The 58938-nt window shown below is 46.4% G+C and overlaps 1 protein-coding gene across 1 annotated transcript; it reads left to right on the top strand.

The window, feature by feature from the left end:
- The first annotated feature begins 206 nt into the window (after positions 1 to 206).
- LOC118774936 (TNF receptor-associated factor 4-like) lies at positions 207 to 34611 on the top strand. The gene is made up of 7 exons (XM_036524559.1): positions 207 to 782; positions 27815 to 27866; positions 30470 to 30574; positions 30796 to 30957; positions 31958 to 32119; positions 33083 to 33238; positions 33976 to 34611. Exons 1-7 carry the CDS (start codon positions 640 to 642, stop codon positions 34609 to 34611), a joined length of 1416 nt encoding a protein of 471 aa, XP_036380452.1. The 5' UTR covers positions 207 to 639.
- The last annotated feature ends 24327 nt before the right edge of the window (positions 34612 to 58938 follow it).

Consider the following 58938-nt stretch of genomic DNA (forward strand, 5'->3'; position numbering starts at 1 on the left):
AGCGTTGATGGGAGCGACTACGCAAAAACTGCCATTATCAAACGGCACATATCCCTATAAATGTGACCCAGCAACAAAAAAAGCAGACGGAGGACGGATTTAAATGTACATTCGGCTCCTCCCTTAATGTGGGCGGGTTTTTGGTGTCACCACCTCAGCCAGATGGAGCAAAAACATTGCCCTCAGCCAGTAAGTCAGCGCGATCGGCTCTGGGAGGAGGGACGGTGCTTTGTGTACATGGCCTTAGCCGTACAATTAATTCCCGTTCCGATTACTGTGTAGACTGTCCCCGTCTGAGCAGACGTCGCCAGCGTGTCTTTGGAAGAAACCAGTTGGCAGCTTTCGGCAGACGGTCAGAGCGCTTCGTCCGGTTATAATACCCTTCGTTCTCGTTCGTTACAGCTACTAACACGGTTTCGACAACAGAAAGCCGACTATTTGAAGCCACCCTGCAGCTAAAACCATCTACATTTGAGTAATGGACTTGAAATTTGAAGGCTCCGAGTGACGGATTAATGTATAGACATAGCTAGCCAGCTACCACGTTACAAAGCTGTGAAGTTGCACCAGGAGAAAGAGGAAAAAACAGTTATTTGTATCTGCATAAAACATTTGTAACAAGCCAGATTTCCAGCAGGAATGCCGGGCTTCGACTATAAGTTTTTGGAGAAACCAAAGAGACGGTTCCAGTGTCCTTTATGTAGTAAGACAATGCGAGAACCCGTGCAGGTTTCTACCTGTGGACATCGATTCTGTGACACCTGTCTACAGGAATTCCTAAGGTAAGCCTCTACCTCAGTTGTTGTTTCTTGATCAGATAGATTAGTTTTGTAAATTCAAAATATCTCCACAGCAGATGCTAGGTAGAACAAACAGGGTGGTGACTTAACGTCACAAAACACTGATTTTTTCAATTCAACAAATCCTCTGAAATGCTTGGTCATAAAACACTCTGAACAAAATGGTCAACTTTATTGGGAGTCGATACCTAACGTTAGTGTCTACGGTTTCTCCATGATATAATGATATATACAATCCACCACCAGCCACCAAAGTAAAGCGCATTCTTCTTAATGAGACAGCTAATGTTAGCAAACCAACACACATAGAAGACTGTTTAAATCTAGCAAGCAGGCAGATGTTAAGGTTAGTGATTATGTTCTAAGGTCTACAATGTTACTCTGTACCGAAACGAAAAGGTAGTTGTCACTTTAAGAGAGGTTCACCGGTGAAAGGTTCTCTTTCATGGCAGCGGCGGTCTGCATCTTTCAAATTCGGGCTGAGCAGGGAAAAGCTGGCGAACCCCCAGAAGTACTCAATCAGCCTCCCGCAACATTTATAGCTACGATTTATTACAATTTACATTCAGTGCAGTGGTTTAAAAAGCGATGCTAGTTAGCTAAGGAGTGCTAGCTAGTTAGCTAGACTATAACAGTCAACGAATTTATCGCGGTAGTCTGATGGCTAATAAGGAAACCATTTATTTAACATTAACTAAGTTAGCTTGTTTTGCAGTGGTAGCCAAAGTCGAGTATTACTACCTAAATCTAGCTAAAACGTGCTAGGTAGTTAGGTACAAGTCATAGCTTTCTAGCGACAGTGTAAACGCCATCGTAGACGAATGCCCTCGGCTCCTAGTTACCTGTGTCGACAAATGCTTGCTAGCTGTTAGCCTGTCTAAAGGGGGATAAAGTTGTTTAGTTAGTTATTGGTGATTTTCTGTAATGTCAAGCTTAACTGGCCAAGTAACTCTGCTTTGCTCGTGTCTGAGGGAAATTTTGAAAAGAAATTCTGATGACCTCGACAGAATAAAGTTTATTTAGGCAATCACCTAGCCGGCCACCTTTGTCATGAGCACCTATGATTTCCGTGTTTACATCACTAAGCGTCCATAATCAGTGTAGCATTCAATATTGCAATGGGAAAAATCTATTTTATTGGAAAAAATTAACGTTAGCTAGAATTACTTTTGCCGTGGCAGGCAACATCACAATCTGTGTTGGGCACTAGCTTCAGTACGAGAACATAAGGTAAAGGAAGTCTCTCTGTGTGTGTGTGTGTGTGTGTGTGTGTGTGTGTGTGTAATAGAATGCAAATTAAAGTTGCGTGTAGTTCCTCTCACACAGTCCTTTTTGACGTTGCTCGCTAGCTGGTAATATTCGGAATGTTTTTAACATGTTCACCACATGTTCATTACAAGCACTTTTACATTACAAACACTTTTATGAATCAGTTGGCTCACGTTCACAGCACTTTATAATACATACGTAGGTGATAACAGCAAATACTAACGGTAATTACCTATATTTTGCACATCTACGACATTATCAGTTTACTTCGTAAGATGAGAAAAGTTTCAGGGAATTTTCTTCAATTGGAGGGCAGGGCATTAAATATAGGTTCAATCGAGTTCACAGTGTTATTAATAAGTGAATCATTAAGCTATATCTGAGTAACGAATGGATAGCCATTTTATTATCTTGGGTATTGTGCACTGGCACCAACTGCATACAGCAACTGCATTGCTGTAGCAAAAATGTGTGTGTGCATTTGGCTCTAAATATGTAATATCATGTTTTGTTCACACACAGACTTTACATATTACCAGTTCAGTCAGTCATTTGTTACGGCTCTGACAGAAAGTCTGGTTTTGCAGGGAACTGGGGAAGGGGGTGTTTTGGTGGTTGTTGTCTCTGGCCCGCCCGGGGATTTCTGGAATCTGAGTGACACATGTTAAACATTACGCTGGGCTGGGGTCACGGATGACAAACATGTGGGAGAAATGCTCCGCAAAAACGCAAGAGTGAAGGGACAAGGTCGTCCTCGTTCGGGTACAGTAGGCCCTGTCGTCTTTCCTGTGTGTAATTTTGCCCTTAGGCGGTGGCAGTCTGGGGGGATTGGGGGGGAGGGGGCGGGGAGGTTTGGGGACAGCCTGACTGCATGTGACCCAGCTAGGATTAGACAGAGATGGACCTTTTGCTCTGTAGTAATGTGTGACCTAGTGGGCGTTATTGCAGATATACTCCGCTGTGTTCCCCGCTCCCAACTCCCAACCGTGGCATCTGGAGACTACAGGCTGCACACCTCTGCATGTGTAGCATTCATGCAGCTATTATTGTGAAATCCTCTGGTATGTAGAAACATGGTACACAGTAAAATGAATTTAGGCTGCATCATTAGTGATACTTCCTTGCACGCTTTTTCATGAAAGGGTGCTTACAACCTTATTTGGTTAGATGCATACATACTGTCTGTATATATATATATATATATATATATATATATATATATATATATATATATATATATATATATATATAATGTACACATTCATACAGTATATATGTGTGATATGTGTGTTTGTTTGTGTATGTGTGTCAGTTTAGCAGATGTGAAATGGCTCAGTGACCGTATGTGAATGATAGTGATAGTGAATGTCCACTATCTTATCTGGTTCTTCCGAGATTGAGAATCATCAGAATAGCTGCCCCAGCTGCACAGTGGAGGTTCGTTTACTATATTAGCTAGATAAGAGCTCTTGTGACAGGTGTGCAGTAGGTCAGACCCGTGAAACCGACAGGAAGAGGTTAAACACACAGGAGAAAGGAAGTTCTGCACTGCCTCATACTGCACCCCCTCACACCACAGCTGCTCTGGAAGAGGAGAAATCGGTTGAAGTAATGCAAATGTCATATAAACCACCATCAGTTACGTCCTGTTCTTCATTCATGTTTGGCATTTTACTTCTAAATTAGGCCATCAATATTAATGCAATTTTGGCAGCAGCTTTGTCTCCAACCAGTCAGACGTCTGTCTGTGTGTTTTAGTTCTCAGCAATAGAGGGGAACTATTAGGCTTCCATTGTCAGAACCCTTAGTTTAAAGTCCAGTGAGTCAGATGCGATGGTGTTGATTTTATGCGGTAGGTATAGTGAGAGCACGTGAACATTCTTTTTGAGATGGTGGTCAATGCACAACAGAAAATATGGCGGATAACCCCAGGAGCGGTTAAGGAGCAGCTCAGACTCATGGCTGATTCCAAGGGAATCAATAGATCACAGTAAAAACTGGATTGTAGTTGTCAGACAGCCAGTCCATTGATCCCTGGCGAGATCTATGGGGAGAGAGTCAATAGATTAACATGGAGAACAGTCTCCTACTGCAAAGGGTGAGTGAGGTACAATCCCCTGTGCTTTATTTGATTGTCTTAGGTAGTCTTCCACACTCTCTGAGTAAATGTCATTGACTAACAAGGTCTGTTCAATGGACACTGTTGAAAAAAGGAAACAAACCATCAGACAACATAGTGAATACTTTTGGCTTCATGTGCGTGTTTTAGACAGGCAGCGATGAGTCTTGGCTTGCTAACCCATACTTGAGGACCCACCCATATTTGCTGCTGTTGCACAACAATAAAAGACCCTGAATTAGCCTGGTAGCATGAATCACAGAGCTCATAGGAAATTTTAACTTGAGAATTAATGACTCATGTAAGTACCAGTGAATACCAGTTATGAACCACCACTTTGCGTTTGCTAATAATATTTAAAAGAATATAAACGTATGGTGTTTCTTTGAAGGCACTACTGCCTAAATCCATTAAACTAACTCTTTTGGGCGGAGTTTTTTTCCCCCCCAAGTAACATGTCTGCAGTGAGCAAAGGCTTCTATTCTTGTTTTATAGTCTGTCAGTGGTTGAGGTTTCGATGACAGTGGACTTTGTTTTGGCTATCTGTCTGCACTCTGCAGCAACAGTCACACGCCCCAGCAGTGAAAACCAGTCAGGCAGACCTGGAGCAGTGTATCTGCCTGGAGCATCGAGTTCGCTGCCTCACTAAAACAAAACGTGTACAGGAAAAAACAAACAAGCACGGCACGGTTATCTTATCTAACGTATGTGGTGCTCTGCCTTTCCAGCGGAGACCCAAATAGAGACACGCCAAAACAAATCTTTGTCTTACCAGGCTTAATATAAAAAAAAACACAGCTCATTTGTAGTATGTTTTTAATAGTGATTCAAAGTCACTTGGGTGTAGTATCTCCTGGTTTGTAGTGAAAGTTTTTCTCCACAGATTGTCGCTTGTATGTTTATTTTATTCATGTTCAAATCCTCTGTGGCCACAAGGTATCTTTTTGGGACCCGTAAATGTGTTCTGTAATTTTGCTAGAGGAAGTAGAATGGGAGATGGAGTTGTCTGATCTGCACTTTTATAGGTTTCAATGCTCTACCCGTGTAATGTCAGACTTGGGCCAGCCTTTGTCCCGGGCCGTCCTGGGGATTACAGGTTTGTGTGGGCTGGCCACGCACGCTGTATCACTTCTGTTAGCTTTTCTAGAGAAAGGGAAAAAGAAGAAAAGATCATTAAGGCATGTCTTCGACTCTGCCTGCAGGTCTAGCACTCTGAGTGATGCGGTTTACTGTGTGAGAAGAGAGGGCTTTGAGCTCATGCCTATATTTTGACACGGGTCTGAGTGCTTTTACGATCCTTCTGAACTGTCAGTGCTGCAGGCTATATTAGCTGGGTCTCCGACCAGTTTCGCTTCTTTGGTCCCAGGCTCTGAGAAGAGCTGCTTGTTCTTTTCGTGTGTGTGTGCATGTTCAGTAGGGTGCATGATATGCTTTAATGGGTCTCGTGCTCCTCCATCCCAGGAGCAAAGCCACAGTTCCCTTTGTTTCTACAGGAACACCAGCATCAACACCACCTGCCATATCTCTTTTCTACATCCTATCCCCCCCCCCCTCACCCCCACCGCCCCCACGACTCTCTGTCTGGAAGTGATCGCTCCCAGCTATTGTATAATGAGCTTATTGCGACGGAAGGAGAGATCTGAATGGAGAAAGGCCCTTATTGATGGTGGCTCAGATAGGGGAGAGAAGAAGCTCTGTTTGACTTCCACCTGCAAGGGGGAACAGGGCAAGTTCCTCTTCTCTACATTAAAGACCAGTGAATGGTCCTTGGCCCTTTGTGAGTGTGTGTGTGTGTGTGTGTGTGTTAGATTTATTGGGGTGCGTAGAATGGAGCCTCTCTCCTCTGTGAGATAGTGGCTGCCTCTTTAGGAGATGAATGAGATGGAGCGCGCTGGTGACCCAGCGCTGTGCAGCGCGTGCCAAGTGCAGTCGGGCAGCTGGGATCCTCGGAGGCTCCGGGTTCCGCAGGAGTCATGCCACGGAGGCAATGAATGGCCGTGTGTGTGAGGAGGCTTTAATTCACGCCCTCAGACTGCTCTGAAAGCCTCTGTAGACTCACAGATAAGTTCTCTTACTGGTTTTTGTGGACCCATTGAGAAGATTTTGGTACAGGTGTCCGCTACGGACCGCGGCTGGCGGTATCAATGGAAGGTCAGTTTCATGCTGAGGCATTGGACGGGGAGTTTCACAGTGAATAATTTAGCAGCTGTGGGTAGGTGAAGCTGATGAGTGGACAGATTGGCTCTTTGCCCCTGAACGTTGCGCTGTGGGCCGCCTTGCCCTTGCGAAGACTGTATTTAGCAAAATACATTGAAGCATGGCTTCAGGCATGGAAACGATGGCTTCCAGGAACCTTCCATTACAGCAGAGCAGCGAGGAACACGCAGACAAGGAGGTGACTGGTTGCGCAAGCGAAGAATCACCGCATTTCAAATTCCCACCCCCAAACTTACGATACGATGAAGCAATTCTGATGAAAATGCAATCCTGCCAAATCCTTTACTGTTGCTGACAGAAAGTGAAAATGGGCTCTCACCTGCTGGGCTGTCCTTTCTTTCAAGCTTGATACAAATCAGCAGTTGATAATGTTTCTTTTCACTGGGTTTTGTTTGTGATTGACCTTCTGTTTGAGTTTTAAGGAGAAAGGGTTTAATTACGCTTGTGCAATTCCTGCTTGAGCGCTGGGCTTTTCCTTCCTCGCTCCAGAAGGGGCAGACGGGATCCTGAAAGCAGGCTTAGCCAGAAATGCTCACGTGTTTAGATTTTAAGGCGGCTGTCCTTCACGCCAAACAGAGCCGAGAGATCAAGGACCCCGTTTCTCAGAAATATGGCTCTGCAAACACTCGGTTCATTCCGCTGCCCTTGAGAGCAAAATTGGGAGTTTATGTTTAGAGACATTGTATCAACACAGTGGAGAGTTGGGCATACACAGAAAAACTCTTTATCAAAACAAGGACATTAAAGTGTGGGCCGAACCCTCCGTAAACAGATACTCATTGATAGAACGGAGCATGGCGTGTGTTTTTCTTATAGCTCATTTCAAAGGCCCTGTTTATGCTTCACTTCACAAGAAACAAAGAGAAAACGTCTTCCCAGCGCAGCGATCATGTCTGTGATCACTTGTGTTCTTTTGATGAATCTCCGTGCGAGTGGAATATTTTAAAAATAAGAAAGATGTGCTTAGTAAGACCACAGTGTGGGAGATTCAAATGTTAACTTGTTCTGCTTTGACTGTGTGGCAGCAAATAATTGTGGAACAAATTATGTGTTGATGGTCAAAGAGGCAGTGGTCTATTTTCAGCTGCCTTGGTCTGGTCACTTCCAGACCCCACATACACCACTAGAAAGAGGAGGTGCAAAGTGAAAATTGCAGTCACAATTCAAGTAAATGATACTGCCTGTCAGTATGAGGTAATGTCCCATTTGATGTATTTTCTGTGGATGTTTTTAATATGAACGTTTCAGAGTGGAGACAAGAAATTGAATTACAAGAGGGAAAAAAAAACACGCTGAAGGTTTTTAGGAGGAAGAAATATGTGTTTGTGGCCCTGCCCTTTAGAGGAGCCCTTGGGATGATGTCATAACGAAGAGGCTCATAGGGACTATTGTGAGATGAGAGTTGCTGCGGAGCTCCAGCTGTGAGGATGACATCGTGAGACAGAGAGAGAATGTTCCATCGTTTCCACACAGCTGCACTCTGGAATGCAGCGAAGACTCCATGGAGTCATTGCATAGTTTGTGTGGCAGGCCCATTTTGTCATTGTAAAGTTCCTTTGTACTTCTGTCTTGAACGTTCAATGTCAGCAGCTTGGAAGATTCTTTTCAAAAGAAGCATGCATCTGTATCCCCTATTCATCCAATTACTGCTGATAGCTGCAAAAAATATGTGAATGCTTTATATTCAAGATTCATACAAGTTCAAATCCTTCCTGAGCAATGGGGGAAACTTAGAATTCCAAGAATGGGTGTGATCATGTGAATGGTCTCTTTTTCCCTTTTCATCAGCAGTATGCCTGTCCTGTTCTAAGCCTTCTTTGATACTTTGCATGGCTGATCTTTTTGATATTTTACTTTTACTACAAGCTTAGGGATGGGCTTAACAAATAAAAATCTCATGAAGCTGTTTTTTAGGGGATTGGTGCAAGTCTCGGCCGGCCCTTTGCCTGAGAAGGGCTTGCACAAACTGAACTTGGTCCCTATGGCACAAACAGAGAAAGCTATTCCAGCTATGCACTGAAGCACCTTGCACCTCACGCCAACGCTCACTGTATGCCTGGGCCACACTTTCAGCCCGTCTCCAGTGCTGGATACCAGCCAGGAAAAGGAGATATCTGAGAGGGGCCAGTGGATGCTCGGGCATGTCTAATAATTCAAGATGACAGCGCGATTACTGACGAACGAGCTCGCGGGGCACGTTGCTGATATGGTCTCTGAACAGCTCAAAGCTATGTCTGATCTGTTATCCAATGGAACACCTCCAAGTCTGCCACTTGACGACCAATCAAAGCAGACCCGGCTTTGTGGCTATGTACCAATGTATCAATCATTGTGAATTCATATTTGCTTCCACTAAAGAATAAACCTTCAGCGAATCATGCACGTCAAAAGGCTGAATTCTTATGGTCCAGCATGCTTAGCTTTTTGGAACCATTTGTTTTTACCGGTTGTTGTACCAATGTCTGATTTAAAAAAAAAAAAAAAAAAAAACATGACATCACAGTCAGTGTATTTACAGCTTCGTTTTCCTAAGCTATGTAAAATTCCTCAAATTTCCATAAAGCTTTGTTTTTTTTTTGAAAAAATGCTGGGCTCACGTCTTTCCAAAGTCAAAGTTCAGCCTTAGAGGTGTTACGCTCACATGGCAAATGGCTGAATCAGAGCCTGTAACTGGAAATACAGCCCCATTAATAAACAAGCTAAAAACTACAAGGAGCAGGGCAGGTAGATATACGTAAACAGTCAAAGACCATAAGCAAATGACCTGTATAACAGTCTGAGTTTTCACTTACTCTCCTGAAGTAGATGCAGCAAATACGATATTTTGTCATCACATTAAGTGTAGTTATGATAAAATACACACTGCATAATCTCTGTTATTTGATATTATGTAATGCAAAATCTATTATATTAATGTTATGTAATAATAACTATTTGGCCTCACTGCAATGTAAATGCTTTGTGATTTCATTAAAAACTGCAACATTAACAAGTATAAAATAAAATAACTGAAGTGGAAGCCCTACTGCATGTGCGAAATAAATCTGAAACCAAGGCAACAGGGGTGAAGTATGTTGTATTGTTCAGCTGTCTCCAGAAGTTAGAGGAAAAGGATTAATGGTGTGCGTGCGTGCCAGCGTGTGTGTGCGTGTCTGCGCCATCTGACAAATTTTAACACATTTAATTATCTGAGCATGTTCTGAGCATCCACTACTGCTCCGATAGCTGACCACAGGGAATTATGGGTTTCGTGGGGCTGGGGTGTTGCGTGGAGAGAGTGACAGCAGCCATGGAACCCCCCCCCGTTGCATAGCTTACACCCAGGCATGCGAGGAATCCACACTTGGGGTCTGAATGGGGAGCAGCTGGTGGGACAGAGCACAGAGAAAGGGGGCGTCTCCGTTTCAGGAGGCACCTGTCCCTGTGAAAGGCCCCTCTTTTTAGAGCCGGACAGGTGTCGGCGGAGCGCTTAAACCCCCTAATAAAGGCGGACACACACAACACACCCAATATTGTCGGCCTTATCAGAAATGCATCGGTGTCACGGTCATTGCCGTAAATCCCCTGAAAGGGCGGCAGAGGCGGCTTCCTTCCTGCCTGCTGTCATCTGCTCTCCTCTGTCAGATCTGTCCCGTCCTCTGTGGGACTAGCAGGAACGGGTCACTGACCCCCCCCCCCCCCCCCGGCTTCCATCACGCCCTCCCCATTTTAGCTGCGGGACAGCGCTCGGATCCCCGTTCCTGCCCCCAGTTTGAGCAGATGTCCGGAAAAGGGCAGACTTGCTCCGTCACATGGAGCCTCGCGCGTTTCGTCACTGCTGTGGAAGAAAGGAAGATTGTCTTACTCTCTAAAGCAGCTGACCTTGTGTGAAAATACACTCACAGGCCTACCTTCCAACAAACAGCGCATTCACTTTAACTCCCCTTTTGCGCTCAAAGTTGTGGTTTCGTCCTCATCTTGATCTTTTGGCCGGAGGGTAGAATTTCCTACAGCAAATTGTATCAACTGCTGTACATCAGGCTGCGAAGAAATTCTAGGGGATTGTACTTCATTGGCTGTTAGGTATTTTTAAGCAATTATCATATTCTTCAGATCTCATGATCATTTTGTTGGCTGTAAAATTCCATTTTACATGGTAAAAAAATTCCATACTTTTTTGTAGGGGTACACCCTACGGGTACACCGTAATTGACACCAGAACAAGCTTACATCTCGCTGGACAATGATGCGCAGTGATACTTTGGACATGACGGCTGTCAGAAACTGGTGGGTTTTGAAGATATGATAATTAGCAGTCGATGTATGATGAAGACAAAGTTATGATTGTGTGAGGTAAATGGCACTGAGAAACCAACAGATCTGCAGAGTACGCTGCTAATGCAGAGCATTCCTTAGGTAAAACCTGCCGTCAGCTGACAGCTGCGGTGACGTTGCAGTATGAGGATATTGTCTAGATTCAGAGAGGAAGCAGCAGTGTGAGCCCAGGCTGTGATTACCGGAGGGAAAATGCGATTCCTCAGGTAGACAGTGCATTGTCACGTGTTAGACAGGGACCAGCGGGGCAGGGGGGGGGGTTGTGTCGCCACTGTGACGATGTGCCTCTGTTTGCCTGCTGGTGGAGCCGCTCTCTGTTGCCGAGCGCCAGCCCCTGCTCCTCTCTCTCAGGCCACATTCCTTCCTTCCCCGATGCCACTTGAGCAGCAACAATGAGCAGCAACCGCAAACAAAGGCGGCGGCGCCCACGACGCGAAACTTTTTCGAGGGGGTGTGTCGCTCCCCGCGCGAGCCCATGTTTTGTTGTCTTTGTCATTGTAAGCCCACTTTGCTGCAAAGATACAAAAAGCTACTGAACCCCCCCCACACACACACACACACACACACACACACGCACACACACACACACACACACAGGCACGCCCCCCCCGCAATAGCCAGGCATTTCTCCTAGCAACAGGGGCGGTGTTACAAAATGCTCTTGACTGGTGCGACATGCTCGAGGAAGCTTTCTTAAGACAAAGGAGCCGCGTTCACACCATCCGCATTCTGTGTGTTTAACAAACAGCAAAACAAAAGGCACAGGGCATCCGTGGGGTGTGTGGGGATCGAACCCAGCGTCGCTTTGTTGCGAGACCCTCCTTATGAAAACTGAGACCCACCGTGGAGCGGGAGAAGCGTGCGAGTCCGTGCCTGGCTGCCAGCGACCAGCACACGCCTGCCCAGGGACTCGGCAGGCAGGTTTCAGGACTGCGAGACGAGCTCCTGTCCTTATCTGTATGTCTGCAGCGTGCAGCCCGCAGCCCCCCGTCTGTCTCCTCACTCCGCCAGGAGCACAAACAGCCCACCTTCCCTGCACCGTTACCATGGCCACACAGCGACAGGTCTACCCCAACTGTTGCCAAGTGAAGATGGGCAGGGTTGCGCGGAGCGTCTGTAATCCGAGCCGCCTAGTGCAAGTCGCACGAAACAACAAACCCCGGCTCTAAATGGCGTGCACTGAAGCCTGTCCCTTGTGGGGACTGGTGTGCAGATCGAATTTGTGATTCAGTTATTCAGTGAACAGATCATTTAAAGTTTGTCAGTGATTTTTGTTTCACGCGCATGTGCTCGGTCCTGAAGTGTGCAGTGGGCGTGCTGCGGTGCGCTTTGTGCTGTTGCTCTTTCGGAAAAGGGGGGCGGTTATTCGGAGGTGCACCCTGGAGGATGCCAGCCCCCGTTCTGCGTGACGCCTCTCGCTCAGTGCGTCATGCCCTTCCCCTGCCTCCCTGTCTACCTGGCCGGGCCCACGCACAGTCACAGGCCGGGCCGGCGGCTTCCTGCGATACGGAGCGCAGGTTTATGAGTTCCAATAACAGAGCCGGGCCTCCCACGTACAGATTTATTGCTCTGTACTCTGGCTTTGACATATCGAATGGGGGGGGTGGGAGTCACTGTCGCTCGTGATGAAGTGGGTGTGAATTGTGAATGTTGAGGAATACACAAGGGGGGAGGAGGGGTAATCTCCCCCTCGTCACAGCCGGTCAAGGCGAAAATAACGGCTGAGGAGGAATCTGAGTTTCGCCAAACAGCGGGCACAACTGTAGCTTTATTTTCAGTCATCCCTGAGGAGAAAGAGACGGAGCCAGTTATTGTTTTGTTTTTTATAAGCACAGGGAGATGGTTATCTAGAGAATGTTCGGTATAGTTAAAAGAGAGATGAGGAAAGTCTGGAAGGTTCTCTCCTGTGTGGGTGCTGGCTGAGTCACGGTAGATAAGCCGGTTGACGTGTGCGAGTGCGTGGCTGTGTCATGTTGCCGTCAAAGGAAGTGATGATGAGGAGGATGATGGTTATGAGTAACGCAGAGGCAGCTGGCACAGGGAGACACCGCGCTTGTAGGAGGAAGGCTAAGGCAAGCAATCAAACGATTACCCTCGCAGCCCCTGGGTGTCCTGGGGTCTCTGTGCCCTGCCCAATCAAGCTGTGATCACAGCTGTCAGTATTTTCTATACATTGTGTAATAGATGTCCTCATCTAGAGCAATTAACACAGCATTAGGATACTTTCCGCATACATGACTCAGACAGGCGAATGTTTATTGTCGGCGTTTGTCAGTTTGAAGTTCGCGATTGTTCACAAAATGCAGAAGCCAGTGCCAGCACAAAGAAAGGAGCCCACATAAAGACACCCGAGTCTTTGTTCTTCTTCTTTCAATGGGGGACTTAACTGCAGGCGCTTTCCACTGCTGTTTCCAACAAATGGGCTTATTTACGACAAAAAGCTCCTGCCCCCTTAGGAAGGTAACTCGGCTGTAACCATTTCAGTCAAGAATGTCAGATTGGTAATTATGGGATGTGGGAGAGAGCCAACGGGGAAAACAGGGGCAGAAGAGGATGGGGTCTGACCTGATCTCACTGATGTCTTGTCAATAAGTAGCCCTTATTTGCCCTCTTATTTATTATCCTTTAACATTTTCTCTCCCTGTGTTTGTTTGAAGTCCTTGGGCAGTGGGTTCTCGCTGCGGTTCTGTTGCAGCCCAGCTGTTTAAACAGGTCAGAGAATGCGGAAGATTAACACGTTTAAGCAAATACAAGTCGGGGGGGTGGCCTGCTAAGCAAATAAATAATAAACGAATTCTCAAACGGCGCTGACATATGTGTGGGGTATTTTTAGCCAGTGTTAATTGTTCTGAACCCCAGTGATTTTTAAGGCTGTAAAATAGAAGGTGAGGCATGTGATGTGGGGGCGCACCTTGCTAGTGAGGGGGCGCAGTGGTCCTTCTGTCTCAGGTGGGATCGCACCTGCAGACACCATGAATGGGGAGCAAGCTGAACGCATTACACTAGATTTTTGGCATTTAGCAGACGCTCTTATCCAGAGCTACTTTTTTATTTCACCGGGTTTGTCCCATTGAGATTAAAATCTCTTTTACAAGAGAAATTTATTGGTTAATTTAAATCGGTTACAGTTTTTTTTTTTTTTTTGTTATCCATTTATATAGCTGGATGTTCACTGAGGCAATTGTGATTTAAGTACTTTGCCCAAGGGTACAGCAGCAGCGCCCCAGCGGGGAATCAAACCGGCAACCTTTCGGGTACAAGTCCTGCTCCTTAGCCACTGTGCTACACTGCTGCCCCAGTGCAGCCAGTGCTCTGAGTGAGCGAGGGTTTCCTGAGCTCAGAGGTGGTAAAATTAGACCGTTCAGCCCTTCTCTGCTGCTGCAGCGCTCTCTTCGGTGCCCAGAGAGAGACGGAGCCTGTTGTGCTGGCAGCGATTCCCTGGGGAGGAGGGAACTTCGTGTCTCCATTGTTGCACAGAGGGCCTCAACAGAGCTCCACGTCGCCGTTGACGATTACTCGCACCGACCGCGCAGGCTGTGGGGTGAATATTTAAACACAAGCACGGTGCGAAGGGCTGAACCAGGTGTGTTAGGAAGAAAGGTATGCTGATTGTGACGATAAGGAAGGAGTTGCTTGATTGCACGGGCTGATGTAACCGCTAAGAGCCGTGGAGGTGTGCAGCCGTTTGACTGCCCACATGTGGTGAATTCAGGGTGTGTATATCTACAGAAAGGGTGTTTTAATGACAGCCTTGCTAAAAGGGAAACTAGGCACACTGACACGAGTCAAAATCAAGGACTGTGCCAGTGAATATAGAGCAGTCCAATGGTATTTCTGCTCTTTTAGTTCTGAAATACAACCTTTGAGCAGCAGACAGACCACTGAAGATGCCTGTACCTCCTGGGTGCCTTTTTAGTGGCAGTTAGTTTGGTCCACAGCAACCCAGGCATTTTCCCTCTATCATTTTTTGCCCGATTCTCTACGTGGTTGTGGTTAGCGGTCGGCTACTGTTAGCTGATGCTGGATCAGCATCTGAGGACTCCATCAGGAGATCCAGCATCACCGGCTTACTGTCTCACAGGGCCGAGGGAAGAGGCAAGGAGGGCAGATGCATCCTAATGAAAAGTTATTGGGTGGCGGGATTATCTCCCAATCGCACCTGCCTCCCCAGGACAGGACGAGAGAAGTAATCTACTGCTGGCCGTGTTCTTTGCTCACCCGCCCCCCAGATTAGCTGCATGGGAATGTTCACCAGCGAGGGCACAATCCTCTTAGACACGAGTCATTATCCTCACAAGTGTTGGGGACGCAGCACCTTGCTGTGATCGTTTTGGCTCTGCTGCTGCCCCACGGTGCTTCAGATGGAGCACGGAGTCCAGCGTGTGGCGAGCGCTTAAGGGCTCCTTCACACTTGGCGTTTCTAGTCCATCACCTTTCAAGGCAGGAAATCGGGTGGAAGAGCTGAACTGGGAGAGAGAGAGAGAGAGAGAACTTTCAGTCTCTGCCTGGCAAGATATTATGTCCTATGCTGCCTGCTTCCTTACGTAACCAAGCCCAGGTTCATGTATATGTTGGGGATATCATTTTAATTTCTGGCTTAGGCAGTCACATGACTAAAGCCACACAGATTATTTTGTCAAAAAGTGGAATAAGTAATCCATAGTATTTTGTGAAAGCAATCTGGCAATTACTCTTTTTTTGGGGGAAAAAAAAACTGAAACCAATTATTGCAGGATCACAAATGCAACTTGTCATGAAGGTAAAAGTACAGACTGTGTCAGTGACTGAATTCACTTGCTGCTTCTCCTCGGGAGAGGCGTCGCAATCGAATGTTTCCCATTTGCTCAGGTTTCATGTTAGCTGCAGTATTGGTATTCTTGGCGCAAACAGAGGTGCTGTTGATTATTGTGAGTAGATGTGAACGTGCTCCTAGCTTCCGTTCCTGATTGGTTCTGCTAAAGTCCTCGTACACAAGCTTCAATGAACACATGAACAGAGGACCTGGTGTGGACACCCAGAAACTGATGTGAGAAAATTTCAGTGCTGGATGAATGTCTTTTTTTTCTCCTCCTACGAGGTTCGCCTTCCGTGCCTTGGGCTTCCTCTATCACCGTGCTGTGGCGAGTGGGGATTTATGGGATATCCAAGGGGCCTGCAGGAGTTATCGGGAGAGTAAAACGAGTGTGTAAAAAAAAAAAAAAAAAAAAGCCAGCGCTGTGATTTCAGCCGTGAGACGAATCTGCATCGGACCCTGGTGTCTGCACCGCGCTGGGAAGTGACCTGAGCCACACAGCGTGAGCTGATCAGATTAGTGACAGGCAGAGGACCTCGGGGTCCTCCTCTCTGCTCGGCGGTGAAGTGACGGTCTTTCAGTGCAGAAATATCACTGCCGAGTCCCCCGCAGCAGAACCGCCGGCCCACCTGCCTTCTCTTCTCTATTTTAACTCCAGTTTTGGGTGTTTCTGTCTTGTCAAATGCAAGGGATTGGGCGGGGTGGGGGGGGGTGGGGGGGATCAAAGCCAGGGCCCCGTGGCTGCGAAAGGAATGAATTAGCCAGCACCCCCCCCCTTCTTCCGCACTTTAGAGGAGTTTCCACTGTGCGCCTCAGGCTGAGATTACTACAGGACACGCATGTATTAATTACTCCTTCCAGAGGCAGTGTGGAAATGGAAGCCCAGAATGTGCATCCTTGTGACTGGAGCCACAGCTCTGGAGCGCGGGACACGGGGTGTGGACCACCCCAGGGGCTTCCCTCAGAGGAGGAAGACGGCTTAGCAGGCCTGGGTGGGAGTCCACACACTGATTGCTGGGTCTCAGTGTGAGGTGAAGTCTGTTTGCCCTACTAACCTTAAGCCTGGGCTAATTTTTAGGGACAATGATTCTTACGCTGCCTCAATGAGTTAAATGCAGACGGTGGTTTTGAGAATCACTGTCACTGGTCATTCAAGGGTCTGCCCATTCCAAAGGAATTACCGAGGCCGGCTCTCTCTCCACCCCAAAGCTCAGAAGAAGGCAGCTATTATCCTCTTCAGACTCCTCTCTTGAACACTTCAATTTCAGAGAGGGAGTCATGTGTTCATTCCAGCGGGCTCAGTCTCTGATGGCTTAAGGACCGACCTCAGAGCCGCTGTCAGATGGTAGGTGTGTGTAAGCGTGAACGGCAGGGCAAAGCGTGACCTTTGACCCTGACCAGCATATGTCGTAAAAAAACCTGAATCACGTCCTCGAGGGAGGAATCATCTCCAGGGACTGACACCCTCAAACACAGCAGGGTGTCAGTGCACCAGAACCCGCTGGGGGAACGTGAAGTTTGGGGGGGGTGACGGGGCCGGTCGGAAACACAGAATGCATCTGCGATTAGCGGCCTCGTAGCAGACCTCCCAGCGGCTCTGAGCCCCTGAGCAGAGAGGGCTGCCGCGGCTGGAATTCCTCAGGATTAGTGCTGCGGCACCAACTCCCATCTCAGCTCTGAACTGCTGCCCATCACAGGCACTCATTCTCCACTGTGCTAAAGTTAGACCCGTCGCCTGTAATTAAGTCAACCTATAAAAGACGGATCGTGGGGGGGAGAGGCGAGTCGTGGCGCTGAGAGGGGGGCCGACAGATGTCCACCCAAGGCGAGGGGTTCCGCTCTGGCGGTTCCAAGGAGCCGCCGCCGCTCCGTCTGGTAGAGAATGTTCCGGGAGTGCTTTATTGACCGCGCTCTGTTGATGTATCGGTCAGATCCTCGCTAAACCCTCGCCACCTGGTTCCTTTCACACCTTGGTGATTTCCCCAAGGCACAGGGGGACTGGCCCTTCTTTAAAGCGCTCGCGTGTGTGTCTGTGTGAGCGCGCGCGCGCGTGTGTCTGTGTGAGTGTGTGTGTGTGCGCGCATGCGGACGGGTGAGACTGTGCCTGGAACGTGTGGCGTTTCTCACGTCTAATAACCTGGAAGGAGCTTTTAGCACCTCTGCGCGGAGCAGCTGCCCGGTTTCACACATGCGTGTCACGCGTCACACACCAGGGTCTGAATTAGCCTCCCAGACAGCGGCCCCCTTGTTATATCAAACACCGCCTGTCCTCTTTGTTTCTGTGCTTTTCTTTTCTTTTCTTACCCATGACATGCTCTGCGCTTGTCTTCAGTCTCCTGTGGGTCAGCTACATTCCCGCTGGTGCCGGTGTGTGGTGGAAGGGAAAGGCCCCTGAGTTCGCCTCGGCCCCGGTGACTGAGTGCGGCAGTCATCTGTGTGCAGCGCAGGCCCCATCACAACGGGAATAACAACAGCCCTACAATCTCTGCGCTTCAGCTTCAGACCAGCATGAGCTCATGAAATGGAATTGATTTTTTTCCTTCCTTTTTTTTTTTTTTAAACTCCCAGAGCATTGCAGGGAAAATCCACAGATGAAATCAGGTAGAAAAATGATCAGAGAGCGCATTAGGAGAGATTTATCTGTTTATTTATTTATTCACGCTTGCGCCCGAGCGAGCGGTTATTTCTTATCTGTCCGTAAAAAAGAAGCGGCGCCGGGCTCCTGTGAAGTCCGTTTGAGGCCTGATGAGAGGAGAATCGTCCTGTCAGCAGCCGAGTGGGGGTTCATGTTCGGTTATGGGATGTTAGCAGTTCTGCCGGTCCGAGAACATCGCTGCTGACAGAATTTTCCACCAGATACCCATTAGAAAAATGCAGTGTCGGCAATAAAAGGCGGCTCTGTCAGGTCTGTCTCTCAGTAGGAGGAGGAACGGCTCCCCTGTGCAGTACGTCTGTGTACCCTGGACAAAGGCTGTGCATCTTAGCCCTGATTCACTGATGGAGTCGGGGGGGGGGGGTATTTAGGGATAGATTATGGAGACACAAAGGCTTAAAGCTCTCTCTGCAGATGACCATGCTCCCCTCCTCCCCTCCCCTCTCAGAGCCTGTGGCTTTGCCTGATTGCGCAGTGTGAGGGGAATGTGGTCTGAATGCTTCAGAGGTAAAGCGTGCGTGGGGTGCGTGATGAGTAACCGAAAAAAGGCCCAGACAGGGGGAATCGGCCGAATGCCTGTATGGCTGTTTAGGAACCATGTTCGTCATCAGCTGGTGGCAGCGCTCTGTGTGAGCGTTAACCACATAGGGCTGGGCTTTTGCGTTCTGCTTAATACCCCCTGATGGGCAACTTTGGTGCGACGCTTAGAGCTCTGGACTCATGACCTAGAGGTCAAAGGTTTGAATCCCACAGGGTGACAGTTTGTATCCCTTTGGAAGACATTTTACCTTCATTCCTCCTGTAAAAGGCAAACTGCATAACCGGATTACAGCACGTGTAAGATTGTGGACAGGGCTAATTGATCCTTGTTAAACTGGTGTACTGTAAGTGAAGTGCAGACCACCATTCTGTAGCTATGGAGGAAGCAACACAGAGGACTGGCCTCTTAGGGTGGCGAAATGTGTAAGCAGCATCTCAACAGCAAATGTAATATAAAAACTATTTACAGTTTATTCAGAATATCCCTTCAAAATCTACTATTGATCCTCTGATGATTCTCCTGCGCTCCCGCAACTGAATCAAAGTGGCATTTGCAGGCAGGCTGATATTTCCCTAACCTTTGTGTGTCAGAGTCAGCTCACAGATGGTGTGCTCTCTGAAATGCCAGCGTGGTGCTGAGAGAACAGGCAAGGAAAGGGATTATTGTTACGTAAGCTTGTTCGGTAATAGTACACCTCCACATAGTAATAATGTCCCGTTTAAATAACCGCCCCGCCTTCCCTTTGTCCAATCTGCAGCACACCCGTTTGCGTCCTCTGCTGATTTTGGCCTGCGGCGGAGGATACAAGGGGTTTTCGGCCATTTTACGACCCCTGATAGCATGACCCTAACAGCCGAGCAGAGACCCTAATGGGAACATGTGCCTAAAACGCTACTGCAAAGCGGTGCATGAATGAGTTGACCATTACAGAAAGCGGCTTACCGATTCATCCATTCCCAACGCTCGCTGTTGATCTCTCTATGAATGATTCCCCAGAGATCCCCCACTTAAGTAAACCATTTTAATTGTGGCAAGGAGAGTTCAGCCTAGAGGAGAGCGCTAAAGCGAATGGTTTGTGCTAATGGCTTGCTTTAAGTTCTCATTCAGCTGTTATTCTGGGTGGAGAGCAGGTTTTGCAAAGTCTGATAGCTTCCAGAGCCTCCGATGTTTCTGAGTCTCCTTTTCCCAGAGTCTCTGTCCCCTTGTCCCCAGCAGAGGTCTTACACCTCTCTCCCTTTGGATGATCAGGGTGATTTCATTCTTGAGTGGAATGGAGTGGAGTTTTGATTCTAGCCACCTTTGGCTTGTCAAATACAGCTGGTTCAACATTAGTTTTAAAATAGCATCAGCATCCCTGGTGCAAGTCCCTGAGAGGAGAGGTCTAGGGGGCTGTTAGTTTCATTTACACTGATTAATGACAGATACAGAGTGTTGCTGAGTGAAGAAAAAAAAACAATACACTAATACAGCCACAAGTCTACAGTGGAACTGCTTTAAGACTGGACAGAAATGCGTGTGGATCACTTCGCATGGTTTGACCAGAGCGCTGAAGCGAAGTGGAAAGAGTTAATCCACTCAGTGCTGTGTCGGCGAGGTCATGCGAGGAGAGGGCAGGGTTTGCTGTCAGCCCCAGAGACAGACGAGAAGGGAAAAGTGATTGTGGTTACACTGAGCCCAAGCCAGCAGTAAATGAGATCTCTTTCTTAGGGTTAGTGTTTTCTCACTCGGTGAGAGTGTAACGTTAAAACAAAGCGATGTTGCTTATTGGTGGCCTACATATGAGCTTTTGAGGTTTTGGTTTTGAGTGAGGTACCCCCCACGCACACATACACATACACACGCATGCTGGCACACACACCTGCTTTGATCAGCCACTGCAAAAACATATTTTGGGGAAACACTGAGTGTTCTTTAATCCTCCATAGTCTGGGACTTAAAGGGTATTCAGCTGAATCTGATGTACAACAGGTTGTTTATGCTGAAGTTACCACGAAGGGTATCATCATCAGTCATCTCACAACACCCCACCCATCTGGTGATGACTTCATCTCTGATCTCTTCATCTCTATACTGCTGATGTCAAAGAAGTACCAACACCAGAAAGCACATTCTGACACCTTGTGTGACAAATGGAAGTTAGAATCCTCATCATGGTTGGCAGATGGTTGGACGACAGAGATGAGTAGCAGTTACTGCAGCTCTACCCACACTGGAGCGGAGAGGTTGTGACGGGCTTTGGGTCTGTTACAGAAGCACAACAGTATCTGCAAGACACTGTGGTGGGCCGCACTCGTAATGACTGCTCCAGTGTTTTGGGAAAGGGGAGGGGGGACCAAAGGATGTGAGCGCAAAACAGCGCGCACACACACACACACATCAGATGGATTAGGTGGATTAAGGGAGCGTCTGCCAAGATGAAATAAGATTTCCTGTGTTCTCCCAGTACTCTGGGAGCTGGGGACCTCTGGAGCACGGAAATCCAGGAATCCCATTGAGGAAGCGGGGAGGATTTGCTGAAAGGGTTGTCTTTGTTTCGTGAGTTAAAGGGTTTTTTTGTGACCACAAGAGGAAAATCAGAGGGTGCAGTAAGGAAAAGGCAGATGAAACAGAGTGATAAATGCTCAGCAGAGCCTGGCTGAAGCTGACAGGGGAACCAGAGAAGCAGCATTATTAAGCATTAAATATGCAGATATGCGCTCTGATGAATGTGAAAACAAAGTGAAACCTACCCTACCCCCATACACCCATACCCCCTAATAAAATAGGTCAGATTTTCCACTGACCTGCCTTGGCTGTTGGTGTGCAGTTTTAATCTGGTTTAACATCTTTAGAGTTGACCTTCTGGTACTGCCTACTCCCTCCCAGACTATAGTTGTTTGTAAATAAAAGATAAAAGTATATCACCATTTATGCATTTTTTTTACTGGCTTACGAAGGACGAAGGAATTTTAGATGATTCTGCTTTTGTCGCCCTTGTTTTGAGACACAACAAACCAATCACAGTGAACAATGCTTTAATGTTTAAAGCTTTCTAAAATAAACTCTCTGATCTGTGAAAAAACCTGTGCAGCCAAGATAAGTGTAACAATTGAGGACATCCTGGCTGTGGTATTATCCAGACAAACCAGCCTGGCCTGCTTGGACTCCAGGCCTAGTAGTGTACCTGCAGCTGGCCGGCATACAGTTGGACCAAGCTAATTAGCGGTGGAAAAGCCACCAGCCCATCTCAGATATAACTTTCCTACAGCCAAGGCAAGTCAGTGGAAAAGTGGCTAATATCTCAGGACCATGCTGGAGTGCGTTTAGGCCTCTACGGCCGAGGGAAAAATAATCCTGATTTATCTCCTGGGATAGCCCCCTCCCCCCCGGCCACCACCACCCCGTCTGTCAAGAGATGTTAAGAAAGCGACAGTGCAGTGTTTTGACTTCATCGACGTCGGCGTGGAAGTGGAAGCCCTCTTAATCTGTGTTCGGGGCGGAGAGACCCGGGCCGGAGGGGGGAGGGGGAGGGGGTCTGAAGGGGCGACGGTGCGGAAGCCTTTTGCTCACGTGGGAAGGCTGCCCCTAATTAGCGCTAAGCAGATTGCCGTCGCCTGACCTCGATTGCATTCTGACGCAGGCAGCACGATGGCAGTCTCCACACAAACGAGCCGAAAGCATGGGCGTAATTAGCAGCCAGGCATTTCCGTCTGTACCCGTGGCCATTCGTGCGAGAGAGAGAGGGGCGCAGGCCTCGCGATGATCACGCCCCTGACACCATCTGCGGAGTGCACTGACACAGAAAGGCCAGCGAGCGGAGGACTCTCCCCCGGAGGGGTTTGGGTGATAAATGTGGGTATTAAACGTGGAGATCTCGTGCCATTACTTTACAAATTTCCCAACGCCTTACCCATGCCCTGCCAGCCCCTCTGCAAACTGAATGCTCTGTTGAGCACCGCAGTGTATATGCTTATACTGTAAGCAGCATCAGGGCTGCTGATCCCACAGGCTTGGGTGCCTCTGCCTTTGCCCAGTGGTCAAGTCCATTAGGCATTCAGTGTTTGCCAGCGCCTTGCAGAGGTGTCTCTGGTTTGAGAAATTTGTGGGGAAATGTTGAGGCTGCAAGATTTATATTACTGAAGGGGCAGCTGCTGGGAGTGTGTGGCTCTGTGGCCTGTTTTGTCCTCCTCCTGTAAGTCCCTGGTACGTAATGGTAAGGGGCAGGAACAGGCTTTGGGGGGCGTGAGTGTCAGGCCATGTTATTAACACTGGGCCAACCAGTCAGCCTGACAATCTGTGAGGCTGTGTGTGACCAGGCGATGCATCGCTATTGCGTCATCGGTGAGAGGGACAGACGGGCCTCCCCGTGGAGACACCCTCGGCTCCGATGTCCGTGCTGTCTGGGCGATCACCCCTGTCTGCCCCGCACTGTGCCAAGGGTAGGAGGGCCCTCGAGTGGGTCCGAGGGGTTAAAAGATGGCTGATGATGTATTTAAATGTGTAGGACCTTTGTATGTCAGGGGGGAGGGGTGGGTCTTGATCTGGAAGTAAAAATGTCGGTCTTTGTTTTGTGCAGGGTCTCCTGAAGCCATGTTTCACACGAATGTATCATGAATGTATCATGCGTTTTAATGACTGTATATCAGTTCTGTCATGGCCATGTCTTTGAAGGGAATCTCCCCTCCAATCCATTGCTCAATTCTGAGGTGAAGTACACATATCCCTTTCTTTTTTGTCTAGCTCAGTAGTAGCGTGTTAAAGGTCTCCTACTCTGCGCTGATGAAGTGATATCAGTGGATTGTATTCACTGTTTCCCTGTTGTTGCATTAAACACTATTAGGTTCATGAGTAGCCAATTTCGCGGCCGATGTGCCTCTGGCAGCGGTAGGGGCTCATGTGATCCGTCACATGGCCCAGCGTGCGTACCTGACACGGCGTTACCCCCTGATTAGAGAGCCGGGGCCATGTCAATGGAGCCACTGTGGTCCCGTGTGATGGTGAGGCCGCCGGCCCCCGCTCCGGGCCCGATGCACTTTGATTTTCGCTAATCTATTTAGGTGGTTTAAGGCCGAGACATGTCAGCCATTGTCCTCCGTTACAAATCCTTCCCTCTTCCTCTGCCTCCCCTTAGGCGGGAGAGAGGGCAGTCAGGCTCACGGGGTGAAACCGAAAACCGGTCGGTCCTGTTTCCAGGAACCGCAGTAGCAAATTCGCGCCTGGTTATTTAAGTTGCGCACACCCATGGGCGGTGAGAAGGTATGGGAAAGTATGGCTTTAATGGGAAGCTACCTGGTTGTAATGAGGGGTTTTTGTCTGCCCTCTTTGTGTCATTCAGGGGGTCGTTTTAACGCGTTTCGGTCTCTGTCCCCTCTCTCGTTCACAGCGCCCTGAGGCCACCACACTGTCACAGCTATAATGGGGGTTCTGTTGCTGTTGTTTTTTTGCATTTCTACCCCGATGGATCATGTTAAAAATCAATTCGTAAGAGCTGTATGTTATGTATAAAAGCAGGGCCCCGTCACAGTACATGTATCTGGGAATTGTTAATGACAGTCTGTCTGGGAAAACCCCCCAAACAGACAGCCTACCAAGTCCGACCTCATCTATTTTTTACTGTGCTTAATATTGCATGATGGCTTCGCGCTCCAGATGCGTTCTCTTTTGGGGGGGGTTACACTGTGGGGTGCTCTGCCTGTCTGCAGCACACTGGCCTGGGGGTAACCCATGTGTTGGGGGGGAGGGCAGTCTGTAGGAACAGGGCTTGGACCCCCAGCCTCCCCCACCCCCCCCAACAGCCCAGCAAGCCTTTGTCTTCAGTGTTGTGTTGGTGTGATTGAGGGTGGATGTGCACTGCACACAGGGATTGACTACTGATCTTTCACGTCTTTAACACTGCCCTAAAAGGGACGCGCTTATTGTCCTCTGGTTCGATGAAGTGTGGATGTTTGTTTGGATTTTTGCTTATATTGTACAACAGGAGATCTGTTTTGGGGAACACAGCACTCACCATATAAGAACCATTTTTAAAAGTAATCGAGTTGCCTTTGAGCTCTTACCACTAAACATGAGAGGGAATGTCCCTGACATATGGGTAATTAGTTTGAGGACAACAGGTACAACATTTAAAGATGTTAATGTTTATTTTTTAAATTGATAAAATTGATTAAATTTTTATTCATCACATGTATAGTTTAAATTGTTACAGCAATCTAACAATCAGAGGAGAAACCAAACTTCACTGAGTTGTTTGGAAAAGGTTGGAAACTGAAGAAAACCTGTACTATTTATGAAAATGTTTGCAAAGCAATAACTTTGAATTGGAGGCAAACCATCTTAAGTTCACTCCCTCACACTAAATTTGTGTCATGGCTGTACAAAGTAAGCGTGGTATTTTATGTTTAGAGCGCATTATTTTTACCTAAAGCAGAGATCAGTGTCCCATTTCGGCAAGCTGGCGCCACCCCCGGATGCAATTTGAATACTCAAATTATAACTGAATACAAATCACACAGCCAAGTTTAGCTGTGTGCTGCGGAGTTCTGGTTCAGGAGCACAATACGCAAACCGCGACCGTCGTAAATCACGGAGGGTCTGCGCATCTCCTCACATAGAAGGTGGTTTTGGAGACGTGTGAGAGTCTTTTGAGAATCGGTCGTTGCTGTGGTTAAAAATCGCAAAACGAGTCAACGGCACACGTTTTAGTTCGCTCTGGATCACCGCTTCACCCACTTCACTGTTTCTCCAGTAAGCTCTGTTTATTGACCATAAATTCAAAAGCATGAGCTTTTTTTCAAACCGTATCAGTGTCATTCAGATTGGTTATTCCATCCTGATCATTATTAAGGGAATTGGCCACAAAATTTTAACGGGGTAGAAACATTATTACAATTTCATTTTCACGTCGGCAGGCAGAACTGTCATAACCTTTATCTTATTATCGCAAGCAGTGGACCTTGAACGAAAATACTCGGACTTGATTTTATTGTCCTCCTCGCGATGCTAAATACTGTATCTGCTGACGCACTTAGGGGGTAAACGGTTTTTTTTGTTGTTGTTGTTCATCTGTGAAGCATTTTTTCAGATCGGCTTTAATGAATACCACAACTAAGAAAACGGAGAACAGAGCCGCGACTTGGGAATACTTCTCCTTCTAAAACATTAAGCGCTCGCCTTTGTTGTGAAGCGGGAGGCCTCGTTTGTATCGCCAGCGGCTGACGTCACTCGCGCTGGGAAAATGAACGCGCGCCGCTTTCTTATTTTTAGCTGAGGCTCTATTGAAAGAGGCTCTCATTACAGTTCACTGATCGCCACGCTGTCAGTGCTCCCTCTCGCAAATGCTATTAAATAACACGAAGTTGATCTGGCTAATTATTCAGTCCTGAAAAAGTCACTCGAGAACAGAGGACTTGAATGAATGGTGAATTTTGTCATGGTGTATTTTGAATGCACAGTTTCTTTGTTCGGTAGCTTGTTCAGAATGCCACATGGGAATTGCGTACAGTTAACAACAGCTTTGCACATTTGTACAGCATTTTATGCTGATCCAGACACTGTGACCGAGAAATTAGTTAAATTTAATACCATATATGCAATGCTGTGAATGGAAATACAGAAATTGTTTTTGACAAATCTGCCAGTTAGAGAAAATGCATATTTCTTGCTAATTTTGATCATTTTCATATGATACATGAGGAGGATATATCGTGTAGCTTGTTTCAGAAGGCCCAGGTGGTCTTTACTGGTTAAGATACACTGAAAGTTGTGACTTTGGGATGGAAAAACTGTCACATATGGCTACACTGACATTTGTGACTTTGGGATGGAAAAACTGTCACATATGGCTACAGTGTTCAGCTTTGTGGTTCTCTAAATAATACTGGATGTTTATTGTGGCTCCAGAGCAAACACATTTCTTTTCTCTCTGACTCACCATCATATTGGAGAGACTTATGAAATTTAAATTTAACTTAATTTGAGTTACAACTTTCTGCATTATCTGTCTCTTAGGTGAGTTTGATTTGCGCAATATGGTGTCTTGTGAAGGCATTTTAATCGCACGCTTGGATGCTCCTCTTATGACAGTTCATAGGATTCCTGCTAATACTCCCTTTCATGTCCAAGGAATTTACTGTGAATCAGCACACTGTTGAAAATATGTGCAGAGTTATGTGAAATCAGCATCATAAGTACCTTCACCATGATAATAACAAACTGTTCTTTGGTTGTTTGTAAAATGAATGCGATGCAGATCAGTGACAGCACCCGGGTAGCTCCTCTGCAATCACTGGATTAGAGTCTAATGTATTTTTAAACCGTTATTGCACGTTGCATTCGAACGAAGACGGACGTAGGCCCGCGTGCTGTAATTGTCAACTTTCTGAGAAGTGAAAACTTTTTTTTTTGGCTAAACAAAAAAAAAAACCCAGCGCGTTTCATTAATTTATCCTCTTGTGCTGCTGCCGTTTTATGAAAGAGAGATAATTACTGATGAGCTGCTGACCCCACCAGACAGCCTCTCCGCTCCGAGAGACAAATAAGAAATCAATGCTTTCAGAGGGAGATGGCGGAGCCTGAAGAGCAGAGTAAGCAGAGCACTCTGATGGAGGCAGCGGCCAGGCAGAGCGATGGCTGCCCTCATCCTGTTCGGCTTCAGACAGGGAAGGAGAGGTAGACAGAGCACCCTTTATGCATTAATGATGGCAGGCCAAGGCTGGCTGCCTCTCCTTTTTCCAATAATAAAACTGTAATTGTGGAAATAAATTCATAGAAGATGGAGAGAGAGAGGGGAGAGAGGAAAGGGCGAGAACGTTAAAGTCAATGGTGCGGGAGAAGTCTCATCGAGGCTGGCTGTAAGCTGGGCTGTGATGAGTTACTGAAGGAGGTAGAAATGAGTTAATCTCGACTTGGCGTCACTGATCAAACCCCCACTGTTGGAGCAGGTCAGGAGAAGCTGTGGATTAGTGAGGTCCACCCCATAAATGTTCCTTTTTTCCAAAGGGTCATTTTTTTAATGTCTGTGTTATTTCAGTGGCAATTCTGTCAGGGGTAAACTGAACTCTCCCAGCGTCGTTGGTTTGATGGCACCGTGCGTCATTGCTGAACTTGTCCTCTTTGTGTGTTGTTTTTGCAGTGAGGGGGTCTTCAAGTGTCCTGAGGACCAGCTGCCCCTGGACTATGCCAAGGTAAGACCACCAGAGGCCCGGCTCCTTTCCTTCTCGCTGTCTCTGTCACGCTCTCCTACACCCTGCGCAGGCGTATGCACGTGTGCGGATCCTCACCTCACAATGACGCTTCCTCCTCTCGAGCACGTCAGCTGTGTGGACGAGCGCCAGCACAGCAGGTGGCTCAGAAGGACTCCCGATAATTTGTCTTTTCATGAGAGTCCCCGTTAAGGACACTGGCACTGCATTCATAGAGGAAGCCCCCCTCCGTCCCCGCAGCGGGGGAGCTGGCTTCCACCTCCGGACACGTTCTGTAGCGCAGCTGCGCTGAGCGGTGCGCATCAGCAGTACAGCCCTGAAAGTCCACTGTGCCGGGCCGGTACGTGCACTCGCTCCGAGAGAAAGGTGCATCTCTTCCCCACGGGCCTGCCGAGCCTCATCCATTTCCCCCCTACCCCACCCCGCCCCACCCTACCCCAACCTCCACCCCCATCCCACAAATCGCAGTAATGACGTACCCCGCCACAACGCCGGGGCCGCAGCGGGCTCTGCATACAGTGCAGGCTGTGGGGAGGGTGACTCACCCTGAGCTGACTAAACAAGGCGGACAGCTCTGCGGCCGGGCAGTCCAACTGCATCTCCTCTCGCTGTGCACCCACAGTTATTTATTCCTCTCCTCTGTGGCCGCTAATACAGCACGAAGGCCAAATCTGTTTTTCTTTGTTTTTTTTTATCCCTTTCTCTTGAAACTAAAGGCTGAATAAAGGCAATATACGCAGCTCAGCGGCCTAATCAAAGACGGCCTCAGATTTGTGAGGATTTCGGAAAGGCAGAAACCATGAGGGCATTAGCCTGATCTGCTAACAATGAGCCGGCTTCCCTCGGGCAGCCATGTTCCCTAAGCCACTGGGTGTGCGTCGAGTCCCAAAATTACATGTGGTTTAGCGCTGAGCTCCTGCGCCGTTCCAAAAAAAGACCCAAAAATCCAAACGACTTTAATTAAACTCCTTGGCTTGTTTTTTTTTTTTTTTTTTCATCTTTGCTTTTAAAACGTTAATCTGATTTTGGGTGGGAAATCCACACACAGGCTGACTGTGTGCAGGATGAAGGCTTTCTTATTTTAAGTGATTATTTTTGAAGTGATTATTTTTACTTATTTTCAAGTGATTTCACAGTTTTTGTTACTATGTACAGCTGAGGTGAAAGGGCTTAATTCACGCTCACAGTGATGATGTTGGTGGTGTATAACAGTCAATACTGTGACAAAAAGGACACGTCAGGTTACTGCCTGTGACCTGGAATGTAGAGTGCGGATGGACTGGAGCCTTATCTGAACTGCTTACTGTTTCCGCACGCTGTTTCAGGCACTCTCGTGTACGGTTGGGATCTTGAGACCGAGCCTTGATCTTGAAGTGATGAATACGATTCCTCGCCACACAGAATAATTTGTGCTAGTCTTGTTTTGTTTTTCCAGACTTATATACAGGTATACATCAGACATGATGATGTCTCTGTTGCGATATTGGTTGCGTTCTCATTGTCTTGGTCTTGATCTGTGACTCAGAACGTATGTTCACAGTTTTGGTACATTAAAATATTAGTTTGATGTCTCAGTCTTGGTCTTATTGAAATACAGTTATAAATAAAGCGATAGGGTATGCCACCATCACTCTACTGCAGCTGATTCACTGTGGCCTTCAAATACGTACAACCCCCTCCCTCCCTTATTTGCCTGCACTGTGTCTGTTTCTGGGCAACAGGTTCATCTGTAAGCTCAAAATGCGTGTAACCGCCATCAAAGTTTGAGCAAACTGTTATTAAAGAGCAGTACTGAGCGGCGGGGACAGAGTGTGACCTATGCAGGCGGCATAAAAGCAGGTCTTGTGTGTCTGATCTCAGACATGCTGACGGCACCAATCCGGTAAAGGTCACTTAAAGGTCATTTGCGCGCTTCCACGCGGGGCTTTGAGCATGGATTCGCGTCAGGGGTTTGGGGTTTACCTCGGGGGGAGGGGGGGGGTCTCCTCGGGTTGGCTCTGTGACTCACACTCATGTCCTGATGCAGCCTGCCCCCTGTGCTGTGGTGGAGCTGCCTCCCAGCGGGCTGTGCGGTAACACCATGGCAGCTCCCTTCCCTTACGACGTGGGCTATTATTCCTTCTCAATCATCAGCCAATCAGTAAGGGCAGCACCATACACTTGATTACATTACACTACATTACTGGCATTTCGCAGATGCTCTTATCCAGAGTAACTTACACTGGTGACAGGTTTTTACAATGTTATCCATCTATACAGCTGGATATTTACTGAGGCAATTGTGGGCTAAGTACCTTGTCCAAGGGTGCAGCAGCAGCAGTGCCCAAGCAGGGAATCAAAACTTTTGGGTATGAGTCCTGCTCCTTACTGCTATGCTACAGTGCCACTCAACATGGATTTTGGACACGCAGCGTACATCCTAACACACTGTAGCGTTCCTCAACCAGCACAGCTTCCCCAGGCCCAGACCCCAGCAGCAGAGAGACGCTCACAGAGCTGTGATGCCCCATGTGTCTCTGACCGAGACGGAGATATTCACTGACTCTCACTGACCCCCGCCGCTCTGTTCTGGCTGTGACCCGCAGATCTACCCCGACCCGGAGCTGGAGCAGCAGATCATGTCTCTGCCCATCCGCTGCATCCACAGCGAGGAGGGCTGCCGCTGGACCGGCCAGATGAAGCAGCTGCAGGTACTGCTCCTCACCTCCGCACCGCCCACGCAGAATCCAGCAGAATTAAGCTGACTCCTGTCCGACTCCTGCCCAGTTTCGTCTTCCTTTAGCCTGTGAGCCTGCCGGCTGTTCTTGCCGCCCGCCGCTGTCCCCTTCCTTTGAACGTCCCTCCACAAGTGCTGCTGCCGTCGGCCCCCCTGCCTCACCATTCTCTCTCTCTCTCTCTCCTGCTTTCCCAGGGCCACTTCTCCACCTGCGCCTTCAACGTGATCCCCTGCCCCAACCGCTGTGCCGCCAAGCTGACCCGCCGTGACCTGCCCGACCACCTGCAGTACGACTGCGTCAAGCGCAAGGTCAAGTGCGAGTTCTGCGGCAACGAGTTCACCGGCGAGGCCTACGAGGTGAGCGCCGTCTTTATAAACCTCATCTCCACAATCACATCACATCACATTACATTATTAGCATTTAGCAGACCCTCTTATCCAGAGTGACTTACATTGGTTACAGTTCTGTATGTGTGTGTATATTCACACAAGCAAAGACAACCAAGCACCATCTATGCCTCGACAATTATGGTGGATGCATAAAAAAGTACCACAGTATTTTATGTTTTACATTACATTACAGGCATTTAGCAGATGCTCTTATGCAGAGCGACTTACATCAGTTACAGTTTTTTTTTTACAATGTTATCCATTTATACAGCTAGAAGGTTACGAATCCTGCTCCTTAACCTCTGTGCTACGCTGCCGTTTTGTCTGCAAGGTGTACGTAGTTATTGAGATTATGAGAACACAAAGTCAGGATTCATCTTAAGTCACACCACAGAGATGCAATAAATAATAAATACACTATTTTGAGTAACTGAGCAGTGGGGGCACATGGAGAGGGTGGGACTGAGGAATTAGCACACTCAGCCTCACAAACTATTCCATCTCAGCATGGTGCACTTTCTGTAATCACATGGCACCTTTAGGGCTTTGGAGGGAATGGGGAAACACAGCAGGCCATCATTTCTTACTCATATGAAAACGGTGAAACCAGAATGGTGTCTTTTCATATGTTAATATATGTGCCACATGTATAACAAACGCATCAATCACTAATGCTGTGCGTAATTCTGTGAATATATTAAAACAGGAATTATATGGATCCAGTTGTATCCTCAAGCATTGTGCGCAGTCGCTCTTGTAGTTAAAATGAACTGAGAATATTTAAGGTGTAAGAGATGGTTACCCTGTTGTAGTTACCCTGGATAAACCCTTAATAATACTGTAGTAGAAACTGAGGAGCCGGTTTCTTGAGCTGGTAGTCGGGGTGGAGGTGTTTTGCTGCAAGCGGGTTGTCTCAACTAAGATGATACCGGTGCGTGAGCTGTCCTGTCCTGTCCCATCCCTGCAGAACCACCAGGGCATCTGTCCCCAGGAGAGTGTTTACTGCGAGAACAAGTGCGGTGCGCGCATGATGCGCAGACTCCTGTCCCAGCACAGCCTGGCCGAGTGTCCCAAGCGCACACAGCCCTGCAAGTACTGCGGCAAGGAGTTCGTCTTCGACACCATCCAGGTCAGCTCCCGAAAAACGCTCACGCGGCTTTTTTCACGGCAGTTTTTGTGCGGGATCTGTAAATATTTTAATATTTCAGAATGATCTCACGCTTCCAATTTTGAGTGCATTTCATGCTTGAATTCAGTCAATGAACACTGAATGTCAACATCTGCCAGAGTTCATTACAGTTGGTTCTAGGTTTGTGGCACTAGGTGTGTGTGTCTGTGTGTGTGTGTGTGTGTGTGTGTGTGTGTGTGTGTTGGCTCTCTGACTCACTGCTCCCTGGCTGTGCAAACTTTGGGCTGGCTTTATTGGAAAGCCCACCGCAGAGCACAGATGAGATGTCAGAGGTGTTGGTGTTGAAGTAATAACCTTATCTTTGTGTCTCTCTGCTTGGGCTATCATGTGGGTGTGGGGGGTAATAAGGCCGAAAACAGTGCCCTCTCAGTCCTATGTGAAGAGTGGCTTTCAGACTGTGCCGAGGGGGGTGGCACAGTGCCCGTCCCTCCATGAAGAGTAGCATTCATGCCCCCCCCAGCTTCATGCCAGCCTGCTGTTTGTGCTGGCACCATCTCCCCGGGCGGCACCTGCGTCCCAGTAGCCCAGTGAAGGAGGGCTCTGTGCCACCGTGCCAGGCCCCATTATAACGCTCTCTCCTCCGCTCCCTCTCACAGTTTATGAAGTGTTAATCAGAGCACTGGCCACATATACAGTGCATGCATTCATTGCATTCAGTTTACTTTAAGAGCCATTGTTCCTCAAGCCTACCCCCCCTCAAACTAAAAACTGTGTGTTATAAACACAAAATCAAAACTCTAAATAATGTTAAATCAGTGCATTTCAGAGTGGCATACCTTACAAATACGGGTTTTGCCACTTTGTGTACATAATCTAACATAATTGCTTACATATGTTGTCAAACTGTAAATCTGATCCATAGGGTGATTTTTTTTTTGTTCCCCCCCCCCCCCCACCCCACAGAACCACCAGTACCATTGCCCGCGGTTCCCGGTACAGTGCCCGAACCAGTGCGGCACGCCGAACATCGCCCGGGAGGACCTGGCCGCCCACGTGAAGGAGAGCTGCTGCAGCGCCCTGGTGCTCTGCCCCTTCAAAGACGCGGGCTGCAAACACAGGGTGAGTTTACCCCCCCCCCCCGGGCTGGCATCTGCAGACTGGCGTCAGGACGCGGCTGGCTTTCCGTTTCCTCTGCTGCTGTTTCGTGTGTTTCTCCGGCTGTTTATTTTCAGTGTGCGCTGAACTGTCCCGAAAAACCTCGTCGGAATGAAGCGCTGCGATCTTTTGTCTGTGAGAGCGGGCCCGTGCAGTCCCCGGGAGCCGTACCTTAATGAGAAGCACACAGCTGCATTGCGGCCTTCGTGCGTTCCTGCGGTTTTGCTTCTGCCGTAAACCCGGTGCCGTACCGCGTGTGTTTCCAGCTTACTCTGCAGGCCCGCTCGAGCCTCTCGCTTCGTGCTGCCAGCTCCGGTCTCTAACGCCTCCTGTCAAATGGGAGGATTCAGAGGATCGATAACAATGCAAATGCAAAGACTAGACAGCTGAGACTTCACTTTCTCGAAAAGCAGAAAGTCGCCCAAGTGTTGGAATCGATTGAAATCCACCCACCCTTCCCTGTGTGTAGAAAGCTTGTGGGCAGATTCCCTAGCAGGGCATCTGCACTCCCGTTATTACTAGTGACAAGCAAAGTGTGACGATATTCCTGAAGTTATCAGCCAATCATACTACAAGTACACCAAGTGCGGCAGTGTAGCCTAGCAGAGAATGATCTTACCCAGTAAATTCTCAGGAGGCCGGCGAGGCTAATGTTGAGGCTGATAGTGAAACGCTAATATCTGCTCCGTTCTCTCTGGCAGTGCCCCAAGCTGGCGATCGGCCGACACCTGGAGGACAGCACCAAGTCCCACCTGACCATGATGTGCAGCCTGGTGACCCGGCAGAGGCAGGAGATCCTGGAGCTTCGCAGGGAGCTGGAGGAGCTGTCCGTCAGCCACGACGGCGTGCTCATCTGGAAGCTGGCCGACTACGCCCGCCGGCTGCAGGAGTCCAAGCTGCGCAGCAACCACGAGTTCTTCAGCCCGCCCTTCTACTCCCACCGCTACGGCTATAAGCTGCAGGTGTCGGCCTTCCTCAACGGCAACGGCAGCGGCGAAGGAACGCACCTGTCCATCTACATCCGGGTGCTGCCGGGCGAGTACGACAGCCTGCTGGAATGGCCCTTCTCCTACAAGGTCACCTTCTCCATCCTGGACCAGAGCGACCCCTCCCTGTCCAAGCCCCAGCACATCACCGAGACCTTCAACCCCGACCCCAACTGGAAGAACTTCCAGAAGCCCTGCCCCAGCGCCCGCAACTCGCTGGACGAGAGCACACTGGGCTTCGGCTACCCCAAGTTCATCTCCCACGAGGAGATCAAGAAGAGGAACTACATCCGAGACAACGCCATCTTCCTCAAGGCCTCCATAGACATCCCCCAGAAGATTATCGCCTGAGAGGTGCAATGTGTTTCCAGGGGGGTGGGGGGGGGGGGGGGGGGGGGCTTTGGATGGGGGGGGATGGGGGTGGCCAAAAAAGGGGGGGGGGGGGGGGCGGGTCAAGACTGGAAAAGACTCTTTTGGCGAGGATGTGCATTTTGCCTCCGCGCCGGTGTGTTCTTGGACTCCTTGCAGCAGTTCCACGGGGGGAGCCGGACAGATGGTGTTGACTGGCTGGACAGGAAACGCTGGCAGTCACTTTCGTTTCTGGCCGTTTATTTATTCACGCTGAAAGGCTGACTTGTTTGGTCTGTAGGAAAATGGTAACTGGTTTTGTTTTGATTTTTGAGCCATGACAAAAAAAGCCTTGGACATTCAACAGTGCCTAGCAGTTTTATATAAATATGGATGTTGCTGTGTAATCTCTCTTGAGCCGGTGTGAAAATGAGAGGAAGGCAGGGGAGTGGTGGTGAAAGGCTCACCTGAGAGGATGTTTGAATTTTGCTAGAGACATCCTTCCTTGGAGGTAGGGATGTTTTGGTCAGGTCATAAGGAAAGGAGGGTTGCAGCATATTGCGGGTTATCTCATAAGCAGTTTTCCTCTGCTGGGTCAAGCGCGGGAGTATCCTGACTGTTTTTGGCTGAGCAGACAGAAATAAGCCTAAAGCCTCTGAACTGACAGAAATGATGGCAGGAACTCAGGATACTCTAAGACATTAAACACTCACACATACTGTATACACTCATAAATGCGATTGCCTTCTGTTGATGTGCATGTGTCCCGTATTGCTTCCTGGACAGAAGGCGAGGCCTTTCTGTCTCCAACCACATCACCTCCTGAACACATACTGGGTACCAAATTAAGAGCTGTAGACACACAAATGTAGTTTTCCCCTCTTTCACTGTTCTGTCTCCCTGCCAGAGTCAAAGATACAGTGCTTGCGTGGTGCGGATTGCAGCCCTGAACTCAGACGCATGGAGAAAGGTGCTAATGGTTCCAGTCTGACTGCGGTATCACAGCAGATCTGAGACTCACTCAGTTGGTCCTCCATGGGCAGGTTTGAGGAATTCAGCAGCAGCTCGTCCACGAGCGCAGACAATGACCAGGCCGCGGGGGGGACGGTGCTCCCTGTGTCATACGGCATGCAGAGATGTGTGTACGTTTCACACAGTATCATGTGGACCATTGTACCGCGGCCATCTGTATCCTTGAAATCTGAGGACAGATTCTTTTGTCTGTTCTTTACGAGGGTGTGGTGGAAAAACCATGATGAAACCAAATGCTTTAAGCTGTGTATTGTAGAATTAGGGAAATGTGGATAGCAGTGTCATAGCGAGAAATTTGGGGTGAGTCGAACCCTGCCAGCCAGTCAAGGCAGAGATACGAAACGAGGTACGAGTTTCGGCTTCTGTGAGCATGTGGGTCGCTCAGCGCGGTGTAATGGGGGGGTCGTCCTCGAGTACGGATCGACACCAAAGTGTGAAAGAAGGGCTTTCTGGGCACCTCCCATCATTGTGGAGCAGGAAGTTATGGCCTGTGCAATACAGCCGTTAACAACCGTAACAGTGGGACCTGTAATCACGACCAGTAGTGGAAGTTGGTAATATAAATATAGTTATAATATATTTGTGTATACTAATGTAAAAAGATGAAAGCACACTTCCAGTAGTTTTTAATTATTCTTCAAGAAAATCCTGGATCGATCTTTCTACAATATCAGTGATTTACAGTAATTTCCTGCAAATTTTTTTGTGAAAACTGAAGATTTTTTTTGTAGTTGTATTTTGCAAGAATACTGACCCATGGTTTTTACGATACTGTTTTTCTAAATAAAAAAGGTGTGGTTTTTATGTAGGAGGTGTAGGGGTGAGAGCGAGTTTTATGACCTTTAAAAAGTTTCATCTCTTGTAAAATGTGCATTATTTGATTGTTTGTTTTCAAATATGCTGTCTGTATTATTTCTTCTCTTAAAAGTATTTATTTTAATGAGCTACAACACCGGGTCTGCTGAAGAGCTGGTGCAAATGTTTTAATATGTTGAATAATGATTGCTTGTCAGATTCTTCTTTTGAAATAAAATATTATTTCTTATTTCTGCTGTACATTGCTGTCAGTTTGTGTCTATAAGAAATCAGTCTGGACCTAGCAAGCCCAGCAGTGGGCTTGTGATGTCAACGTTAATCAGGTGTACACAGGATGGGAGGTCTGGAGCAGGTTCCACCTAGAACACCTCCTGATCAGCAGCGTGGCATGCACGGAGCAGTGTTTGTACCTGAGAGGTTGCTGGTTCGATTCCCTGCTGGAGGCTCCCGCTGTTGTACCCTAGGGAAAGGTACTTAACCCACAATTGCCTCAGTAAATCTCCAACTGTGTAAAGGTATGAAATGGTAACCCACGTGAGTCACTCTGGATAAGAGTGTTTGCTAAATGACAATAATGTAATGGTGATCTCAGTCTCTGATTTCCAACTGTAACCCTATGAAAGGTCTCTGTGCGTTTCGCCATTCTGTCCTCCCAATGCTCTCCTTCACTTCTTGGTAGGGCAGCTGATACCCAAGGGCAGAGTCTATTCCAAAACACTCTCTCCTTCCACTTTGTGTCACATCAATTCCAAAAAAAGCATTCAGTTTCTGAAGTCTGCTAGGCTGAGTTATATTTTACCCATTAACAATTTATACTGCTTGGTATTTACTGAAGCAATTCAGGTTTCTCCTCTGCTGATTACAGTTTTTTTTTTTATTCTTAATTGATATTCATGGGATGGAGTGAGCGTGGTTTTAATCAATGAGCATTGCAATTGTTTTACGATGGTAATTCCTCTGTATTCTGGTTAAATGTAGGGGCACAAGTACTCCCAGGTTTATTGATTGGGGCTAAAGTTTTTGCATTTCCGTTTTTTTTTTTTTCTTCTTCTTATACGGTCAGCACTTCAGGAAATTGACTTTGCAGTGGCAATGGTGTACTTGTTCTGCTGGATGCTTATCCTGAGGTTCGATTTGCTTTTGGCTAATCGGCCATTGGACGCACCGTGTGCCAACCCCGACCTGGCCAAGAACATTTGCCAATTGCTTTGCAACAGCCATTTCCTCTCTCTCTCCCCTCAGCAAGCACAGGGGGGAAAAAAGAGATTAGACAAAGAAAGGAGGAGAGGCCCTGAGAAATACTGACTCTGCAGGTTGGAATGGTCACTGCAGGGGAACGCGGAAATGCTGTTCATACTGGCTGTAATACAGTTTTGTTTTACAGGCTGCTTGTCAGCATCTCGGCGTGAGCTATATTTAGTTTCACATGATTGCAGTCTTAAGTGATGCCATTTAAAGAAGCCACTCATGCATACAGTTCTGGATGGGCATCTCATAAGATTTATATTTTGCATCTATTATTCTTTTTATTACTATTTGTTATTCTTTTTGTCACTAGCACACGCCTACAATGTATTGTTTTTCTGAGGTTTTCTGAAGCAGTTCAGTTTAACCTGTTTTTGCACAATAGCGCAGCCACTGTTGGCATCTGAACTTTCAGGTCATAAGTCAATTTCCCAGATCTCCCACATCACTGTAAACACCTTCTCATTTATATATATTGCCCATTGAATATTTCAACTCGCTTTTCACCTCAAGTCTCACCATATTTGGAAATCTACATTAAGCATTTGAAAGCATCGAAGTTAGCCTTCCCATCATGCATAGTTTACAGCTATGCTTCTAAGGGGGTTGCTAAATGCTCCCCAGGAGCACGTTTTATTATCTGCTTCATAGCTATTGTGCTATTACCCTGGTCTGGACAATTTCCAGAACCATTTACCATGGTTCTTTAACTCAGTTGAGTGGTATTGGCAGCACTTCAAACTAGCCCTTTGTGGACTCATGTAAACACATCTGAGTGGAGCTCAGTGGAGGTTATTTGCCACACACTGACCACATGTGAGCTGATAATGATCTCACCCGTTCACCAAAATCTGGCCTGTACGCTCCTATGACTTTCTTCTCTCCTTGATCTGAGAGGCAGAAGGGGTGGGGGGGTGGGGGGTTTGGGCAGGTGGTGTTGGGGTGGTGGTGGTATTGCTTTTTTTCCATCTTGAATTTTTGGAGAATGGTAAGAGAATGGGGTCCTTTGGCTGCCTGAAAGCTCTGTATTGATCTATCGAGCAACAGAGCTGAATGCACCCCTTCACCAGACAATAGAAGGTACTTCAACAAAGAGGCCTGGAGTCAAAGGGCAGAGACTTTAAGGGCCTCATTGACGTCTACACAGGGGAGGAAGGATCAATGAGGGGACGGACTGTGTAATGGGATGCGGGATCAGAATGGCAATAACAGGACACAGAGGACAGAGTATGCATGTAACAGGACTCAGTGGACACAATATGCACGATGAGAGTATGAGGCTTGGACACACACATAGTACCACATAGACCCACTTTACATCACAAAATGCCTTGAGATGGGTCTCACTGGTGAAGAGAGGGATTGGTAGTTACATGCATTAAGTACATTTTTGTCATTTTGGCAGGGGCGTCAAAATATTCCTGTTCCTGGTTTGCATGTAGGCCCGGGTGGTGATAGGGTGGGGCACAAATAAGTCTTCGTGAAAATAACTGAAAGACATTTGTGTGCTTGCAGAGGGTATGAGCTTCTTCAAAAGATTATATTTTGGAGCCTGCTGTGATTGTTTAGCCACCAGCTACAGCTCACTACAGAGCAGCAAGGTGAGCTTCTCACTGAGAACAAGAGTGGGAGGCAGCTCACTCCAGCGACTACCATTTCCTTTCATACTCAGTGTTGGTAGGAAGGGAAACTGATGATATTTGTGCAGGGAAATGCTACAGCTCACTGGGTTTCAGATTTGATTCACTTACTGTCACGCTACAGACGGATTTAGAGAAAGGATTTAATGTATCGTCTTGTGTACTTCCACCATTCTCATTCTCTTGTTTCGTCTCAGCTTGTGTGTTTCTTGGCAACAGCAGGATTGGTTGAGGCCGATGGCATCAGTTAAAAGGTGAGCTATATTTGCCTGTGACAATGTAATGGTACAGTGAGATCATCTATCTGTCATAAATGTCCTACCCTAGACCTGATCCTATATTGGTCTATCCTGCACGGTATTTTAGGAAGTTCTTGGTTGCCCATCTATTGAAAATAAAGTCATCTGGGACACGGAGTACTTAGAAGCCCCACAGCCTCAAACTCTGAAACCCGATTTTGACATCAAAACCCTATTTATAGACTGCCATTCATCTTCCACAAACTAAACCATCAGAGAACCATCCCCGTGGGTTAGGAGTTCCCACCCCTCGTTTGTAAATGTGGGGCGCAGGCGGCCCTGGGCTCCTGCTGAATAATAACAAAAAGGGCGTGAGGATCAGTTAGACACATCTCCCCATCTCAACCCCAGCCCTCTGCTGCAAACTAATGTGGAGATTAAACGCAATGTGGAGATTATACGTAAGGATGACCGTTCGTACGCTCGTTTTCATCCGCGGCTTAAGATCTCGGGGGCCATTTCTTAGGCGGCTTTGATATCACTCAGCGCTGACGCAGGCCCTGCCCTGCAAGGAGCTCAAGCCAGCCTCCGTTTGCACAGCCAGCCCACCGCCACCATGCACCCTGTGGGCTGGCACTCACGTATCATCTGGCTTATGTTTATCCTTGAATTTGTTCCCGCGGTTTATGCCGGGCTATCGGCGGCCCACTTTATTTTTTGCCCTCTCTGAAGTATGGCCTTTGAAAAGCTTTGTCTGTCATTTGCAGATTCCTTGTAATTCGATCTGCCCCGTGATTCTATTTTTAAAACACACACGCATACGCACACGCACACGCACACGCACACACATACACGCTGTTATTGACCACTTTGTCAGCCGGAAACCAAACTTCTGCATATGATGTACATGTAAAAATGGTTTGGAGGGTACAAGAAGAATATTTGCTAAACAAATATTCCTCTTCTGCAGTGATGCAAACACACAACTGTGTGTGCAGAAAACAGTTACAGTAGTAATAAGCAGCAGGAGAGCACCCAGAAATGTGCTATATATATACCACATACAGCTATATATATATATACAGTATGTGTGTGTGTGTGTGTGTGTGTGTGTGTGTGTGTTTGTGTGTATGTGTGTGTGTGTGTGTGTGTGTGTGTGTGTTTGTGTGTGTGTGTGTGTGTGTGTGTGTGTGTGTGTGTGTGTGTGTGTGTGTGTGTTTGTGTGTATGTGTGTGTATGTGTGTGTGTGTGTGTGTGTGTGTGTGCGTGTGTGTGTGTGCGCGCGCGCGCACATCTGTGTGTGTATAATTTACACATTATATATACACATATATGTGTGTCATATATGTTAAATCTATCAATTATTGGCTTTGTCATGTCAAGCACGCACACACAGACAGATGTGTAGACTGATTGCATAGATGAGACTATTGCATCTCAATAGACATTTTTAAAACTTACAAATGAATATGACAACACAGCACTCTAACAAGGGCACCATTCAGGCCACTCGGCCTGTTTTAGGTGGTGATTTGTTCATTATCAAGAGCAAATCTTTCTGAGCACAGGGAATTCACTCAGCTAATTACACTTCCTAAATATGGCTGTTTGATGTCATCTGGAAATTTATTAATGATACTAACAATGACTATGGAGGCATTAAGACTTAAGATTCTCCTGACAGATAGCAAAGGAATATATGTATTTGTGTGTGTAAGAGAAAAAGACTCTGGTGTCTGCTTCAGATTCTGCACATGTCCACTCTGCATCTGGCTCTGTGTCTGTGTGGCTTCTACTTTTCAAGCGTTCATTTTAATCTGTTCGTTATCATTTGGCATTCAATGAGCCTCTAAGTGCTGCGATTGCAAAGGCAAATCTGTGCAGGCAAATTCAATAAATGTTTGGTTGAGAAAAGCTTCATTGTGGCTAATTAAAATCAGAAATCTTGCACTATGCATGACAGGTAGAAATGTTCACTGTACAGCCAAATGAACGGGGGGGGGGGGGGGGGGGGGCAGCTTCCCTCCATTTGGCCAGCACAAAGCGAGTTTCTGTGTTCTGGGTGCGCTAATTAACACCGTCTGACTGGAAGCGCAGACTGTGTGAAAATATGTGAACTACAAAAACACACAAAGGAGGGATCGCAAGGGAGAGACTGTGAGCGGAACGTCATTGTGCCATCCTCTCCTCAGATTGGCCCAACCTGTTGGAGAGGGAGCACTGGCAGCTAGTAATGGCTGTTATGTTGATGTTGTGTGTTGCCAAGGCAGACACGTGCTGCGCAAAGCTGAGACGGACTGCCGAGAGGGCTGACTGTCATGTGCAAATAGGTGGCACTTCACGAGAGGTGACGACTCTTTGTTCCCTGACTGACGTTATTCCGTTAGCTCTTGAAGGGTGGCAGGTGCTGAAAACATTTATCAGCCGTCGTCTGTTTGTCTTTCGGTTTCGTTGTCCTACCACATATTTTTCCAGGGAACTTAAAATTCATCTCAATTTCCCCTTCAATGTGATATATGTTAAATATTAAAAGTATAGTCCTAAAAAGTATTCAGAGAATAATCATAATCTGACGGGCAAGTAGATGGTTGTTGCTCATGAACTCTACACTCACATTAGATGGATTTAATCTGTAGCATACACAGGTTTTCATAAACCCCATACTGATCTTTGTCAGGTTTGCTCTGGTACATTTATGAGCGATCCCAACATTGCTCTCATATGCTTTGCCCATTGTATGTAAAATTCATTACTCTCCACACACAGAGAACTGGTCTTATTTAAACAGGCAGTCCCCTCTTTCTTCTATAATTGCGTTTAAGTTGGCTGTTTTCATTCACAGTCTTGGAAAAAAAAAAAAAAAACCCAACCGCTACCCTCATCTGTGGAATTGTTTACACTGTTCTCACTTTCCCTCTTTTAAGTGTTAAACAGCAACACTCTCAGGCCAGAGCCAGCACTGAAACTGGGCATCACTCAACCAGTCACAAAATAAATAGAAACCACATTAATCACAGTTAGCTGTCTGTTTAATGAATAATATTTCTGTTTGTCTCCAGTCAACAGAGAGTTCTGTGAAGAGCGCAGAACTGGGTTTTTTTTTTATGGTGCTGTAACGCCAGCCAATGGTGGCATATAAAAGGATCTTGAGGATATTATGTTGGATTTCCAGATTTATGAGCAACTGTGAAAATCCTAATTTTCAAAGTAAGAATATTGACACCCCCGCCACACTGAACAGCTAAGTACGTCAAACGAAAACACTTTGCGGTATTGAGACGCTTTAATGTGCTTGTTTAAAAAGAGATTCCAGGGTTTACAAGACAACTTTTACACACTTCTCTGAGTGAATGTCAGCAGTAGCACATCAGTTCTCAAATACCAGGCCAACTGATGACAGATTCAGATGCATATTAAGAAGCAGTACTTATTCTGACATAGAAGGAACATAATAACTTGATCATATTATTGCTACTGTCATATGCAATTTCACACATATGTTTCACTATAGCCATATAAACATTATAATATAGTACAATATGTGTGAAATGATGTCTATGTAAGCATGAAAGTGATTACAGTTCATAATTTGTCATATTCTACACTAGATTATACAGTAAAATGCAATCTGTATATTACACTGTATGTTTTAAACACAGTTAGTCATGTATTTCACTGCAGTGGGACACGGTCATATATCAGCAGTCCTGTTCAGTCTTCTCACTCCCACATTCACAGCCACCGTTATGGGATAATGTGATGTCACAAAGCACTCTTCCTCTGGGCAATTCGATAGGTGTATATGCTAATCTGCATCACCATAAAAGATCATTTATTTTTAAATAATTCTGAAAAAAGCAGTAAGTAATTCTAATTTGTTTGGTGTGTTCAGCTATTCTAATCATCCTGACAGAATTTGTACATCATTTTGTACTAATATACTAAAAAACACCACTATGACAACAAGAATGTTAAAGTATTCAAAAAACCCTTTTATCTACATGTGAAATCTCTTGTCATCAGTTCAAGTACATGCACTCGCTTACAACTGGAAATGGTATCAAAATCAGCTGTGATCTTAAACATGATTCATTTTCAGTTTTCAAGCATTGTCAGTGAAAAAACAGATTGTACACCTGTTCATTTGTTAGCTTCCTATGTATTAACAGAAAATTGAAATGGTTGCAATTATTTGTCATACCTAAACAATCTTGTAACTCAATGAACTAATTAATGTTCAGCTAGGCAGCTGGTAAGTGCTAGCCCAACAGTAATTTTTTGACGTAGTTCCCTATGTAACCTCTGTGATTGGCCTTAAGATTGAACCAGCTCAAACCCAGAGAAAACAGGGAACTGAAACTTGTCACAACTAGAAAGATATCTCCAAACACTCAGTGTTTTCACTGTTGTAGCTAGCCAGCTAGCTATGTTTGTGCACTTGCCAATTTGCAAACACTAATTTCAGGCTGACTTCAGTCCTGAGGTACACAGTCACACAGGGAGTTGAAATTTTGTCAACTAACCGATAAAAAGCAGTCTATGTGAGAGTCTAACTATATTTTGGTGAATCTCTCTGCTGGTACCGCCTGCCTCAAATTTGACTAATAATGCAATCAGCTGTGGTACTGTGGTGCTGAGGTAATACCAATGAGGCACTTTATCGTTTCAACAGCGAAGATCACAGGATGCTGTGCTCAATTCATTACTCTGTTTCAAGCTAATGTTGCCACCTGATGTGACATGATTTAATTCATTCTCAAAATTTAAACTGATGCATTAAAACATGCAGCTGCAAGCATAACTCAATAGCCTACGTCATAAGTGAACAAATACGGTATATTACAATGATAGATAAGCTAATAACAGATACTGTAATTGATTTGTGGATCATTGTAGGGTGAGGAGTCACGTGATTAGATGCTATTCTAAAAGGGAAGGAATGTCATAAAGCATTTTCACCAAAACTCGGGAGCCCAAGCCATAGCAAACCTGTTATACCTTCATATAAAGACCGCAGGTTTGGTCTTTGTATGAAAAAATATTGTCATATTTCAGTAGTTTTGGCATATTGCACACTGCAGCTACCCTACATTGCTAGCCTAGGCAGCAATTAGGACAGACAGCTATGGGACATCCAGACCACAAATAGATATTTTTCCTATATTTTTTCTACTTCTAACTCCTATCCACACTCTGTATAACTCTGTTAAAAATCATCATTCATTTCTATGATGTTACCCTCATCAAATGATCTCTATATCTTACCCACCACACTTACAGTCAATACGGGTTCTACTTTTGGCACTGTGCAATGTATTGTGGGATAAAACACTCAAACTAGCAATGGCAGTGAAAAGCACTCAATTTCCCTGCTTGCAGACAGCGGTAACAGGGTAGCTAGTGACAGTTACAGATCATTGCTGAAGTCTCTCCTGCCTCATTTACTTTCCCCCATTCAAAATCCACAGCGTGCACCGTGAAATATTATCGCTGCGTATAATCGACTTTCCGTTAACCAGGCAGTTTGTGTTTTAATGAACATGGTGACCCTGCCCCCCCCCCCCCCCCCCCCCCCCCCCCCCCCCCCCCCCTCCCCCCCCCCCCCCCCCCCCCCCCCCCCCCCCCCCCCCCCCCCCCCCCCCCCCCCCCCCCCCCCCCCCCACTAATCTGTGATGGCAGTGCATTATAATGCCAACACATTCCTTGCATTGGACACAGCTGGATGGTAATTGAACTGGTTGGCATATTGGCATAGGGAAACAATAGGCTTTGTTGCCTCACTCCTTCTGGCCTCGGAAACAGTGTGCTGAGGAAGTCTGTCTTGACTTGACTAACACAGTAATTGCTACCCCTCTGATTAGGGGGACAATAAACCGTACATATGGGTGGGGACAGCCTCCATTTGCAACACTCTGAAACAAGCAGGGTGTTACATTTGCATTACATCACATTACATTACTGGCATCTCGCAGGCGCTCTTATCCAGAGCGACTTACAGACATTTGCTCCTTTGTGTAAAACAGCCACTTCATCATTAATGCTTAATTACATTCGTGTTATTTTTATAATCACCTTTCATGTTAAAGCCTTGTCATGGGTCTGACCTGCAGCACAAAAAAAAAAAAATTGTAAGGCTTTTAAAAAAAATGGACACCTTATATTGTACTGGATGTACTGGATGCTATAAATTGGCGAGATACAAATACATAGCAAAAACTAGAATCAGAAGGACTATGGAAAAACTATGCTGCCAGAAAGTTATTTGCACATTTTAATTAATTCTTAATTAATTGTTTTTTTTTTTTTACTTAGAAAAGACATGTGAAGCTAGTTCATACTGAATCAATGATGACAGAGGTCATGACCCTTACTGCATACATTTACTAAAGATTTGCTGCTAATCACAGTTTACCATCTCAGTTCGCCATTGGCTGTTTCAAGATGGCTTCTTAAATCATGCCTATATAAATGCCACAAATGGCCTTATTTCTGTGTAGCCAGCTGAGAGAGGAAATTTTTTTAGATAGTGGTTTACAGTACATAGCTCATCAAAAGCCGAACCAGAACATCATGGATTCATTCTCCTTTCCCACTGTAAGCGATAAGATAAGGAACCCTGAGAAAAAAATAAAAGGCTTACTCTATCCTTGCTTTGTCAGCCACACCCATGCATGCGGTAAATGTTCGCGGTCTTTGCATTCATCTTCCCTTCACATCAGCCAGTAAAGCTTGTCTGTCTGTTTCTAATTAAGATTGGCCAAAGCATTCTTGATTTCCAGCCCATGAGTCTGGATTTTTTTTTTTTAAAGAGCTTTAGGGCCGTGGTATCGGCCACCATTGTCTGGCAGGCTGAAACCGCGCTTAATCTGGAAGCAGTGATTACGGCTAATTCTCTCTGCTGCGCAAAAAATAATGTGTTATGGGGAGAGCTCTTTAATTACTGCACATAAGATGACTGGCACTGTGAAGTGGGATGGTCGATGTGGCAGAGATGTTCCAGCTAAGCCTCTGTGCCTTTTAGAATGCACTGTGTGTGTGTGTGTGTGTGTGTGTGTGTGTTTGACAAAGCAATATAGAGACAGAGAGAGATGTATATATGTTGTGTATAATTTTTGGTGTGTGTGTGTACGTGTATGTCTGTGCGTGTATGTGTGTGTGTATGTATGTATATGTGCACATGTGTTTGTCTGCGTGTGTGAGAAAGGATTTATAAATACAACTGAAAATACATTTGTGCCATTGTACTCGGCTATGTGTAAATGCCACGGAGTCCTGGTTGCCTTAGGGAAGCTTACTGGAGACATTCAGAAACTATCTGTAGTCCTAACCTTATCCCTCATGTTTCAGAGGAAAGATGGTTAGAACACTGGAAAAAAACCCACTATGGAAAATGCATTCCCTGACCTCCTCTCTCAGAAGTCCTATGTTTATATGCGTTTTGTAGGGTCTAGACAGCCTGCTTTAAATCTTAGGTCCACATTAAATCTTGAGGGCCCCTATGTGGTGTTTGGAAACGGCCCAAGGTAGGGAGGGGGATATACCCCCGGCTGAGGGTACATGAGGGAGCCCTCCATCACTAACCTGTGTCCACGACCTGTTGTGCAACAGGACTCCGTGGAGTTAAAGGATTCAGACCACTGAACATGTTACCTGTGACGTCAGTGCACAGCTGCACTGATCTACATGGAAGAAAGCCACCAGAAGGTCTGGTCTGTGTATATATATGTGTGTGTGTGCGTGTGTGTGTGTGTGTGCACGCGTGCATGTGTGTGTTGTATGTGTTACAGGGAATTGATTGTATCACTCTAATCCAGTTTATGGCCAATCAGTAGTTTAGCCATAAACTAATTTCTTGTTTCAAGTCCTCTGTCTTATGAAGAGCACAGTGTGTCAGCTTGACCCATTTTGACACTGTTTTGCCATTACATCCGATATTACACTATTCCTTGATCCTTCCTTGTGTCCAAACACCACAACTTAATATACACCACGTCCCAGAGCAACACTCTGCCAACGGTCTGAAATTCTGCACAGAACAGGTATAGCATGAGTATAATTACCAGTGAGATATTGACCCAGCCCTGCAGCAGATAATCCTCTTGAAATCTTTATTTCCACGAGATGTCGGAATCACTCTCGTTTTAAGTCAAGCTTTTTAGCGAGGGAATAAACGAGGCCAGTGGCGTCGATCCAGCGGCAGACTTTAGCTGCATCAGCAGTTTGGCCATGCCTCGAGGGGATTAAGGCAGGCTTACCTACAAGAGGAGAGTGTGAATGATATCTTCCGCTCTTTGCAGTGGGAGATCAGACCCATGTCTGTGGCCGTAATATCTGCTATCAGTGAAACAGCGGCGTTGGATTAGCGAGGCGGTGCACCTCTGTGTCTCCAGTCGGGCTCCTTCCTCTCACAGTCCTCACGCCACATCTCTCCTGTTGCTACAAGATGCCAGGACGTCCAGTGAAGTCGGGGAGAGGGAAATAGGAGCCACTCACAGCTGGACGATAGGATTAAAGGGTGTTTCTGAGTTCAGCCAGAGGGGGGGGTGCTATTGGGCTCTGTACTGTTGCATAGTGGTTAAGGAGCAGGGCTTGTAACTGAAAGACTGAAAGGTTGCTGGTTCGATTCCCCGCTGGGGTACTGCTGCTGTATCCTTGGGCCAGGTGCTTAACCCTTCTCACTCTCACTCCAACAGCAGAGCGTGGAGAGTGTGTGTTCAGGTGGGCCAAGCATGCGAGAGTCAGGAACAGAGAGTTAAACAGCCTGATGTTAAAACCGGAGATGATGAATGGCTGCGGTAAAACACTGAGCTGCACTCGGGCCGTTTGTTCTGTGTGTCCGTAGAGCGCTTATACTGTATCTTCCACTCTGCGGCTCTGTGACTGGAGGTGGCTGGGGCCTTGGATGCCTCCATTTGCACAGTCCCACCTTGGACTCAACAGCCAGAGGCACATTCCGCTGCAGACAAAAACACCCTCAGGCTCGGGACGCAGCACGTGCATCTCGGTGTTAAACATTAACGCCCGAAGGCTATGAGGTGGTGTTTGCGCAAGTGATGTGCGTTCAGGGTCATTAAGATAGGAGCAGTGGGAAAGGGAGGGGGGAGTGGGGGGGAGGAACAGGAAATGCCCACGGTCCTGATCTAATTAACCCCTCCGCTCAGGCACTGACGCTGACAGATGTGCGCCCCTCCGGCGGCCCTCCCCCCACGCGTTGGTGGAAACAGCTGCAGAGTAGAGCGTAGATGAGGGCTTGGGTTTCGGGTCTCTCCTGTAGGACATGTCTCAGCGTGTCTCACTGGACTTTGGTAGTCGTTTCCCATGACCCCATGTGTTCTTGGTTATGAGTACCAATCGGGTCATATGTTTCTCATATAAGTAGTGGTGACCTAGGCAGTGCAGTGTCTGAGCATGCTTTCTCTCTCCCTCTCTCTCTCTTTCGCTCTCTCTCTCTCATTTTCTACGTCTATCTCCATCCTGAACTTAGCTGCGTGGTATTCAGTGTTTGATTTCACACTGAAATCGGCTTACGAGCGAGCTCTCGCATGAGTTATTTAGGAGCGCAGGGAAGCGACGTAAAGCAAGGGATCAGGAAAGGCAAGCCTTTAAGGAGGCAATTACACCAAACCTGGATGTTTCACTTGATGAAAGCAGAGGAATGAATATTGAAGACAAAAGAGTTTAACCAAGAGAAAAGGCCCCCGTCGGGTGACAGAGCATGTAATTACACCGGCAGCCTGTTCCTGCCAGCCGTGCTGAAATACTGTAATTAAGACAGAGCTGAAACAGGGGAAAGGCCATTTGCTATTCATAATCTAAGACACTTAAAAAAGAAATTCTCCTCTAGAGATGGCTTATGCTTTGTCGGGGGTAGCCCCTCTGCCCATGGCTTCCTCTTTCCTCTAACTGCAGGGTAAGTTACATGCATCTGGGAGGAAATGATGATGCACGATATTGACTTAGAGATACCTTTCCTTCAGTGCTTATGGTCATGTGAGAACCCAGGGAAAGGTGTGTATGCTACCATTTAACCTATTGCCGTTCAGCTAGTGGAAGCCACAACTGAGATCGTCTCTCTCTTTTTCTCTCTCTTTCTGAGCATGTCCATCAAGATCCCCACACAAAGCCTCTCTCCTTTGCAAAGCGGACCTAAAACGACCTCTTAAAGTGAGCTCATGTAGTAGACGGAGGCTGAATTACCTGTCTTTGTGGGCATTGAACGACCAGAGCGTTTGATTGTTCTGGTTTTTGATTCTGTCTCTGTCTGGGGCAATTTGGAAAGAGTGAGAGAAATAGCTTTATCTTTGGCCTTGGAATCTACCTGCCGATGCATTGAGATGAGGTCATAATGGGCTAGTCGTAATGAGTTATGGGTAAGGAGAGGAGGGATTATGCTCTTCTATTCATCTACCATCTGTAGTTGTAATTCATATAAATATAAAATTAAAATAAAAAAAAATCCCCTCTGACTTGCTGAGTGATATTCATATGAATTGTTCCTAAATTCTAAACAACATTCTTTTCCCAGCGATATTTGTGACACATGGAGAGAGACAAAGGAATGTATCTGTCAGTGTTTAACTATGTGCAATTGAAAAATGCACACAAACATGTCTGTTATTAGTCCTGGGGCCAGATACTCTCTACATTGCATCATGTTGTTGTTGTTGTTGTTATTGACTGTGTTGCATGTGTGCTTCAAGAGATACAACATATAAAAAGATGTTTTATTGTCACTAAGAGCCCATTTATTTTCCCGAAGCAAAATGAAACTGAGAAACATGAGAGGAAAAAAAAATGAAACATGAGAGGAAAAAAAAGAGGAGTAATCCAAAGGCTATTTCACAGAGTTACAGCAGTTGTCTTCCGGCTCTTTCAAAGCTTAGGAAAATGAAGTCACAGCGGCGATGTAAGCTTCTTTTGGGTCCCAGAACAGTGCTTAAATTTGATCGCAGCGTGATGCATGCACGAGGCTTCTATTTCCGCAATTCTCTTCCCAGTATTTTTCACCACGCAAATACGAGAATTCAATAACAGCAATCAATAAAAAAGCAGGCGGTGAACTTCAGTGGGAAGAGGGCTCGGATTAAGCTGATTACAGGAATTAAACGGAAAAAAATGTAGGATGGGAAAGGCAGTTTTCGCTAAAAGAGCCCCGGGCCCGGTTCATCTGAATATTAATTGGAATGAGGCCATATAAATAAATAAAGGAAGGGATTATGCGAGGCTTGCAGACTGATTGTAAGATTAAACGTGAATAGGTGCTCCGCGCTCAGGATGGTGATTAGAGTTTTCAGAGTGCGTTTCATTTTAATTGAATGTGAATTGATTATTGCTGTAAGCTTAACCTAGCAATTATTCATGGGGTTGTAATGCTGTTAGATGTACGTCAGAGTCTGAAAGCACTAAAAATAATATAGCGAATTCTAGAAAGTCAAGCGTGACACCATTTCAGTGCTTCTGACATGCTGAAAACCACATCTGGTAGATCTGGGATTTTCGAAGGAGTTGAACAATTGGATTTAGGCCTATATGAATTTGTCCACAAGGATCATGTACGTGACATCACACTGTCACCTCTCAGGTCTTAAATGTGAATTAGATCCTTGTATTTGGCACCTCTTCTTATAAAAAGAAATTATTGAATGTTACAGAGGAATGCAGTACACATCAGTGTGAGAAGGCTCTATTATCACGATGTACCCCTGCTAATACAGCGTGCCCGGGAGACACAGCTCACACACCAGTGCAGTGACCAGACAGTAGCAGGTCTCCCGATGCATGCTCTTCTGACATTGATCTGTTTATTTGTATTCAAGTGTGTATATGTGTCTGGTAGGTGATCTGATGCTACCACAGAATGGCCACTGATACTTAGCAGTACTACTACTAAGAATAATATCAGAGAGAAGATCCCTGTAGCAGACACACTGTATAACTGTGTAGACAGCGGTGATCTGTGAAACAATGTGTTGACTAAAGATTACAACAGAACACCCTAGAAACAAGAGAGAAAGAGTTTGATCAAACTTACACCAAGAACCTCTCCTCTCTCTCAAACAGCATGTGTTCGTATTTGTGTGTGTGAATTAGTATGTGCATGTTTTTGTGTGAGTTTTGTGCTTGTGGGCGTGTGTGTGTGCGTGTGTGTGTGTGTGTGTGTGTGTGTGTGTGTGTGTGTGTGTGTTTTAAATGTACATTTAACACGAAGCAGGCATACATTCTCTGAGAGGAGAGGTTCTGGTGTACGTTTGATCATGCAGCTTCTTGACAGGAGTCTTACAGCAGGGAGCATGGATTTGATCACTGGGCTTGTTTGCCCCAGACTCACCACAGAGGTCATTTCCATTCCCATGGCTTTAGAAAGGCTTGTCGAAAAAAAAAACACCACAAAGAATGGAATGCACATTCAAAATCAAATTTGTTGATGCTGGGAATGAGCAAAATGCCACAAAACCCTGGACGTTTCGTAGCCTTGTATTATGTCTTTATCCCCATAACTCCTTCCATCACTCCGTGCTGTGTCTGTTCATTTATATGGGCAGTCTATATGTGTTCTGTTCCTTAATTATTACGGACAGTCTGTGTGTGCCCCATTCATTTACACGGTGGACATCTCTCATGCCCGAAAAGGCCGAAGCACACCGATGAAAAAGAGACTAAACTGAGGCATTTCAACTGAAGCCATGAGCACACCAAAAATGGAAAATAAAAAGTCTTAAAAACCCTGACGCCTAGGGGGACTGAGCGCGTTTGTTGTACAATTACATTGAGTGGCAGGGGCAGTAAGACTGCCATGGCTCATAGGGCATCAGTCCTGTTGCCGTCTCTCTGCACACAGCTCATAGTGATGGAGCTTTGGTTCACGAGACTTTGTGCTGACAGATGAAATGAAGACAGATGGGCGGGGCCATTTACATCCCAGCTGCCAGTAGGCACGCTCTGTGGTGCCTCCCCCACGCCACCAAATGCGGCCTCCCACGCAGACCCAGGCGCTAGCTCAAAGCAGAGGCACAGCGCATAGGATGGGTGAGATTCTGAACAGGACAGGACTGTTTGTGGGTTGCTGTATAGAAATGTGGCAAAAACTGGCCCTTTTTATGAACAGGGGTGAAAAAAGGAGACCGTCCTGCAGAGCTCGTAAACACCCTCGCTATCAATGAAGAGCCAGCCAGAAAGCCCTGACCTTTGACACTGGCGCAATACCCTCCAGCCAGCCTCTCTGTCAGTATGACAGAATGAGCTGAGATCTCAGAGAGGGCTATCCTGCATTTATTCCCTTTTAAAAAACAAAACTCCTGCCAGAAATGCCTGAAATGATCTTCATTATTTCACATGTACTGTGTCTACACATTAGCCTGTAGATAATGGAAAGAAGGGCAGTGTTGATAGATATAATGGACTTGACACATATAAATAATTAGATTAGTGTAATGGCAGGGAAAGGTTGCGCCTTCCCGCGCTTAGTGGGCAGATTACTCAGAGACCCCCCGGTAGGTTTCTCCCTTTCTAATCCCCAGGTGTCGGGCATCGGGAGATAATGACAGAGTGGAGCTGACATCTAATCCTGACCTGAAGTGACATGATCCTGGGTGTCTCAGGACAGAGCAGGTGCATATGAAGCAGGTGCATGCTGAGCGGGAACAAATGTAAGGAATGCATATGTATGTATATACGACCACTTATAGAAAGTTATACCACTTATTTGTAGGTCCATGTTGTTTTACGCAAAACTAAATGGATGATACATTTGCGTGGCATAAAGCATGAAGAGGTGTGTATGTAATTGTCAATTAATTTCTAAACGCATACACACTTTACATTTAATTTAATCAATATTATGTTACATTACATTCTTTTAGTAGACACTCTAATCCTGAGCAACTTCCAGCTCAAAAGAACAGAAGTGTATCCATTCAAGCTGAATGAGCAACAGTGTCGGGCCGGGTTAACAACACTCACAGACCAGTGGGTGTGAGAATAACACTGTTTAAGCTCTACCACAAGTTTAAACAGGGATTCCAGAGTTTTCCATTCCTCGCAAGTCACCAACACATTATAATAACTGAGGGAGTTGGTCAGTATAGGAAGGGATCCTATTGTTCGAAGCCCTTATTTTGTCCATTACAACTTGTGGTTCTTGGATCTGTTTCAGTGTTGCAAGGCAGCTCGTCATGGTTCAGGCGCACAAACGTACCTAATCGAAAGTAATGGATTAATTATTTACCATGCATTATGCTTAATGAATTCCCCTTGCGTGGAGCACTCAGTGCTATTAAATTGTCAGTTTATCTTGTGCTATTTCAAGCTTAACCGGCTGTGTTTTGGCAGAATCGCTTCGTATCAGAGTCTCCGTTCTGTCCAATATGGTTACCAGTAATGTGGCCATGCCACACACACTATTCAACTTGAAAAGGAGAGAAAGCAGCTCTGCTATGTTTAGTTTTGAGACACCTTTACAGTGCTCCTGTTTTCACTGTGTTTGTCTTGTACGTTGTCAATGCAGCTGGATTTTTATTTGAATGGATGAGATGAAGTGCTCCCTTCAAGTGTATAACAGGCTTGGTGTTAACCTGTGACCCTCAGGTCAAGTGACCAATGCTTTGACCACAGCCCCCACACATCTCCAGAAAAGTGCGTGAGAAAAGGCGGAGGGCAACTGCTTGCTGTGTGTGTGCTGATGTTGGACTCCATGCGCTGGTTATTTTGGTCGATGGTTTGTTTCCCCCTTCTCACATTTCAGAAGTCGTCAGCTGGCGGTCTTGAATAATTGAGGGAGGTTGTGGGGGCGGGTTCCCTTTGAACCGAACATAAAATTAGATATTAAAGCGACGAGCGCGAGTTGTCATCTCCTCATGAATAAACGCAACACCTTCAAAGCCCAGGGAAATTGCATCATTATCCAGCTGCAGGAAGACAATGCTGGATCAGTGTATCGCCAGTCAGTGCTAGATCCCTGTGTAGTTGTCTCGCAAAGTACAGTATTTCTTACCCCCAACAGTAACTCTTCATCATTAGCTCCCGCAGATCAGAAATTGATGGTTGCATCAGAGCTGCAGCCGTTGGAGGCTTCAGTTTAAGTCTTGAATCTGCAGACGGATTGGCTGAGGAAAAACTTCACACTCTTGTGTTTGACTTGTTACCCCTATTGTTGTGTTACTGTTATGTGCCTGTAATCTTCTGCTTAATGTCCATTTAGACTGTAATATGAGATAATAATGGGATTATAACCCAGATGACCAGACTGGCCTTAAAGATGCCTGTTTAATTTCCTTTAATTTTTTTTTTAATTACTCTATGGTATTTTGAGAATGCCTTTGGCCTTTCATTAATTGTTCAACCTGTAAATGGTTAATTTTCATAAGGTATATTGCCACAACCATTTCTGTCTCTCCCCTCATGAAAGAGGGCTTTTTTTTCCACTTGACACAATGTTTCCTGGGTCTTGGAGCTCCTCCAGAGTTCCCCTAGCAGAGCCAATGACAGGCAACAGAAGGTGAAGTGACTTCAGAGCCCATGATGCCAGAGAATTGCTAAAGCAGAGCCTTGATTTCAGGGCAGTTGGATGCATGTGATTTCGTACTTCCTGTGGCGCCCCCGCCAAGTTCCTGAGGGATCAGACACATGTTCCTGCAGTTTATCCTTGTCCAGGAGATACAGAGCTGCCAAGAGATAGTCCTCCACACAGTCCTCTTTGTCTGCTTTATACATCACATGCCCCGAATGATTTCTCTCTTTTTTCCCCCCAATGAATTTGGGGACTCTTCAGCGCACGAAATGTAACAGTCACTGAGTTAAAATGAAGGTCCCAGTGATGTTACGATGTTATGCACTTACATAACTATTGTATGATCAGAGGTGGACACCCCGGTTTCAGAAAGTAAAAGTCCTGCCACGTATTTGTTCCACCCATGCGCTACACCAGCTGAATTTAATTAGCACAGCTCTTCAGCCAGGTAGAGGAGCTAATTAGTGAAATCAGCTTGTTTAGTGAATGGCTAGAACAAATACATGGAAGGACTTTTACTTTCTGAAGCCGGGGTGTCCACCTCTGTGTATGATATTAGTTTCATCATTGTTTTCATTACATTACATTACATTACATTACTCGCACTTAGCAGACGCTCTTATCCAGAGCGACTTACATTGGTTACAGTTTTTTTTTTAACAATGTTATTCATTTATACAGCTGGATATCTTCACTTACACACCATTTCCTGTTGAGCAGTAATAACTTCAGTCTGTGAACGAGCAACACACAGGCAAAAAAAAAAAAAAAAAAAAAACACAGGCAAAGGATACATATTTATGATCTCATCTCTTCTCTGGCCTCTCCATTGAATTGGCAGGCAGGATAGTACTTTTTAACAATACCACAATGGCAATGACCACTCCACAGTTCATCCATTTGAGGGGGGACAGGGACTTAAGCTGCATGACCCCAGCAAAGTTGGTTCCCACGCCCTGAATGGTGGCTTGTGGTTGTGATTAGCTGTGCGGACAGGTTGCTTCAGGGCTGCTTAGAGCTGTGTAGGGTATGTGGTGGAACAGACCGGCCTGGCTGCCAGAGAACAGCACGGTCAATGGGTTCATATTAAACACAGCCAGAGTCCCTGCCAGCGGCCCTGGCAAAGCACTCCTGCTCTTCTAGCTGTTCCTCCGGTGTGAGCTCACGTCCCTGGCAAGTGAAGTCAGCGAGACCCAAGGCACAGTGAAGAGAAAGAGGGGCCCCTCGTCTGCAGTTAAGCGTTTTCCCTTTGCTATGGGGGCTGTATTAGCTCATGGTGCATGTCTTGGACAGGGAGAGCTGTTGGGGGTCCTGAGCAGACTTTAGAAAAGAATGACCGGGTTGCTGCTGGACTGAGTTTCACCCCTGAGGCCAAGGCAGTCAGGAAAGGTGAAGAAGAGTGAGGAGAGGAAGGCAGCACAAGGACTGTGGGGAAGGGACTGACAAGGGGAATTCAGAATACAGTGGGAAGAGAGATGACCATTCCGTATCACTCACGGACGTCCATGCAGGACGGACCAGGGATGGTAAAGCAGGTATACAAAGCTGTTACTTTCCCTCAGAGAGGCATGCAGATCCCGCTGGGCTGACTGACAGGGCTCAGTGCTCTGATATGGGTGGTCCTGGTGCATTAGCGCCAGTTGTCTAGTTCTCAGCTCATACAGGTGCAGAGAGGAACACTGAACTCTGCATCTGCTGCTGACAGAAGAACCTGCTACTTCACAAGCACCTGCTCAGAGAAAGTTCCGCAAGGCTCCGACTGCAACATTCCACCAACTGCAACATTCCACCAAGCGCATTCCCCAACTTTGCGCTTTTATTCCGAGTACAAAGCGAGACAGGTCATCGGCGCTGCCAAAGAGCATGGGAAAAGTGTAGCGTGCTACACAAAAAGTGCTGTGGAATTGTGGCAAAGCTTGTTCAGATGCTAGCTGAGTTTTTTTCCTGGGTTCTCTGCAGTCTGCCAATGGGAATATTCCCATGACAGAAAGCCTTTGAGTCCATTCTGAGAAACTCACTGTCAGCCGTGTACTCTTGATGAGTCTTTATTGGACTTGGTCCTCTGTGTGTAAAGTGTGTAAAGACTGATGAAGTGGTGTCCTCTCCATCATTCCAGCATGCTCTTCAACTCGCTGTCAGCCGGTGTACACCCGGGGCACAGGTCTCTGCTGACAGACATTCCTCACTTTCACTAGCCCCCATCTCCCTTGTCCCTATAGCAGACCTGCTACATCCATGTTTCAGAGATCCCACCACTAACACCAATTAATTTTTTTTGGTCATAAGGGAGAGATAGGCCTGCAAATCCCTCTGTGGTCCTGGAGTGTTCCAGCGGGTAACTGGTGTTTAAGGGCAAACAAATTCTGAAGGAAAATTATTCCAGGAATGAAATTAAAAGCACACAGACTTTTCCAGGGATAACAGCCTTTATGGTAATCTGGTGTGCGGGGCATCAACTCTCCAGATTGATTGTCTTCATTACTAAGCTTATGAGGCATCTTATGCAGCAGACAAATAGCTTACTTTTCCATTTGGGCACAGAGAGGGAGGGAAAAAACAGTAAAAACCCCATAATAAAGACAAATGGTTGGAGCAGTGGAGTTTATTCAAAATGACAGCGCATTCGCTCCGACAGATTACTCCTTCGCTCCACAGAAGATGGGAGAAGGCTGAAGTGAAACAGATGCCGGAGCAGGAGAGAGGCCACTCCGGCGCGGCGTGACACGGTGGCGGAAAATGCAGAGCAGAGCGCAGCAGTGTGGGAAAGGTTATTAGCTTTTCTTAATGTCAGCGCGGAGTTCACACTGCACACCCAGTCACCAGTGGCTGCCTTAAGTTTGGCTGAGAATATGGAGAGCCCGCGAGTGGCTCCCACTTGCACTGCTGCCCCGGCAAGGCAGCTTTCTCTCCCTGAGATGATTGCCCTAGGTAATGTACGTTAAATATTACTAAAAAAAAACTTATGGGGAATGTATGCCTTCAAAATATGTGACGTATTACTACCAAATTAACCACTCTCACTTTCTTGCATCATTTTAAGCATTTATGCACAAATGCAAAATGAATAGCAGCAGTTTACAAATGAGATATTCATATGAGATATTTTTGAATCAGTTTTTGCATATCTTATTTTTCATTTTTAATTGATTTATTTTATTTTTTGTTTGAGATACTTGAGCTGTTATGCAGCTTTCTGTGCCTGTGTGTTCTTTACCATCTCAGTGATCCCATCTTCAACGGCCAGCAAGATGTCCAGAGATGCCTCAAGGCTGCAACTTTGATCCTATAGAGTGAAGACTCATAAAGAATTCAGGACATTGTACAGAACAGACTAGAGATTTTTCTAACAAAGCTGAAAAAAAAAACCAGAAAGCAGCTTTAAACTGTCACTTCCTTAGTACACACAGTATTATGTTTAGAGTCAGTTAATTACTTTGATACTTTTTAACTGGCAACACACTGTGTAGTTTTTGGTAGTATATTCAATAAAAAATATTAACCTTTTAGGGGTGGTATCCTGCTTCTCAAGGCCTGACACAAACAGTCATTTGTTTCTCCTGGTTGGAATTCAAGCCATTTTTAAGATTCTTCAGATTCTTTCCTCTCATAAAATGTGTTTTATATATTGTCAACAACAATATAGTGGATACAGTGACCTGGAGTTCGAACCACTGCACAGGCTAGAATTCGGGTGGAAGGGTGTGTGCGCAATCCACGGGTCACATAATAAAACCCACGCAAACCTGAAACCAGTGAGCCTTAGAGGTGGCAGGTTAAACCTGCTCTCCCCACAGACATAAGACCCACAAGAGGCGCGCCCACATTCCACTCAGACTTTTCACTTTTGTGTCAC

The sequence above is a fragment of the Megalops cyprinoides genome, chromosome 3 (genome assembly GCF_013368585.1).
Source record: "Megalops cyprinoides isolate fMegCyp1 chromosome 3, fMegCyp1.pri, whole genome shotgun sequence".
Lineage (NCBI taxonomy): Eukaryota > Metazoa > Chordata > Actinopteri > Elopiformes > Megalopidae > Megalops > Megalops cyprinoides.

Excerpts from the sequence above, each read along its gene's own strand:
- LOC118774936 (XM_036524559.1), top strand. The coding sequence starts at position 640 with ATGCCGGGCTTCGACTATAAGTTTTTGGAGAAACCAAAGAGACGGTTC. Across the intron at positions 30,958-31,957 it reads TCACCGGCGAGGCCTACGAG|AACCACCAGGGCATCTGTCC; the intron begins GTGAGCGCCGTC and ends CCATCCCTGCAG. Across the intron at positions 32,120-33,082 it reads TCGTCTTCGACACCATCCAG|AACCACCAGTACCATTGCCC; the intron begins GTCAGCTCCCGA and ends CCCACCCCACAG.